Here is a 72089-nt window from a genome sequence, read left to right on the forward strand (position 1 = left end):
AAGTTGGATATCATATATACACATTTTTGTTTTGCTCTACATTTTTTAATCTACACAAAACATAAATTGCATTGATATTCTAAAAGACAAATATTATGACAGTGGCACAGAGCTTGGTTTCAAAGGTAAACATAAAGTGCCATGACTTATAAACTTGGTGTGTTTGTGATTTTCAAAATTTATCATATTTGTTCAGCTCTAAGAAACTACACTTATCTAATCAAGGCAAATAGAAATTCTCTGGTTATACATTATACTACAAAATAAAGAGAGGTAAACTTTGGTTCATAATGTAAAGAAGTACAACTATGTTAAACGATTTTCCCAAGAAATGTCATCTCTGTTTTTTGAAAGAGCCTTATGATTAGCACACATGAAGCATTCATAAAAGTCATCTTAATTTTATGATCTATTTACTATCTCTATAAAAATGATTATTAAGGACATTTTGGTTGATTATATAAATGTATAAAAGGCACACAAGTTTAAAATTTACATATATATCTATTTTGAAGTAAACAGTTTTCTTTGTATTTCTTGTATCTTGTATTTAGATATTAAACACTTAGGAAATTAATATATTAATTTGAAATAGTTTATATTTCATCCAGACATAGAGTTTAACATTTTAAATATTTATGGCTATACAAATTATTGAGCAATAATGCCATATTCAACTGCCTCCATAGCATTTTACGTATTTGATTTTATTTATCCTCCCAACAACACTAACTTCATTTTTTATGTTAAGCAACTGAGGATAAGAGTGTTTAAAATATAATTCTTTGTTGAGCCAGCTAATAAATGCCAAAGCTTGCTTGGATGAAAAATCTAGATATGCTCAGTTTCCAAATTTGTGAAAGATTTTGCACTCACAGGCACACACACATGTCACTTAGCTCAATATGAATATAATTACCATTAATGTTTATCTAACCTTATATTCTGTACACATGGATCATAAATATTTATGCATGTATGGGTATGTTGTGTGGATTTCCATGTATATAATAGTAAAGAGGAAAATAAATTTTCAATTTTATTTTTCAAATAAATTCACATGAAATGTGGATTACTATAGAATTATTTATATATTAATAATATTTAAGTCATAAAAATATGTCAATGTGCAAAATTATTTGTGGCTTTGAGGTTCCCATTTAAAATAATGTTTCAGAAAAAAAACAATTGGCTGGGTCATTCATTCCATTTATGTATACATGTCAGGTGTGTGACATGTGATAATGAAAACAAAACACAGACATTGAATAAAAAATATAGTAGGCTTTATGTCCTGATCTCGAAATGAAAATGAAATTCCAGTGTTTTTTAAAAGAAACAAATTCTAATATAATGAACTAACTTTAAAAGAAAATTACGTTTTATCATTTTTCTACTTTCATAACAGCACATGCTATTTATAAATTGTCTCCCTTTCTGTAGATTTGGTACTAACAGTACACATTATATTTATGAAATATCATTTATGACTACTTAGGGTTATGAATTAAAGCATATATATGTTATTTGTATTCTTGTAAAATGGAATTCAAAATAATACATCAAAACAACTGCTACCCAAACCTGCATTCATATAGTTAATTGACTGTTAAATTTGGGGAAAAAGCAGCAACTTTTATTATGCATGCAGATAAGATGCTACTTAGAAATAAATAAAGTGGTAGGAACGTGATTTGTTTCTATAGATTTAAATTTTAGGGCATTATTTACACGCTAGGTGGCTCTGACTAAAAATAATTTTAGATAATTGTACAATAAATAAATATAAAACTGTAATTTCATGGATGCTATTTCAAACACAATTAACATAAAACAATTATGAATATCTTTTCAAAATTAACACAGCAACTCAGGCATAGTTATCTGCAAATGCCACACTGTTATTTTCTTATTTTGTTAGTGAAAACCAATTTAAATTATACTATACAAAAATGCATATGCATTGGAAATTTCTGTCACCTGAAAGGTGTTTATATACATTTACTTAATTTGAAAGGTCTACTTTGCATTTAAATGTCATTAACTTATTAATTTTCATGAAAAAAAATAGTTAAAATAGGTTTTTAAGCAAGTGTTTTTATCTTTTATGTTGACTTTTTATACTTTACCTCACAAATTTATCTCAGGGACCCCAAATTCACTAGTAATTTAAAGAAACTGAAAGACGTGCAAGTCTATAAACCCCCTAGCCATGATCTGTTGCAAGTGAATTTTCAGTTTTTTAAAATAGTATAAAATGTTCTTGTGATATATGTGTCTTATAAAATATTTTATGGGTATTTAAAATATGTTCAGCACAGTGGTAAATTTAATAAGCACAATAAGATTTTTCATGTTTAAAATATAGGACATTAGTATTTCCATAAGGGATGCAAATATATGTTTTTAATAGAACATGAAAGAAATATAATACAATTTATTTATGAATAATTAATCTTTTCCTCCCATGGGAATATAAGCATAAATCTTTTAGATAAAAATAGGTTATCTATCTCTTCATTTTCTTCTACTATTAAATTTCTTCCTACATTTTAAGGGCAGTTTAAACCTTATCTCTTTCAAAAATTCTCAAAAAAGAATCCATGTACTTTGTGGTTTTATAACACTTGCCTTGTACACACATAATTTACAAGCCTATGCTGCTTATTCCTGCTGGCATCAGCCACTCATTGTCATTTTAGCTCCATCAATTGTGCTAAGGCTTAAGAGTTAGCAAACTCTCCCTTTGGTTTAAAAAGAGAGAGAGAGAGAGAGAGAGAGAGAGAGAGAGAGAGAAAGGAGTGGCCAAATGGAAGTAGAAAAGAATTAATTAAAAGCTTTGAACCTCTCCTCATGCTCTCTGTATTTGTAGTGTATTCAAAGTTAGATTTTACTACTAAATAGAAAATAGAATAAATATACCGAGCAAGTAACCTTTTAAAGTAACCCTTTAAAGCATTGACAACAATAATCTTTGGTTGACTTGCTATTTGTTAGGTACAGTGTTAATTCTTTGACATACAATTTCTCATTTAATTGGATCAGATTAAGGGAAATTATATCTTTACAATGTCATATATTTATGTATGTAATGGAATGCAAAAAATATATCAAAGCAACTACTAAAACCTGCATTCATATGGTTTATTAATATAATTTAATATTAGTTTATATGTAAAAATAAATATATAATAGTTTGAGGGCTCCTGGGTGGCTCAGCCGGTTAAGCATCTGACTTTGGCTCAGGTCATGATCTTATGGCTCATGGGTTCGAGCCCTATGTAGAGCTTTCTGCTGTCAGCACAGAGTCCACTTTGGATCCTCTGTCTTTCTCTCTGCCCCTCCCCTGTATTTTTCTCTCTCTCAAAATGTAAATAAACATTGAAAAAAATGTATATATATAATAGTTTATGTGTATGATATTATACATATAATTGTTATATATGTCCTGTATATGTAATGTTATTATCTCTATTTAAGGGAATTTAAAGGCATTCAGGTAAAGAACCAGAAATAGAGTATGCCTGACTTTTAAGTTTCCATTTATTTTTTTAAGTCTGAATTTATAAACACTACAATATATATAATCCATAAAAAATCTATTGAGTACCTACTGTGCTTAAAAATATCCCCAAACATTGTGGAAAATATAAAAAATGATTAGGTAAAAATACAGTAATAAAAATCTTGCCAAATACATGTGGAAATTAAATCACCACATATTAACTTTAGTGACTTCAGCGTCTGTCACACAAACAAATGGAAACCTTCTTATCTTTGCCTACCAAATCCAGTTCATAGTGCCCTCTTTGAAGCCCACAGTGCTTTTTCCAAGAAATTTCTTAATGCTGTCTGGCCTCTGTTCCCTTAATATTAAAAAATATTACAAGGTTTAACACTCCGTGATACTTTCGCTATGTGTTTCCTTAACTTTATCTCTACATGATTATGAGATTCTGGAGAACAGGGTACTGAGGTTTTCTATACATTTCCATATGTGTATTATTATGTGCAAACCCTGAGATAATATTAATAAAATATTTAGAAATAAATGGGAATGTAATTATCATTATACTGTGCTTTCTGTAGGAATGGTAGAAATATTACAAAGGAAAGGAGATCAATCAATCTGGTGTAATCAAAGTAAACTTTAAGAAATAACTGAAACAATGATACAATTGGAGAATCATTGAACTGTAGATAAATAAAAAAAAAAAATCCCAGAAAATAGAAGAACATCTAGACTAAGAAAGTAACTGCCATAAGAATATATTTTCCATAAAATATAGAGGATTGAAGTTTTTCCGAAGAAGACACTTTGTACAGAAAACTTGGGTAAATAATAATCAAATTATGAGGGTCAGAAAATGAAGGATCTACAAAGCAAAGCTATCAAGATAGTTTAATCAATTTCTAGTAGGTGATCAAAGTCACTAAAGAAACTACTTGATCATAAGTGTCAAATGCCAAAAGTAGGAGCTGAAGAAAATTATTTATGACAGATTAAAAAATTTAAATTAGTAAGATCAGTCTGAGGGAGTTCAATTGTTTAAGCTTGAATTGGGGAGAATCTCCACTTGGAGAATAACAATGGCCATGAAGACCAAATTGGATCATATTAAGGACAATTGTAAAACATATTTCAAGACCATAAATTAAATAATTCATGACAGTTTGGATTAGGAAATGTGGGAAAGGGATGAATCAAATTACAGTCTATAAGGTAGGTAACTGAGGGAATGATGATGATAATGGTCCAGAAATATAGATATTAATATTTAAAGTCTATGTTTTAATATGTCAAATTAAAAATTTTTACCATTTTAATTGAAGCACTACAGACATATAGAAGAGTGCACAGATCATAAGTATACAGTTGAATGGGCAGAGTAAACACATTTGTGCAAACATGACTGTGGTCAAGTAACATAGCATTATATATTCCCAATTTACTGTTCATCTTTATTACTGTTGTGGGGATTTTACACAATTTTTTCTGTGAATATTCTTGCCTAATTCTGTAGGTGCAGTTGTATACCCATTTAGGAAGTTGCTACTCATTGGGTCCATGCATGTTTAAATTTAATAGATAAAGTCAAGTAGTATTCCAAAGTCTTATGACAGTTTGTATTCATAATCTGTACCATATGAGATTCCACTTTCCTTTTGAAATGCCTTTTCTTTCCTAAATATTTTTTTCTGAGACAGTTATATCATCAGTATTTTTGAGAGATGCAGAAGCTATATTATTGTAGGTATAAGAATAAATTAGTCCACGATTAACAGCACATAATGAACTTAGTCTATTTCTTATAGTTAATATTAAATAATATATAAAAGAATACTATATATTAAAGGATGCGATACACTTGAAATTTAAGACTTTACAGTTGAATAATATCTTAGCACTCAGTGAAAACTTTCTTTCTACCACTGAGCCTTTTAAAGCATTAAAAAACAGCTGTCCAGCAGTTCAAAGTATTACAGGAGGTTGTAAAGAGCTTTGGATCACCACTGCAGCCATTCATACATGAAATTTGAGAAGGCTTTTGTGGGCTGGATGTAGTAGGTAATTAATTTGGGAAAATTCCAGAGGTTAAGACCAGATGAGCTATTTCACTTCATCTGGACCTGCTGCTACTGATAAATGGTTGAGGAGTTTTTGTTTATGGAAGGAAACTTCCATAAGAGTTCTGCTTCTGCAAGAGGAAAACTAAAAGACATCATGCAACATGGGTTAAATCTCACACCGCAAATAGCATCGTTGCCATTTTTGCAATGTGGATTCTTCTAAATGAGAACTTTTCCACATAAAGTGTGGAGGTGATGGCTCAGAGAATAAGAAATTGGTTATCACAATAACAGTAGCAGAATTTTTTTGTAAAATTAAAAATATTTTAATGTTTACTTGTTTTTGAAGGAGTCGGGGGGGGGGAGGGAGAGACAGAAAGAGAAAGAGAGGCAGAGAGAGAGGTCGACATAGAATCCTACGTGGGCTACAGGCTGTGAGCTGTCAACACAGAGCCCAACACAGGGCTTAAACTCACAAACTGCAAGATCATGGCCTGAGCCTAAGTCAGATGCTTAACCAGCTGAGCCACTTAGGGGGCCTGGTTATCACAGAACTTTAATGAGACTTGATAGGGGTAAGTAAACCGTGTACAATGTATCAGTAAGTTCACTAAAGTAGTAATTAAACTGAAAACTAAGTCAATAATTATTGTTACTTAGTGGGAAAAAGGCATTGGCTTCAAAATTCCAATAATTTAATGTCTGCACTGGTGAGTTACTAACAAAAATATTGTTAACTTCTACAGAAGACATGCTTTTAGTAAAAATATAATCGGTAAATCTCTATAAGATGTATAATGACATTATTGTAAAATTTAGCTTAATAGATAATTATGATATATCTGTGATTTTGTCATAATAATTTTATTAGAAATATACTGCAAGTTCGAATGTCACCTATTCTAAGAAATTTGTTTAGAAACTGCAATTAAATAATTCAGAAATAATTAATTCAGAAGACAACCCATTAAATTATAACCCTCCCCACAGGTTAAGTTGGTGCCAAATGTATTGTTTAATTTATCATTCTTAGTATTTTTAGACAGCCTCAAGGCAGAGAATGAAGTAATAATAAATAGGGAATAGTGGATAATTAGAGAAGGAAATGTGGAACAAAATTACTAAGGGCTTTAGGTGAAGTTCATTATTACTATTTAATAGTGCCCAAGAGCATTCGATCAAATTATGGATCAAGTTTAAAAGTGGGCTGAATGAAATCCTTGTGGAGGAGAGTTTTCTTACTTTTTTTTTTTTCCTCAGGATTCAGCTCAGTATTAAAAATATATATTCAAAATATCCCTTACAACTCATATTTTGACCAAGCCTTATGGAAAATCACATTGGGGGGGATTGTGGATGTAGATGTGAGGGTTAAGTCACATATATTGGGATAAGGGAGATTACAAAAATATAAAATAAAGACAAGGTGAGGGAAAATGTATAATCAAACAGCATGAGCTTGTTTGTCAATAAGCTGTGTGCCACACAGACTGAGACCATCACATGATTAAGCAGTAAGGCACTTCAGGGATAACGGGTTAAGTGACATATTGTAAATCTAGCCCTCAGGTCATTTAGTGCATGGGGAAATCTCACCTTTCTAACTCCTTTCTTGTGGATCACCCTAGAGCGTCATATTTTCATTATTAAACTTTTAAAGGCATAATGCATATTTACTTGTTTTTATAATTGTTTCATTTCATTACTGAAGTCATAGTTGTGCAACCTATGAATGCTACCCTGCTCATGTGGTATAGAGTTATTCCTACCAGTTTCTTAATTAAAGCCAGGTTTTTTTTAGGCAAGGAGTAAGAGATGTGCAATTTCTGTTCATTCTGTATAGAACTAGGGTATGGAAATTTGTGGTCAGTGGAAACAAAGTGTGTTAGGTTTGTTTATCAACTGCATGCTGGAAGCTAAGTGATGTGCTTTGAAATTCTATTGGGACTAATAATAATGATATTAATATTAACAATAGGATGTACTTCATGAATTCTAAGAAATCTATGTCTTATTTATGTATAAGTTGACCTCACTTGTGATTTTATCATGATACTAAGTAGCAGAGACTAATTCCCAAATGTCAATATATTTTGCCTATAAAAGACATATATAGCCCTATTTCATGTTCTCTATACTAATGATAGCTAGATAGCTACACTGTTGAATACATTCAAAAAATCCTTGTGAAAATGATTTCATAGTTGTTGTCTAACCTATGGGGTGAAATATATTTTTGTTACTTATTTACAACATCAGCATTTTGAAGCATGAACACTCAAAATTAAAAAAGAAGTAGTTCACAATGGCATTTAATGAGTAGAAAATCTCAAGGTTAAATTGCCCAATTTTATGAATCACTAATTCATTGATAATCAGTCTTATCTCAATGTGATTCAGTCCCCAGTTCCAAAATATTCACTTTGGACCAGGCATTCTGCTAAGACCTGGGGATATGTATATTAATCTTAGAACTCCCAAGAGTCCAAAATAAAGAGAAAAGGTAGATACATATTCATCCATTTATGAATTGGATGTGCTGTGAAGGGTACCCACAAAGGAGGTCATGAAAGAGCAAAGAGGAAGAAGTCTTTATTGGAGAGGTATCATTTGAGTTAGACTTTGAAGCATTTGGTTTAGATATTTTCTCATTGACATAGGAGCACAGAGATTTCAAGAAACAGTATTAGAAAATACTCAACTCGGGGCGCCTGGGTGGCGCAGTCGGTTAAGCGTCCGACTTCAGCCAGGTCACGATCTCGCGGTCCGCGAGTTTGAGCCCCGCGTCAGGCTCTGGGCTGATGGCTCAGAGCCTGGAGCCTGTTTCCGATTCTGTGTCTCCCTCTCTCTCTGCCCCTCCCCCGTTCATGTTCTGTCTCTCTCTGTCCCAAAAATAAATAAACGTTGAAAAAAAAAATTTAAAAAAAAAAAAAAAAGAAAATACTCAACTCATTTGTGGCAATGGTGAGTAGTCCAGTTTCTGAAGCATAGGATATAGATTAAGTAGATGGTGAAACTGAGAATGGAAAGGTAATTTGGATCCTTTTATGAAGATCTGTAGGGTCAGTGCTAAAATTGCCAAAAAGTGCCCCTTCCTAATGGGAATTTATGGATGATTTTGAGTAAAGAATGGCATGACTTACTTCTCTTTTTGGAAGATCACTTTGATTTATGAAAACATTGATGGTGATTAAAAAGGGGAGGCTTTAAAGATTTACAGTACGGGGTGCCTAGGTGACTCAGTCTGTTAAGCATCCGACTTCGGCTCAAGTCATGATATCACTGTCCATGAGTTCGAGCCCCGCGTCGGCCTGTGTGCTGACAGCTCAGAGCCTGGAGCCTGCTTCAGATTCTGTGTCTCCCTCTCTCTCTGCCCCTCCCCTGTTCATGCTCTGTCTCGCTCTGTCTCAAAAATGAATAAACATTAAAAAATAATTTAAAAATCGCTTCTCGGCCTTTTGGCTAAGATCAAGTGTAAAAAATAATTTAAAAATATTTACAATATGAATAGAAACTTGATCATACTGGATTAGAAAAATTTGAGCCCAGTGAATAGCATTGTTGGGAGGGAAATAAGAATCATTGAAGAGAGATCTGACAGGTGTTTATTACATTTTTTCAAGACAGAGATGATGACAGTTTGAAGTAAATTAATCAAATCTCTATACATGGATTTCAGGGGTAGTGAGACAGGTAACCACAAGAAAAGAAAATTTAGGTTTGTTTTGGAGGATCTGAATGGACTGGGACACAATTATTGGACACAATATGAAACGGATAATTAAAATATGAACAATTTTGGAGGGGATGAAGATGGTTAAGTTTAAAAATCATAAATCTGAGGTACTTGTTAGTTATCTAGATAAAGATGACAAATAGAAGCTTATTTGATTTTGGGTCTGAAGGAGCTTATGAAACATCATGTCTGGATAAAATATCTTAACAACTATGGTGTGTGTGTGTGTGTGTGTGTGTGTGTGTGTGAAGTGCATTTAAGATTAAGATTATAAGACTAGATGAGTTTAGGGTGTATAGAAGAAAAAAAGATCTGAGAGCCAGATCTGAGGACCTCAGATTTTAGATTTTGAAGGTTGGGTAAAGGAGGACATATAAGTAAAAGAAACTGAGATATGTTGATGAGGTATAGAGGCTAAGGAAAGAAAGTATATCATGAAGGAGAGAATTGTCAAATTCTTCAAATGCTAAGAGTTTGGATAACACATTTTAGCAACATGAAGATAATTGTAAACTTTAAAAAGGGTTCAGTACACTTTTGGTAATGAAAGCCAATTGGAATATGTTACTAGCAAAATGAGGAAGTGGAAATAGCAAATGCAGATAACATTTTCCAGATGTTTGGATAAGATGAGGAATAGAAAAATAGATTAGACTGTTGGGACTTTTAATGTCAACCCATAATGTGCTTCCCACACAAATTCAAAATTAATTTAGAGGTAGACACAGTAACCAAATAAATGGAATACTAATTACTATGAAATGTTTTATTATTGGTAAATTTTAGGTGGGAAGATATGGCTAAAGTATGCTTCCAAGCTTCCAAGTGGACTTGCTAACATGCTCTGCCCCACCTCAACCTCTCAAAAGGTTATACTTTGAAACAGAGCTCCTAAGAGCAAGTTTCAATTTCCTCTATAGACACCCTTACCTCAAACTGTTGCTTGGTCCCTGTAGGGGGTTGGACAGCCCATGTTCTCATAGCCAGTAATAGATTAGCTTTATCCAATCAGGAAACCAGAGCAAAGACAAGCTACCAGAAAAATTACTCACATCCAGATATGCCCCATCCGCACTCAACATTGAATATTTTTACCTGCTGTTACCAATTTTGCTCAGCCATGGCTTAGTTATCCCCTTTGGAAGAAAAGAACAGAAGCCTATCCTGATTATCCTACTCTTAGCTCCTTCAGCTGCTTTCAAGATACTACTTACTGCTTAAAATTGCTTCTTAGTTAATTACCCTGGTTCCCAAATAGGACAGTGTAGAATCTTTCCCTGGAAAGCAAATAATATATTAAATTAATTCTAATCCCACTATGTATCCAAGGCAGAATATTCACTTTCTGTTTTATCATCCATTCATCCAGTGTATCTCCAACCATGCTTTTCCAATTTGTCCAGTTGTCTTCAATGAAATTAAGTGATATTAGCTATGCAATGCCAGTGATATAATAGTATCCTTTGTTTGAGCAGAGCCTTTATTACCCTAAGGGAGGGAAAATATATTTCTCCGTCCTCCTGTACTACTGTCTTCCCTTCATTCTCTTAACACTCCTTAATTTGCCAGCCCAATCAATCTAAGACCAATAGGGACAAGTTATAGTGCCATAAGGTCAGGTTTATAAACCTATCTCAATGAGAAAAACTGTACACTGATGGAACCATGCAATTTTTCCACAAAGAAAAAAGAGAAGGTTACTATAAGATTTGGGATACGTGGCATTTAGGTGAAATCTAAATGAAGTATTGTTTCGATAGGCTAAAAACAAAGCTGGGCTTTGTGTAAAGGGGTCAACATGAGATCTGGTTTGAAAAGTGGACCCAGGATTCTGTTTCTATGGAAACTACAAAGTGAATTTAAATGTGGAATGTTGTGTCCAGAAAACCATTATCTATATCTCTGCACCTGGATTAAAAATTGAGGCTGCTCCTCTGTATCAAAATGACTTAGATACCCAAGCAAGAATAGCATAGGTTTTGTTTTGTTTTGTTTTGTTTTGTTTTGTTTTGTTTTGTTTTCTTAGTGACATGCTTTCAAACCACATTTCTGCTGGCATAATTTTCAGGGCACAAAGTTGCTCAGTGATTAAGAAATCAGTAGTCACTAAAGAAGGTGGTTGTTATGACACTTCACAGCTGCAGCATATCCTCAGAGACAGATTGTTTCATGTTAACTTTGAGCTGGCCTTGTCTGTTATCCCAGTGCAATGAATGAGACAGCCAATTTAAAATTTCTAAGTGTTAATTTCTATTATTACTGATTTTTAAAATATCAGGATCTCTTATTTTTTTTGCCATTTTCTTAGTCTGCAATGGTCTTGCCTCACATACTCACACACCCTCACTTTTTTCAAAGTGCAGTTTTCTTAGTCTGCAATGGTCTTGCCTCACATACGTCACACACCCTCACTTTTTTCAAAGTGCAGTTTTCTCATCCTATCTAAAATTTCAGCTTTTTCCCCTAAAACTTATTATCTACTTCTCTGCATTATTTTCCTCTTGGCCCTTATCACTATGTTTACTTAGTATAGGAAGCAGCCTCTAAAATGGTCCCCAAATGTTCCCCATCTCCTAGTATTCATGCCCCTGTGCAATTTCCTCTTCTTTAAATGTGGGTAAGACTCATTGACACATTTCTAACAAGGACAATATGACCTAATGGCAGATTGCCACTTCTGAGATTAGGTTTCAAAAAAACAAAAAAAAATGATGGCTTCCAACTCTCTCTTTGGGGAAAAGAAGCTGTTACTATTTAATAAGTAACCCTATGGTCAGGATCATATGGCAAAGAATGATGTCTCCAAACAACAGCCAATAGACATGTGAGGGAGCCTGTTAGTGAAGCTTCTGACTACAGCTCTGCATGAAATGTTGACAGCAGCCTATGAGAGACCCTGAACTAGAAGCACCCTAAGGAGCTGCACCTGGGTTTGGGACCCTCAGAAACTGTGAGATAATACGTGTTTTAAGTTGTTTACTCTTTGACATAATTGATTATGCAGTAGTACTAGATAACTGTCACTTTTATTTAGCTTGACTACCATTTACCAACTAGAATATTAACCCATGTACGCAGTGATTTGGGTTTTGTTTTGCTTTTCCATTGTTTTCCTGTTGCTTAGAACTGGGAATAGCACTATAATTTCATATTAATATACAATCATAAGGTGTCCAGAATTTGGCACTCTGATAAGGAAGTAGAATATGCAGTCTTAATACATCTAGCTCATCATGTAATATATGGGTCCCTTGTCTGATCACAAAAGGGGTTTTATCCAAAGAAAATCCACTTAACAAAAGGCACAAAGAAAAGAGTAGCCTGGAAATTAGCAAGTCCTTTGACATACATGACCCACATTACACATGGCTGATAATGTGTTGCCTTTCATACAAATGAAGAAATAAACACAATAAGAGTTTATCAGCAGTACCTCAATCTTTTCTTCATTCTTGGAGGTTATTTGAAGAAATAAAACTTAAACAGATGTTGTAGTACCAGTTTGTTGATAAAAATAGCAATTTAATAATTGTATTCCTGATGAACCACAGACTGCCTCCATTGGTTACTGAATTCTTGCTTAGCTATATCTACCAATTACCAAGCAAAGTGTTGTGTACTATAAAAAAATAGAATTTATTTTGAAGATTATAATAAATTTCCCCATTTCTCTTTTGGTCACTCCACTTGTCTCAGTGATCACATTTCTGTATGTGTGTGGGGTAGTTTCTAGGACCATCACTCTCTTGAATTAGCCCATTTTACTATCCCTGTCCCAAAATATGCTGTTTTTAAAACTTTAGCCTCATTATAAATCTTAATAATTTGGGGCACAACTTATCACCCTTTATTCTTTACATAAGGAATTTATATATTCTTTGGTATAGGTTCATTGGAAAGGGCTTATTGACCCCTACTCACAAAATTGTGAATTTCATTGAGATTAATCTACAGTTCAAGATGGAAGGAAAAAAGTCTTTACAATAGAGTTTATCCTTACATAAATTTCTTTCACATCTTTAGTTCTAGACACTGTATTTTTGTTTTTATTACTGGTATCACTTTTTAAAAATATATTTTTCATTCTATATTGGTAATGAATAAAACTGTAAATGACAGTAATGTCTTACATGAAGAGAAATCTTTGAGTTTGGTGTAACTAAACTCATCAAATTTGCCTCGTCATTTGTTCTGTAAAAGTTTAATACAAGAAGTTTCTTTTCTGCCTTTAGGACACAATGAAGTTTTCTTTAATTTTCCTTTATTAGCTTTACAATTTAACCTTCAAAATTAAATATTTAATCCATCTAGTTTCCATCCTTGAATGTCGTGTTTGATTAAGTTTCTTGTTCTCTGTATAGAGAGCTAGGGTTCCTGCTGCAATCTACTAAAACTCTCCATCTTTCCCCAGTGATTTATGCTAATGCTTTATTGTATGTGAAATGGCCAAATAGAAATGGTCTGTTTCTACCTCTATTTTCTTTTAATTGGCTTATCTGTGTGTGTTCTTATAAATGCAAAAATTTTAAACTGTAGCATATTATAGTATATTTTATTTTTATCTTTTTAAAAACTTGTTTAGGCTCTTTGTGCACTCTTGTAAGTCTCTATACATTTTAGAGCATTTTAGGTTTCTCGAAAAGAAGAAAAGCCCTAGAATTGGGAATGCATAGAATTTACATGATTTAAAGATATAGGACAGATGTCTCATAGAAGAAATAGATTATTATCTAGAACATATAAATAACTTCCTCAAATTAACAACAAAAATACCAAAACTATAATAGGAAGTGGATAAAGAATATATATTTAGGCAATTTACAGAATAGGAAACCGAAAAAGTCAATAAGCATTTGAAGGCATGTGTTAAAATCATTGGCATTAAACAACGTTGGTTAAAGCAACACTGGGATATCATTTTCTACCTCAATTACTTTCACATAAGAACACTTTGTAATCCCAAGTGTTGATGGGGATGTTGTGTGAAACTGTAAAATCCCTCTGGTTATGGGAATATCTTTGGGACTCTCTCAGAAATCTAAATACAATGTTTTATGCTCAGCACGAAATAAGGGGCTCAGTATATTGTGTTTACTGCCTTAGACAATCAAGCTCAAGAAAAATTCCATCATATAAGAATGTGTCAGCTTGAACAATAACACACCATTATCTTACCTTGCTCAATAAAAGGAATAAGAAATAAAGATATCTTGGATATCCTAAAACCTATATTAAGATAATTGCTGGTACATATCTCACACAGATAAAAAGGTCATACATACATTAATTTTTATAGACATAAACAATTTGGGGCAACTTCATAATGCCTGAATAGTAACAATGAGATCTGTTGCAGTGGTTTCTATAACCATTAAGATAAGCAACACCAAGAAAAATACAGATTTATGGGGTGCCTGGGTGGCTCAGTTGGTTGAGCGTCCAACTTCGGCTCAGGGCATGATCTCACTGTTCATGAGTCCAAGCCCCACCTCAGACTCTGTGCTGACAGCTCAGAGCCTGGAGCCTGCTTTGGGTTCTGTGTCTCCCTCTCTCTCTGCCCCTGCCCCGCTTATGCTCTGTCTCTCTCACTCTCGAAAATAAACATTACCAAAAAAAAGAAAGAAAAAAAGAGAATAATACAGATTTAAATCTCCTAACTATGGTACATTTTTTTTCTTTTCTTGCCTTTGATTTTTCCCTTTGATAATTATTTATTATCTTTACACATGTAAATGTCATTTGAATTTTCTACCTCATCAAAACTAAGTTTACATCTGTGGTACATTATTTCTGTGTGTGCAGCATCAAAACGTTACATTCGTTTATCTTAAGGTACCAAAAAAAGTCTTTCTTCAACACAGTGGACATTCATGTCATTAGTGTACAAGAGGCAGCAACGAAATGAATATGGAATCAAAGTACACATCAGAGTGATCCAGATGACAGAAAAAAATGGACATGGCAAGAGGACGACAGCTCAAACAGAGTTTAAAGCATCTTGTAAAAATCAAAGCAGTAATGAATTTCACTCGACACAACCAGCCCCTGTTATCAGGAGATGAATGGAAATCTCTGTTTTTCTTTCAGGGGTTAGAGTAGAAAATGAAAATGACAAGAAACCAGTGAAAGTTAGGAAGTTTAGGGGAAAAGTGCTACTCTGAAGACAGTTTCTTATTATGAATTCCATTTTATTTCAATGAATTCTTTTGAAAATTTTTTAATGTTTATTTATTTTTGAGAGAGACAGAGACAGAGCATGACTGGGGAAGGAGCAGAGAGCGAGGGAGATTCAGAATCTGAAGCCGGCTCCAGGCTCCTAGCTTGTCAGCCCAGAACCTGGTGCGGGGCTCGAACCCACAAACCGCGAGATCATGACCTGAGCCAAAATCTGACGCTTGACCTATTGAGCTACCCAGGTGCACCTATTTCAATGAATTCTTTATGTGTTCAGTGAAGGGTTTAATCTCTCCAAATTCTATCCATTTGTCCTAACTACCAAACACCCAAAATAATAACTATTTCCCCTACTTTACAGAATGATTTCTAAGATACTATTTCAGTTATTTCACAGGGTAACCGAAGAGTTAAGTCGGGTATATATTGTCAGCAAACCAGCATTGTATTTTAAAAAGTCAAGTTAGAAAGATCTTCTAAATAAAGAACAGAAAGGTGTGAACTAAAACCTAGTTTTTCTTACTCCAAATGCTGTATTGCTACCATGACTACATTCTGCTATTATAAAAATGTAGTAGTTCTACGTAATTCAGCATGTATAAAATGAACTTTACTTAGGTTTGCATATTTAGGTAAGAGAGAAGTGAGTGATTATCACTCTAAATATGGCACCTTCTGACAGTCATGCTGATGTTCTATGAAGCAGTTCGAAAGACAGTCCTGTGTGTTTAATAAACATAGTTTTGGCTTTAGGATAGTTTTAGAATCATCTTACTATTTGTGAGAAAAAAATTAAAATATGTTAACATGCCCAACTTCCTTTTTTTTAAATACAGAATTATAATATATTTTGGCTCTTGAGCCTAATGAGTAAGAAAAATAAAGTTGGTTGGGGGTGCATTTCTAGCAAAATGGCAAAAGATTCAGATACAAATTTCAAGTGTACCAGCAGATTAAACTGCAAAACAGTTTGCATATAGACAAGAAATTTGAGCAATAACCCTGTGAGATTTCAGGAAAAAAAAAGAAACTGGAAAAAAATACCACTGGCCAAAAAAAAAAAAAAAAAAAAAAAAAAAAAAAAAAAAAAAAAGGAATTGCTAGAAGAAGAGAAGCAATACAGGCAAAAAAAGGAAAGAAAGTAAATGAACTGTCAGCATGGGAACAAAGTTGATGACCAATGTCTGGATCATCCAGTGAGGACTCATGGTAAACAATTAAAGAAGTTCAGTACCTAATTCTGGGCAAGATCTAATCTACCATAGGAACTTATTTTTCCCACTTATCTTTCCTCCATAACTCTATCCTAATATCTACAGACTATGATGTTTCTCTTTTTATTAACTCCCCACTCCCCATGTCCTACCATGACTTTCAATACAGATGAGTTATTTACTTTTCAGTGTATTCCATGTGTGAATCACTCTCGTGTTTGTTGTTCAGCTTTAAATTAAGAAAGAATGATTACAATGTTACATTTTTATTTTAATTAATTTTTAATTTTCTTTTGTAAAAAAGTAAGGAGAATGGGGAACAAAGATTTAATATAATTGAACCTCTACAAACTATATTTTGCTCTAGTAAGTTTATTTGCCTATATTTATATATATATGTCATTTTCACAGTTTTTAAGTGTAAATTCCATACCATTAATTACACTCATAATGTTGTCCAATCATCACCACTATTTCCAAAAGTTATTACTATAACAAAAACTCTGAACCTAATAAACAATAAGTGATATGGAATACTTCATAAATTCACATGTTATTCTTTCACAGAGGCCAAGCTAATCTTCTCTCTGTTGTTCTGATTTCTGTGTATGTGCTGCTGAAGCAAGTTCTTGAGTCATTTTTCTCCAAGTAGTTTCTATGTTAGAGCTTCAGGAAGCCCACCAAATAGAATGATTGCATCCTTTTGGAAATTAGTAGTAAGAAGAATTTAGTTGTTGAGCCACCTGTGGCTTGGCCTTGCTTCATGCTGAATTCTGAATTGCCAAAATTCTTCACTCATTTTTATATTTCTAGGATTACATAGCAAAAGCCTAAGATTTGAAAGTGATGCAAAGCACAAACTTAGAATTATACTTCCTCAGTCAACTGGGGTTTGGTGCTTTGATTGATGTCGTCATTGTCGTGGATGTGAGTTTATGTCTTCATCGTTTTTTTCACTAAGAATAATGAAGAAATAGAATATGCTGACTTTAGAGAGTTTTGTTTTTTGGGGTTTTTTTTTGTTTTGTTTTTTGATTTTTTTTTTTACTTCAACTAGTATATGAAGTAGTACTGGTAAAGTAGGAATTTGAGAATGTCTACAAGGAAGTTTCAAAAATAAAGACATTTCTGTCTCAAAATTAAAAACCAGATATAATGGTAATAACAATACAAATACAAACATATAGGGGCACCTGGGTGGCTCAGTTGGTTTTGCGTCCGACTTCAGCTCTGGTCAAGATCTCACGGTTCATGGATTCCAGCCACATGTCAGGATTTGTGCTGACAGCTCAGAGCCTGGAGCCTGCTTCCGATTCTTTGTCTCCCTCTCTCTCTGCCCCTCGCCTGCTTGTGCTCTTAACACTTAAAATTAAAAGAAAAACCAAATACAAACATATAAAGAGAAAATGGCTATTAAATTCAGTCTATATATTTCTAATAAAAATGCCTTAGCCAGCTACCCCATGGATGATTCTTTGACTCTTTTATGAAGCAGCTCCATATCAAATAAGAAAAATAAGTTTGAAATACATAGACTAGATTATATGAAATGACTTAAAGCATAACTGTATTGATAGAAAAATATTTCTAAGTAAATTAACCTGTAGATAACTGTAAGTACACTTTTATAACTTCTAAGCAAAATACATCACAACAGTCTTACTTAAAAATCCCTCTGAAAAATATCCTTGATTATTCTGGTTGTATTTATGTTAACCCAACACTACAAATTTTCTGAATATAAAATGTTGATATAAATTAATTAGGTATATTTTGTTATTTGAACCACAGAGGAAGATAGCTGCAGCACTGGACTATAAAAGGACTTACTTTATTTAATGACTTTTCCCCTTTTATCCACATAAACCATTCCATTCTCTTTCATTACTTTAGGCAGTTATGATTGAATTTTATATATTTTTATTTATATATATATTCCTAAATAAGTCATTGCTTGAATATTTATGTATCATTTTCCTTCCTTTTTCACTCAGCTTAGTTCCTTAAAGTTGACATACATTAATATGTGTATATGGATGTATGTAATATAATTTATCTCTCCATTTCTCAAGGGATAAGTACCTAAACTGCTTTTAAATCTTGGAAAATGTATACACACACATATGCACACAAGCATACACACACATATGCACACAAGTGTGCATATATATACATACATGATAGACATCAATATATATCAAACATATAGGTAAAAATCAAAAAAGTTGTTAAAAATAAATTTGAGGGAATTTATAGAAAAGCTGAAAAGATAAAAATGAAAAATGTAAGACACAAGATCCAAAGATCCAAAAGCTGAATTAATAGGGGGCTCTAGAAGAGCAAACAGAAAATATTGGGAGGAAAAAATGTTAAAGAAATAATAGAAAAAAATATTCAGATACATAGAACATATATTTCAATTTGAAGGTTATTTTGAGTGACCAAAATGAAAAAGAAAGCAAAACCTGAGAGTTCTCATGAAATCTTAAACATTAAGAATAAAGAGATCCTAGGGGCGCCTGGGTGGCGCAGTCGGTTAAGCGTCCGACTTCAGCCAGGTCACGATCTCGCGGTCCGTGAGTTTGAGCCCCGCGTCGGGCTCTGGGCTGATGGCTCAGAGCCTGGAGCCTGTTTCCGATTCTGTGTCTCCCTCTCTCTCTGCCCCTCCCCCGTTCATGCTCTGTCTCTCTCTGTCCCAAAAATAATTAAACGTTAAAAAAAAAAAAAATTTAAAAAAAAAAAAGAATAAAGAGATCCTAAAGTTTCATTGTATATTATAAAAACAAAGTCATTGACAAAAGAGAAGATATAGATTTAAATCAGACTTTGTGTTAAGAAAGGCAATCTCCTTGTGCAAAGCTGGTACGTAGACTGGGCCTGGGGCTTGGAACACTTTCTTACCAGGAGAGAAAGAACTCACACAGCTGTTACTACCCAGTGTGGAAATATCTTTTCCTGTTTCAGACTAAAGGAATCCCTCTTTGTCTTTGCTTGAAACGTGTGACATGTGTCACCTGGCCAATCCCACTATTACATTTGTCGCCAGTGGGGAGGGCACAGTATCTTTCAGGGTAGGCAACTGTCCTGCATTGGCCTCCAAGAGAGACCTGCTGACCTTGGGGGACCAGTGCCCACTATTGAAGTTGATCTTGTTCTGTCTCTTCTCCACATGAGTAAACATTGTTCCATCCACTGCTTGACTGTATTTTGTTCTTCTTGCTGACTCTGATAAAGAGATGTAGTGGGCAAAAGCAATTAGAGTCCTCCCCTAGGACTGGCAATCAGTGAATAGTAATATACTCACCAATTTCCAGTAGCAACACTGGATGGTGGTAGAAAATGGAACCGTTTTTTCAAGGTTCACATTTTTATTTTGTTATTATCTTAGGAGAAAAATAAATATTAGTGGCCTAATATTGTAAAATTATTAGTGTGTCATAAAAATTTAATATTAGAGAAGGAAATGTAGAAGAGTGTAGGACATATATTTATCTTAAAAAATTTGAGTTACAAAATATGTTGAATATTTATTGCTAAAGAAATATATGCTTGAATATAATATTTAAATACATAATTGCACTTACCAAAAGTGCAATTAAAAGCACTAATAATTCATTTTTTAAACAGTTTTGAGAGAATTGTGTAAATAATCTAAATCTGCAATATTCATATGATAGCCACTGGATATTGTCTGAAGTTGTTAGATTCTGCACCTAGTTCAGATTCTGCACTCAATTCCAATGCATGAGTGTCTGGCTTCCATTACCTTGCTCACAGAACTCAGAGAAACATTTTCTATGCTAGATTACCAGTTTACTATAAAAGGATAAAACTGAACAGTCAGATGGAAGAGATGCATAGGGCAAGGTTTTGGTGGGGGGAAGGGCTAGGAATTTCCATGCCCTCTCAGAGTACACTGCTCTCTTCAAATCTCCATGTGGCCACCAATCTTTAAGTTCTCTAAACCCCATCCTTTTTGTTTTTTTATGCTTCCTTATTTAGGCAGGATTGATTAAATCACTGACTGTTGGTGACTGATTCAACTTTCAGCCCTCCTCCCCTCCCAGATGATCGGGAGGTGGAACTAAAGTTCCAACCCTCTATCACCTGGTTGAGTCCCAGAAAACCAGCCCCATTCTTAGGTGGCATCTAAAAGTCTCCTCATTAACATAGCAAATAACATTTTTGATGCTGCCATCACTGAGGAAAATTCCAAGGATGTTAGGAGCTCTGTGCCAGAAATGGGGAGGAAGACCAAATACATATTTTGTTTTATAAATCACAATATTACAGTCATTAAATCAAGAAATAGGTATAATGATTTTACACTATTTTATACAGTTATTGAGATAAGCACCTGAATAAATAGAACTGAAAAGAGCTCAAAGAAGTCGATTCTAAAGAGTCATACTGTAACTGGGGGAAAAAAAAAAAAGCCCTGATATTGGCTTTTCATTATAATCTTTCTTGTCATTTTTATTTCTTATCATAAACCTATTGTACTTGGAGAAAAATATTATTAAAACTAAAGCAGAAAAAAAATATCTTATTGACATGAACGCTAAGCAAATTCTCTAAAGCAAGTTACATCTCACAGGAAAGGTATTAGGTATGCATTTATCTGCAGTCACGAAAACTACCAAATTTCCTTGAACCTCAGTTTTTAAATTCTATTGTATTTAATTTCTTAAATTTTGTTTATCCAAGTGTTATAACAATATATCCTGGGGTCATGGCTACAGTGGCATTACTTCAATTACATGACTCATCATTGTACATAAGAACCCAGTCATTGAATGTCTGTTTTTAGTTTGTATGATGTTTAAGCATTTTTATTTTCTTGATGACTTCCTTAAGTGTATATCTGGTGAGAAGCTCAAAGATCTTAAAAATGAAAATTCTATTTTGAGAAAATGGTGAAAATATTTTTTTCATTACAAGACTTTCTACTCATTTATATCCTTTTAAAAGTACCAGTTATAGTAGAATATCCTCAGTTATAGATGTGAAACTATTCTTAATAGGTTTGTTTAATCATGTATTACTTTATATCGTGAAAGTTTATTGATTTTCACATTATACATAATATGTCTTTCTGAATGAGATTCATTTATGTTTAGAAGTGGGATATTCATAGTAAAACAATACAACACGTTATATTCAACTGCTTTTTTTTTTTTCTTTCTTAACGTTTATTTATTTTTGAGACAGAGAGAGACAGAGCATGAACGGGGGAGGGTCAGGGAGAGAGGGAGACACAGAATCCGAAACAGGCTCCAGGCTCTGAGCAGTCAGCACAGAGCCCGACGCGGGGCTCGAACTCACATACCGCGAGATCGTGACCTGAGCCGAAGTCGGACGCTTAACCGACTGAGCCACCCAGGCGCCCCTCAACTGCTTTTTTGATAAATTTGTCCCAAACAATTAAATCTTGAATTGCAGCATGTCAAAATGCTTATTCGTCATGTATTACTTTATCCTTTTTCTTTTGTTCTGCTTTCTTTATAATTTACCTTAGGGTTGTTGCTTCTCAAACTCCATTCATCCTGTCCCAAGATCGTGTGAATTCATTCATTTATATTTCTTATCAGGGCCACTGTTTTTCAGTCTTATCCTCACCCCCAGGAAAACACTTATCCTTAAAACTAATCATATCTATCAAATCATTATCAAGTGACCAGCTATTACTCCCCAGACCCCCAACTTTGGAACATTTTTATACAGTTCAGATGGTCTTTCTAACATCCTGGGCAATGTTAAATTCATTTTTAATGAAATACAATATTCCTTTTCGTTTGTTCTTTTTTTTAAAACAGCTTTCATTCCAATGATCTGTAGATCTCCTCTCCCCTCCACGTCAGCAATATTGTTAGCAATACACTGCGGGATCTTAACCTGCTCCATTTGTGAAATTCCATGTGTGGAATTTTACTATCTGACAAAACCCTCGTACCCTGGGGCATTCTTCTACTTCACAATATACTGGAAAGTGAATGGGCTTTAAGTTTTACTTTTACTGACCATGTCGTTTTAGAATAATAATCTCTGAGCCACATTTTTCTCTCAAATAAAATGAAAAAAAAATGCTACTTATCCCACAGGTTTATTTCAAATATATGTTTAAGTATATTGTTGACGATAGTATATCCATTTTTATTACTGCAGAAAGCAGTTAATTATATATTTTTCTGTACTTTGAGAAGAGTCAACAAGGTAAAAATCATTTTTAGTTTTACACATTTTTGATGTAACTATATATAAACTCACATATATGTCCTTAATTATCATCTCAGGGAAAGATGGAAATTCCCTTACTTAATGGCTATCTTATTAAGTTGAGGTGTTTTTTTTTTTTTTTTTCGTTTTGCCTTTAAGGGATTAGTTGCAAGATAATCATCTCTTTCTCTTGCATTTTTATTCCTTCACCAGATTGTGAAATAATAATAGGATTAATAACCAATTAGAACCAAGGAGAATGTGACTGGAAAATGTCTAATCCTGTGGCCTCAGAGAACACATGAGATTGATAATTACCACTGGCATTTATGACCCTACAAAAATAATCATGTTTTGACATTTCCTATATGATTTTTACAAAGAAAAATAAATTGGCAACACAAAACATAGCCAGCAATTATTCCTGGGGCTAATTCTATAATTGTAGGAATTTTTGTTTATAGGAAGATATGATCATACATTCAATAATTGTAGGGTTTGCCACAAAAATGAGATAACTTTATGTGCCATTTTGTTGTAATTATCAAAAGAGACCACAGAATGTAGTTCAGTGGCTTTATATTTAGGGAGGAATTCAAGCACCTTCATTAAAAGATGTCTACAAGCTATCTTTAGATCATCAATATATGAAATTGATTGGGGACTTTAGTAACAGATTTCTATTGTTTGTGTCTTTAGAGTTTTCTTAAAGCTTTTAATAATGTAATTAATGTCAATATTATTCTGTAGATTAATATACTTTTTCTTTTGCTAAATATTAGCTATTATTACTTTTTAAGTTTGTTTATTTTGAGAGAGAGCGTGCACATATGAACTGGGAAGGGGCAGAGACAGAGGGAGAGAGTGTATATTAAACAACACTGGCAGCACAGACCTAACTCAGGGCTTGATCTCACAAACCATGACCTGAGCTGAAATCAAGACTTGGAGGATTAACTGACTGAGCCATTCAGATGCCTTTATTAACTATTATTTTTATTCCATTAAAAAATGAGCTCATTCTGTAGGACTGTTGGATTTTGCAATACAGCTTTAAACAAAGCAACAGATGATTTCTGGTTCTTTAGCTAGAAATTTGTCTCTAAATATGTCCTCCATTTCTACAACACACAATTTTCCAATATGTTCTTCAGCTACAAAAGCTGAATATAGCAAGACAACAGATTTTCATTTTATATTGTCACATTTGATTACTTCTGTTTCAAGTCTTGTCTGAAACTCTGACATACATTTCAATAATTACTGTTGTTCCTATTTAAAAGTAAGCAGACTTCAAAAGGTCTTTCTTTCTTCCTTCCTTCCTTCCTTCCTTCTTTCTTTCTTTCTTTCTTTCTTTCTTTCTTTCTTTCTTTCTTTCTTTCTTTCTTTCTTTCTTTCTTTCTTTTCTCCCTCCTAGTACTTTCTTAGGTGGGGTTTGTGTACCACCAATGCAGCACATTGTTTAATTGGCAAAAAACAGCAAACACTACTTGGGATAGGTAGAACAGGGCTTGCTAAAAGAGCCTAGTGAAAAAGTTTATCCAGTATTTACATAGACATCTAAAGTGATTAGAAACCTTGCCTTCCATTAATAGTACTGACAAACCAAGGCCAAATCAGAAATAATCCAATTGATATTGGGAAAACATAAAGATGGTTGCTATAACTACAAGTATGTGTAAAATATAATTTTTGGCTTTATCAATCTTTATAAGCCTTAATTACAATTATTCTTAAGAATTACTTATGATTGGGGTGCCTGGGTGGCTCAGTTGGTTAAATGTCCAACTTCGGCTCGGGTCATGATCTCACAGTTGGTGGGTTCAAGCCCCGTGTCCGGCTCTGTGCTGACTGCTCAGAGCCTGGAGCCTGCTTCAGATTCTGTGTCTCCCTCTCTGGCCCTCCCCCACTAGCACTTTCTCCCTCTCTCTCTCAAAAATAAACATAAAAAAAGAATTGCTTATGATTATCATGTTTCATATCATTTAAAATTACTGAAATTTTGCTATATATATGAATATCACATGAGGCTCCTTATAAGCATTATTATTTTAATTTCTTTGAAATTAAGCATAATTGTTACAATGGCATTCATGTATTTAATTAGCAGCTGGGTAATGATTGATTCTGTTATATCATTGGTAGATTAAGTTTTACTTTATGCATTTCTGAGGAAAATAATGAGTAAAGATCAACTAACCGTCGATAGAATAAAACTTTATCTATGTCATATAAAATCTAGCCTACCTGCCACTCTCCAGACTAAATGAGTTGGTCAGTGGGTGAGTGAAACAGTAAGCAAAGCAGATTCACAATGTAGTAAAAATATCTTTCTTCCCAGAACGCAAGAATCTGCACCTAGGACCTTCACAGCAACCCACACTGGAAAGCTATATTTACCCTACTCAAATAGAAGCAAGGAAAAAATAAAGTCATGTTGATGTATATCACTTTCTGTATAACTGATGCAGTATCTTCAATTTCAACTGCATTTTGTTCTTTTAGTTTTTAATGTAGACAAATACAGTTGGAGAATTTTTACTGCTTCAAAATCAGTAGAGATGCTTATTATGTTGGCTTCTAAATTTACTATTGATTAATAAATATACTGTCATTCATCATATCACATTGTTTGCATTCCAATTCATTAGCATAAGTGTGTTAGTATTAGCATCAAAATTATTAACCTATAAACACTAAGATGGGAGAAAGTCATTATCTTTACTGCTTTAAGAAATTCTGGAAGTTTTAATAATCTCTCTTCAATATGTTGCTCTAGAGAAAATTTGAAAAGTTATTTCGTATGTAATACACACACAATATTTGCTTAATTTATAGTCATTTCATTTTAAATAAAGACTGTTTAGGTTCTCAGTCTTCAGTGTCAGTGTCAGGCTACGAAATCCAGAATGTTACCTTGGCTCAGTGTCCATGGAGACAAATCCCAGATTCTACAATAGCAACAGGATTTATATGGCACTATTCCTACGATGTATCATTTTGGGCTTAATAATATTCTGTAATGTGACAGAAAAAAGCTAAAGTACCAGACTACTCAAATCCATGTTTAAAAGAATAGAATTCAATTTATTCTGAAAGTATAACAGTAACTCATTTCCAAATGACATAAAGAAAGCAGCGGGCATCAGATAAGTTTATTGCTATTTGTGTGAACTGTCAGGAAAAAAGAGAATTATCCAGTTGAGCATACTGAGAGACTTATTATCACATACAAATCATGCAGCTCAATACAGGAAAGTGGTCAGCATCATATGTCAAGAAAAAAATTGGAAGGAATCAAGTTGCTTGCCTTCCATCCAGACTCCTTGAGTTTTGAGGGATTTTTTTTATTATTAATCATTCTTCATTCTTATACTCACATGAATGCACACACATATATACACAATCACCAATACAGTCAAATTAATTATGGTAAAGCAAAATTGTCATACTTCAATATCCCTGATCACAATCTTTTGAAGATCTCCTTTATTAGGTTAAAACAACAACAACAACAAAACTATGTCATTAAAAGCCTTTGAAGTTTAGACTCACTTTTATTTTATCTTTAAAAATTATTGATCATTCAATGTGTATGGATCAGTGCATTTCTTGAAAGTCTATGTAAAGGTAAGCCTAGAGTTGTAATACAGTTAACATTGATTGGGTACCAACCATGTGCTGGGCTAAGCATTTTAACATATGATATCTCACTAACACTCATAACAATCTTATAGAATCAACCATTGAAATCCTGTAAGAAAGGAAAGGAAACTAGTCCTTGAATTTTGCAATTTAGATTTTTTCCAGTTTACATTTTCTGTTGATATTTTATGCCCCTTTGCCTTTTGCTTTCTATCACAATTAAATTGAAGGTAATTTCATTATTCTTGAGAAATTCAAACAAATTTATTTTTAGAAAATTGGAAGCAAATGTACTTTAAATCAGGAGGATGTTCTACTTCTGAAAGGCAAACATTTTCTGCAAGACAGTTTCTATTTTATCGAAATTAAGAGTGTTGCATTATATTTGATACTTTGTGATTGATGAACTTGTGGATTACCCTTTATTTTATGTAATCTACTTGACTCAGTTTAATTACTTTCTAATTAGCAGAAAAATGTGTCTTCTGTATCTCAGGCAAAATTTGTGTCTTTTCTCCATTCCCAGGTTAAACAAAATTTCAGTTTCAATGAGTAACTAACCTTTTGAAATACTAATTTTTGTGTAGATATAAGCACTGTATTAGTGATCTTAAGTAATTTCTTAAAAAGAAATAAGAAAATGCACAAATGGCAAATAACCATATGAAAAGATTCTCCACGTTATATGTCATTAGGCAATGCAAATGAAAACCATAAGATTCTACTACACAGCTGTTAGAATAGCTGAAATCTAGAACATGAAGAGCATCAAATCCTGGTGAATCCATGGAGAAGCAGGAACACGGGTGATGGGAACACACAATGGTACAGCCACATTGGAAACCAGTTTGATGATTTCTTTTAAAATGCACACTCTCTACCTCTATAATCCAGCAATTATGTTCTTTATTATTTACCCAAAAGAGCTGAAAGCTTAGGTCCACACAAAAATCTGCACACAGATATTCAAAGTAGCTTTATTCATAATTGCTGAAACTTGGAGACAACCAAGGTGATCTTCAATAATGGATAAATAAACTGTGGTACATCCAGACAATGGAATGTTATTTAGAACTCAGAGAAAAAGGAAAAAAAGAGTTATCAAACCATGAAAAGACATGGAGGAAACTTAAATGCTTATTACTAAGTGAAAGAACCCAATCTGAGAAGGCTATATACTGCTAAGATTCCAACTATATAACCTTCTGGAAAAGGGAAAACTATGGAGAATATAAAAAGATCAGTGGTTTCAATGTGGAGAGGCGAATAGGCAGAGCAAAGATTTTAAATACAGTGAAAATATTTTGTGTTGTTATAATGATGATTTCTCCAAATTTATAGAATGCACAATAACAAGAAGGAACCCTAATGTAAACTATGGATTTGGGGTGATTATGATATATGCATATGATACATTCATTCTTGGAATTAAAAAAAGTACTATTTTGGTAAAGAATGTTGATAATTGGGTTGGCTGTAAATGTGTGAGGACAGTGGGTATATGGGAAATTTCTGTACCTTCCTCTCAATTTTACTGTAAATGTAAAGGTGCTCTAAAAATAAAGTCTGAAATTTTATAAATGAAAATACTTTTTGTATGAAAACAAAAAATTCTTACCTTACCAGCTAATATTAATTAACAACTAGAATGCTCATTTTTTCTTTAAGATCTAAGGTCTATGAATTTATTGTATAAAACGGAATATTATTGGGCAAAGAATTGCCATTCACCTCATTTAGAATGAGTTCTGAAGTGGATGCACTAGAGGTCAAATTGTTCTGAAAAAGTAAATAAGGTAAAAAGAAAAAAAACATGGAAACAGCATCTTGTATTTTTGTACTTTGAGTTCTCAGGTGAGTCATATCTAAGTTGTTACTTACCACTCATTAGTTTAATAGACATATTACAGTAAATGGGAGCCTATGGAGAATGGAGGAATTAAAGAGATTTTATATTCAAAAGCCAAGAGTGAGAAACAGTTTGCATTTATTAAACATTAGTCTCTTTAGCCAGTTAGAATGGCTAATATCAAAAAGAAAAGAAATAGCTCTTGTTGGCGAGGATGTGAAGAAAAAGGAACCTCCTTTATTGTTGGTGGGAATGTAAATTGATGCAGCCACTGTGGAAAACAGTAGCGGGATTCCTTAAAGAATTAAAAATAGAAACACCATATGATCCAGTAATTCCACTACTGGGTATTTACCCCAAGAAAACAAAAACACTAACTGGAAAAGGTATATGTACCCATGTATCCTATGTTTACAGCAGTATTATTTTCAGTAGCCAAGATATAGAAGCAATCCCCAACTGTCCATCTATCGTTGAATGGATAAAGAAGATGATACATGTATTTTTTTTTTATTTTTTTTAACGTTTATTTATTTTTGAGACAGAGAGAAACAGCATGAACGGGGGAGGGTCAGAGAGAGGGAGACACAGAACTGGAAGCAGGCTCCAGGCTCTGAGCCATCAGCCCAGAGCCTGATGCGGGGCTCGAACTCACGGACTGTGAGATCGTGACCTGAGCTGAAGTCAGACGCTTAACCGACTGAGCCACCCAGGCGCCCCAGAAGATACATGTATTGATGGAAAATTATTCAACCATAAAAAAAAATGAAATCTTGCCTTTTACAATAACATAGTTGGACAAAGAGGGTATTATCCTAAGTGAAATATGTCAGACAGAGAAAGACAAATATATGATTTCACTTACATGTGGAATCTATAAAGCAAAACAAACAACAAACAAACCCACAGACTCTTAAATAGAGAAAACAAATTGGTGGTTGCCAGAGGAGAGGTGGGTGGGGGGATGGGTGAAATAGATAAAGGTGATTAAGAGGTAAAAACTTCCAGTTATGAAATGAATAAGTCATGGAAATAAAGAGTACAGCATAGGGAATATAGTCAGTAATATTCAAATCATGTTGTATGGTGACAGATGGTGACTAGACTTACCATATTGAGTATTGAGTAATGTATAGAACTGTCAAATCAATATGTTGTATACCTGAAACTAAAAAAAAAAAAGTATGTTAATTATACTTAATAAAATTAGTCTCCTTTGCTATAAACACAAATTAAAAGCTACTTTCCAATATTTGGCATAGTATCACATTGTTGTTTAACATAAGTTTTTGTAATAAAAATAAAAACCTCTAAACTGTGTGAACCATTTATGAATGACTTCTAAATAAAACTGCATATTGTGCCCATTATTACTTCCTGTATTCTCACTGGAATCATTTAAATATCCTACCACTACTTTAAAATATGTCTAGAATTGACAACTTGCATTCTTTTATTCCCAATCATAGTCCCTTAGACATTACCTGACATTTGATGTTCATGGTGTGTAATTTTTGTATAATTTATAGTATCCAGATTTTGTTTAATAAATATTTTAAATCCAAGCTATTAATAAAATGTGGGACACTTTGATTGACATTACCTATTCATGTAAAATATGATGGCACCTTTTCATACGGATTGTATTTTTTTTTTTGGTATTAACACGCTTTACTCTTCAGATATCTTTTTTTTTTTTTTTTTGCATGTTATCAATTATGGGTCATCTGGGTTGTAACATTTATCCAACATAATCAATAGTATAACTTGATTATTACCTGCCATGAAGTATCTGACTTGGCTACCCCAAGTATTTCTCAAATTTTTCATTTCCTGTGACATTCTAGTATTGTGTTAAAATGCCGTACCTGTAGACAAAGTTACCTCAAGGAACTTTTCAAGTCCATTTTCTACAGATTGTTAGTTGAAGTCAGTTGACACAGATCTCTCATTTCTTTAGGTTTTAAATGTGTCATTTTGAGTGATTATTCTATTTGCTGTTATGCACCTACTTTGTGGAACTCATCACTACTTATTGACATTCTTTCCTTGGGTAAATTCTAAACTTAAAGCAGATCTCTTGTCACTGACTAGGTTAATGATATAGCTTCAGTGTTTTGTTTTGTTTTTTTAAGTTATATGAAGCATTTTAAGAGCCTTTAGGCGGAAGGTTAATATAAATGTATAGGTCATTTAAGGTACATATCTGAGAAAGGATGCTAATGTTAGTATTGTGAAAAAAATATATCTGGTATTTAAAGTCCATTCAGTAATATATATTCAGTGAATTTTATCTTATCTTCACAATACTTTACCCCCAAAATGAAGCAAATATAAATCTCAGCCTGAATAATTAAATAAATGAAATATTAGATTATATTTACATATGAATGTACAATCAAGAGATATTAAAAAGATATACAGGGGGAATAATCCATTGTGTAGATGATATAGGCTTTTCTTATTATTTTTTTTTTTTTAATTTTTTTTTTCAACCTTTATTTATTTTTGGGACAGAGAGAGACAGAGCATGAACGGGGGAGGGGCAGAGAGAGAGGGAGACACAGAATCGGAAACAGGCTCCAGGCTCTGAGCCATCAGCCCAGAGCCTGACGCGGGGCTTGAACTCAACGGACCGCGAGATCGTGACCTGGCTGAAGTCGGACGCTTAACCGACTGCGCCACCCAGGCGCCCCTTTTTTTTTTTTTTTTTTTAATTTTTTAGGCTTTTCTTATTATTAATGTCTATATGGTGCACTCAGAAATGAACAAGGGCCAGAATCAGTAAGATACAGCCTTATGATACTGTTTGAATGAGTTTGAAGCCATCACAATAAATATAAAAGAAACCGAGATACAAATAGTAAGATTTGCTCAAAATTTTGGACTAAACTTCAGCAGCTTTTGATATTACTATGTTATATCCATTTGCATAAATATTATTTTTTTGGACAAAAGAAATACACTTTAGTACAGTTTCAATAAAAGCATCATGAGAATATGCTAGCCATCATGTGGTTGGAGTGTGCAAGGAAAGGTAGCAAACTTGACCATCTTCATATCCATTGTGATGCTAACCTAGATTTACAGACCCACAATAAATAGAATATTGTGGGGGCGCCTGGGTGGCGCAGTCGGTTAAGCGTCTGACTTCAGCCAGGTCACGATCTTGCGGTCCGTGAGTTCGAGCCCCGCGTCGGGCTCTGGGCTGATGGCTCAGAGCCTGGAGCCTGTTTCCGATTCTGTGTCTCCCTCTCTCTCTGCCCCTCCCCCGTTCATGCTCTGTCTCTCTCTGTCCCAAAAATAAATAAACGTTAAAAAAAAAAATTTTAAATAGAATATTGTGTTGAAAGTATAAGATTGGGGGTTGGGAAACAGTGGGGAAAAAGAAAATTTAGTGAGAAGAAATGTTTTGCCTTATGAGAAATGATAAACATGTTTATTTGTTAAAGGTATTGAATAAAATTTTTGCGTCATTCATTTAATGGGGAAAAAAACCTGAACACATGGATTAAGGTAAAATATATGTATGATCATATAATTCTGCCTAAAATTTCTACTATAGTAAAAGGACATTTAAAAAATTTCTGTAATATAAATGTTGCCTTTTCCCTCTAAGAAAGAAATTTTATTTTGCATTAGTATATATCTTTGAGAACAAGGTTTCATTATTAGCAATATGAGATTCTAGCCTTTTTTTCAAATATTAACAGAAAGACTTGGAAAAAGGATTATACCAACTCCAGAATTACTGTTATAAAAAAGAAACCTTTGATACCACCTCTTTGTGGTGTTTAGGGCACTAGGAAAAAAAAAAACAATTTATATAAACATGACCTTATTTCTTAACGTGAGTTTATAAATTAGTTTTTGGGGCCATCAGATCTTAACATCTTATATTTCAGAGTAATAAAGTTTGAGAAGATGTCAACTATACTTTTACCAAATATCTGACATTCTGATTCTTATTATTTATTTGGGGTAAGACTGATGTATCAGACTATATATGATCATTTAAACTATTTGAGAAATGGAGACTTTAAAACTAACGTAGGTCTTCACCTCAAAGATATGACGAGGTAATTTTAAAATAATCTTGTACCAAATTGACTACATGAAGGTAGTCAGGCCTATGGTTTTCAGAAGTAAAGACAAGAATACTGGTATATCTGTGCATGTGTGTGTATTGGGTATCTGTGTGTTAAAAAGAAAAATACTCGGGCGCCTGGGTGGCGCAGTCGGTTAAGTGTCCGACTTCAGCCAGGTCACGATCTTGCGGTCCGTGAGTTCGAGCCCCGCGTCGGGCTCTGGGCTGATGGCTCAGAGCCTGGAGCCTGTTTCTGATTCTGTGTCTCCCTCTCTCTCTGCCCCTCCCCCGTTCATGCTCTGTCTCTCTCTGTCCCAAAAATAAAATAAACGTTGAAAAAAAAATTAAAAAAAAAAAAAAAAAAAAAAGAAAAATACTACTATATAAGTATATTTATAAATGTATATATGATATAATGTGTACACACATAGATTGTATATTTATACATTCTGATATGGCATATGTACATATGTGTGTAAATATGATGTGTATATTTACATTTCTACATATACTTATTATAAGAACAAAGCACACAGATTTGTCATGTTCCACAAGTGATACTTGATTTTGAGAAGATATATGCAATACTGAAAACCTTAATAAGTGATTACCTCTAGGGTATAGAGAATTTATACAAATCAGTTAGTGGAAAACTTCAATAGAATAAAACTGTACATTAGTTTCAGAATAAAATGTTTTAAAATCAGAAATGAGTAAGACTGATGAATACATAGAAAAATTAAAACTTTTCTGGCACCTGGGTGGCTCAGTCAGTTAAGCTTCCAAGTTTGGCTCAGGTCATAATCTCACAGTTGGTGAGTTTGAACCCCACATTGGGCTCTATGCTGACAGCTCAGAGCCTGGAGTCTGCTTCAGTTTCTGTGTTTCCCTGTCTCCCTTCCCCTCCCCTGCTCATGCTCTGTCTCTATCTCTCTCAAAAATAAATAAACTTAAAAAAAAAAAAAAAACTTGTATACACTGCTTGTGTGGATCAGTACACTGGTGGATCAATTTCTACAGTCACCTTAAGACAGATTTAGAATTGTCTAGTAAAGTGAAGAGGTTCATATCCTTTAATACTGTAGTTTGGCTCTTATTTATATACTTAAGATGTAGTAATATATATGCACAGAAAAAATATACATATAATACTATGTACTATTATACTATACTACATACTATATATGCTATATACCATACTATACTATATACTACAGTACTATAATACTATATATTTATACTCATTTATCCTCAATGTAAGATAGATGTATAGTCATACCTCATTTAATTGCACTTCTCTTTATTATGCTTTGCAGATATTGTATTTTTTACAAATTGAAGCCTGTGATAACTCTGCACTAAACAAGTCTATGGGCACCAATTTTCCAACAAGATTTGCTCACTTCATATCTCTGTTACATTTTAGTAATTCTTCTAATCTTTCTAACTTTTTCATTATTATTATGTTTCTTATGGTGATCTGTGATCAGTGACCTTTGAAATTACTGTTGTAATTGTTTTGAGGCACCACAAACTGTACCATGTAAGATGGCAACTTAATTGATAAATGTTGTGTGTCTACAGACTGTTCCACTGACTGGCCATTCCCCAGTCTCTCCCCATCTGCTTGGGTCTCAATATTCCCTGAGACATGACAATATTGAAATTAGACCAATAACCCACAAGTGGCCTCTAAGTGTTTAAGTGAAAGGAAAAATTACGTCTCTCACTTTAAATCAAAAGCTAGAAATAATTAAGCTTAGTGAAGAAGGCATGTCAAAGCTAAGATATGCATGTCAAAAGCAAGGCCTCTTATGCCAAACAGTCAAGATATGAATACAAAAGAAAATTTCTTAAAGGAAATTAAAAGTGTTACTTCATTGAATACAGGAATGATAAGGAAGTAAAACAGACTTACTGCTGATATGGAGAAAGTTTTAGGGGGCTGGATAGAAGATCGAAGCAGCCACAACATTTCCTTAAGCCAAAGTCCAGTCAAGAGAAAGACTCTTAACTCTCTTCAATTCTATGAAGGCAGAGAGGTGAGGAAGCATAACAAAAGTGTGAAGCAAGCAGAGGTTGATTCATGAGGTTATGGGAAAGAAGCCTTCTCCATAACATGAAAGTTCAAGATGAAACAGCAAGTGCCACTAAATTATTAGTGGCTACAGCAAGTTATCTAAAAGATCCAGCTAAAATCTTTAATGAAAGTGACTATACTAAACAGAATTTCAATGTGGACAGAACACACTTCTTTTGGAATAAGATGTCATCTGGGACTTCCATAACTGGAGGAAAGAAGTCAATGCTTGGCTTCAAAGCTTCAAAAGACAGGCTGACTCTCCCGTTAGGTGCTAATAGAGATGGTGACTTGAGGATGAAAACAGTGCTCATTTACTGTTCCCAAATCCTAGGCTTTTAAGAATTATGTTAAATCTACTCCATCTGTTCTTCGTAAGTGGGACAGAAAAGCCTGGATGATAGCCTATCTGATTAAAACATGATCTACTGAATATTTTAAACCCATTGTTGATACCTGCTGTTCAAAAAAAAAAAAGTTTTTCTTTTTCAAAATATTACTGCTCATTGACAATGTACCTGTCCCCCAAGAGCCCTGTTGGGGATATATGACGACATTCATGTTTTCATGGCTGCTAGCACAACATCCATTCTGCAGCCCATAGATCAAGAAGTAATTTTGACTTTCAAGTCATCTAATTTAAAAAAATACATTTTGTATTAGCTGTCATGGGTAGTGATTTTCTGATGGATCTGGACAAAGTAATTTGAGATAGTTCTGGAAAGGATTCACCATACTAGATGCCATTAAGAACATTGGTGACCTCACAGAAAGAGGTCAAATATTGACGTTAACAGGAGTTTGGAAGAAATTGATTCCATGTCTTATAGTTAGCTGACTTTGAGGGGTTCAGACTTCAGTGAAGGAGGTAATTGAAGATGTCATGGAAATAGTAAAAGAACTAGAATTAGAAGTGGAGCCTGAATTGTGACTGAATTGCTGCAATCTCATGATAAAACTTAAACACACAAGGGGCTGCTTCTTCAGGAGGAGCAGAGAAGGTGGTTCTTGAGATGAAATCTACTCCTGGTGAAGATGCTGTGATGCTTGTTGAAATGACAGCAAAGGATTTAGAATATTACACTTACTTAGTTGATAAAGCAGCACCAAGGTTTGAGAGGAATGACTCCCAATTGTGAAAGAAGATCTCCTGCGGGTAAAATGCTGTCAAACAGCATCGCATGTTTGAAATTGTTAATGAAAAGGAGGGTCCATCAATGCAACAAACTTCATTGCTGCATTAAGAAATTGCCACAGCCACCTCAACCTTCAGCAGCCATCAACCCTGATCAGTCAGAAGCCGTCAACAATGTGGCTCCACCAGAGAAAAGATATGACTGGCTGAAAGCTCAGACGATTGTTAGCCTTTTTTTAGCCACAATTTTTTTTTTTGAATTAAGGTCTTGGCATTGTTTTCTCAGACATAATGCCATTGCACATTTAATAGACTATATAGCATAGTGTAAACATAACTTATTTATATAACACTTACATGGTGGAAGTATAACTTTTATATGCCCTGGGAAACCAAAAAGTTCATTTGACCTGCTTTATTGCATTATTCACTTTACTGAGGTGGTCTTCAACCAAATCTTTAATATCTCCGATGCATGTCTGTATGTATAACTATTATTTTATGCTACCAAATGTTTAGAGGTAGTGAAAGAAACTGTGGAAAAGTAGGACAGAAATTTGCTTTAAAACAAGGGTCATCACTGAGGAAACATGTATTTGACTTCACATCTAATTGGAAGGAAAATCAAGAGAGAGAAAACACAGGGAATAAAGGCTTAGGCTAATGTGGGATCTAGGTTAAGGGACAGATTCAAGAGTAAAGATGTCAAAGTGACTTACAGATATGCTGACATAGGGTAATAATATGTGTATACTTAAGGTAGCAGTAAAAACTCTATTTAATATGACCTACTGATTGAATGAGACCTGTTTGAAATACAAGGAAAGTTTGGGACTGTCACTGGAGCTTTGTTTCACTTGCTTACAAATCATGATATATGCAAAAAAAAAAAATGAAATGAGCAAGGAAACTCACAATAAAGAGAAACAGTAAATTATAATACCATACTTGAAATATGGGCATGTGGCTAATTCTTAAATGGATTGTAAGGAAAATTTCAATATAAGAAATGATAAGTTGGTAGCATTTACAAGATTCGGGGGGAAAATATTATTCAAGACAAAAAAATTATGTAACAACTTCTATTATATCTCAGTAAGAGACAAAAATAGTATTTTCTATTTCCAACAGCAACGTAAGTGGGTATTTAATTCGCTTAATCAAATTTTTCATCTACAAACATGATTTTATGGTAGGGAATATGGGTTCTTAAGGATGCTTGCAATATTTCATTGAGCATTTCTATTTAATACAAATATCTGCAAAGGAGTTGTATTTTTGTGTTTGTTTATTTTGAGACAGAGAGAGAGAGAGAGCAGGAGAGGGGCAGAGAGAGAGAGAGGGAGAGAATCTCTAGCAGGTTGCCAACCCGGTGCAGAGCCCAACATTGGGCTCCATCCCATGACCCTAGGTTCATTACCTGAGCCGAAATCGAGTCTAATGCTCAACCAACTGAGCCACCCAGGAGCCTCTACAAAGGAAATGTATTAATGAGCTTCCTTAAGTTGCTATAAATAAGTGCATCAAAAAGGTTTACTCATCTGTTGTATTTATGTTACAAAGAAATATTTTAGAGCTAAAGCCAATTAAATTTTCAGTAGCTTATCACAGAAATTACGTGAACAGGCAGACCAGTCTGGAATGACTCTACTAAGGGTGTTTTTTGAATATTTCCAAAAGCATTCTATTACCTGGATTACTATCACTGTGTTAAACTGTGGACCAAAGCAATGCCTTCTTTTTTTTAATTTGGGTATTTAATTGTTCTTTAACAATTATATTAATATTTTAATTTTCACTCTACTTATTTGTGACATACTAATTCCAAGTATATTTTTATTCATAAGATGCTAAGTGATAAAGCAGTAATACTTAATAATTTCTCTTTAGAAAAGCAAAAAAAAAAAACAAAAACAAAAACAAAACAAAATAAAACTTGAGATCAGCATTTTTTAAACAGATGTTGCCTATTCCAATGTACTTCTCAGGTGTGATCATGTTTAGTGTTAACAATCAAGTCATTTCTTTTATTTATTTATAGCTGTAGTTAGCATAGAACTCTAATTTCCTCATAAATCTAACTGCTGGGAACAAAAGTGTTCCATGGAAACATTTGCCAAACCAAGGAAGAGCACTCCTCTCTCAGGCATGCTGAGATGTGGTGTTGTTTGGGGGATGCCTTGTTCTTCAGAGGTACTGCTGTGAACTGGAGTGAATAGGAACAAGTATTGAAGGAAAATTTGAACCATTCTAGAAATGTGTGTTATGCATATATCTAGACCATTGTTTCTTAAAGTGAAGAAATAGAAGATAAGAGAAAACCACTGGTTAGCGTGACTTACATTTTCACACAATAACACATAGATGTGATCTGAATTACTTGTATTTGAATTTCTCATATTCTTATCCCTCTGTACACATTGCTAGGAAGAATCTGTTAATTTGGTGCATCAATTAAAAAAAAAAGTAAGTTACTGTTACTTTCCCCTTTATAATGTTACATAAGCCTGTGGTATAATGGAGTAATAATTTATACAAAAATGTTTTAGTAGCAATGTATCTGTCGGGGTATCTGGATGGCTCACTCTGTTGAGTGTTGGGCTGTTGATTTTGGCTCAGGTCATGATCCCAGGATCCTGGGATTGAGCCCCACATCGGCTCTGCACTAGGCGTAGAGCCTGCTTGAGATATTCTCTCTCTCCCTCTGCCCCTCTCTCCAGCTCATACTCTCTGTCTCTCTAGAGTAAAAAAAAAAAATCTTTGGGGCACCTGGGTGGCTCAATTGGTTAAGAATCCCACTCTTGATTTTGGCTCAAGTCATGATCTCATGGTCGTGAGATCGAGACCCGCGTCAGGCTGTGTACTAACACTGAAGACTGCTTGGGATTCTCCCTCTGCCTCTCTCTCTGCCCCACCCTCCCTCAAAATAAATAAATAAGTAAATATTTTTGAAAAAAAAAATGTATCTGTGATACTATGGATAAATTTACAAATGTTTATGTGTTGAAGCCAAATATATTAATCTGTGGTCATATTTCACATTTCCAGAGGTGAAAAGTCTACCAATCCCAAGCAATTTCTTGTCCTTCTTGCCCTTCGCCTTTTCTTTCTTTCTTTCCACCCCCCCCCCGCCCCGCTCCCATGGTAAGAACACTAAACATGAGACCTATCCTCTTAAATATTTAAATGTCCAATACAGTATTGTTAACTATAGGTATTATGCTGTAAAGAAGATCTCTAGAACATATTCATCTTACATAACTGAAACTTTGTACCCATAGAACAATTCTCCTTTCCTACTCAGCCTCTGGAAAACACCATTCTCCTCTCTGTTTCTATGAGTTTGACTATTTTAGATTATCTTATAAAAGTGGAATCATGCAGTATTTGTTCTTCTGTGACTATTTCATTTTAGCGTTGTGTCCTCCATGTTCATCCATGTTGTTGCCTATGGCAGGATTTCTTTTTTTTTTTTTGTAAGTTAAATAATATTCTATTGTGTATATATACCACATTTTCTTTAAGCATTCATCTGTTAATAGATATTTAGATTGTTTCCATATTTTGACTAGGGCTGACTGGTATATGAGAAGTAGTCAACATCAGCAATTATCAGGGAAATGGAAATCAAAATCACAGTGAGATATTACTTTACATCTGTTAGTATGGTTATTATAAAAAACAAAGGGTGTTAATGAAGATGTGGAGAAATTAGAACATTTGTACATTGTTAATGAAAATGTAGAATGGTGCAAACACTATAAACAAGAATATGGAGGCTCCTCAAAAAATAAAAATGGAACTAAGCATGATCCTGTGATCCCACTTCTGAGTATATATTCAAAAGATTTCAAATCATGATATCAAAGAGATATCTGTACTCCTATGTTTATTACAAAATTTATAGTTTTAATGAAATAAAGAGATTAAGTAATTTACCATTGTGGGTAGTACTCTACATTACTGAGTATGTTTACTCAAAGTCTGTTCATATTTGCTTATAATTTAGTAATGGACTCTTAAAATTATGGAATTTGAATGGGTACAGGTGCCTGAAATGAGTTAATTTATTTCGACAGTTTTAATAATGGGTATGTGTGTGTGTGCTGAGTGGTATTAAATTAACTACAGATAGGGATTTGGCAAACTATTGAGTTTATTAGATTCACAGACATTAATACATTTATAGTTTCTTATGAAGAAATTTTATAGCATATAAGTATCACAAAATATATATTTATGAAATTTCAATTATATGTATACAACTTATCCATAAAATATGAATTTAATAAACCTCTTAAGTAAATGTATAGATTTAAATAATGTGCAGAATTAATATTTTGTGCAATGTGGAATAAAATACTCAAGTCTTAATTTGAGGCATTCAGTGATGTTTCAAGTGTTTGGTTAAAAAAGCTCTTTCCTTGGGGCACCTGGGTGCCTCAGTTGGTTAAGTGGCCAACTCTTGATTTCCACTCAGGTCATGATCTCACATGAGCCGTGAGATCTCTTTGTGAGTTCAAACACCCCATTGGGCTCTGTGCTGATAGCATAAGCCTGCTTGGGATTCTCTTTCTACCACTCTTTGCTCCTCTCATGTCTTGTCTCTCTCTCACCCATAAATAAATAAACAAACAAACATACATTAAAAAAAGTTATTTCCTTAGTTGAAAAGACAGTTATAATTTATTTTTGAGAGTATGGGACTTTGACCAAGAAAAAGATTTGAATGCAAACTAAAAAAAATTACACATTATTTCAGGCTACAAATTCCTTTTTTATATAAACGGGAGTTTATATAGGTTTTTTTTTATCCAATGTAGGGAAATTAAGGACCTGCAGATGAAATACTTCAGATCTATTAAGATGGATGTTCTTCTTACAGGTTTATATACCAAGTAGATACTTCTCAAGCTGATAGGGATATTTTAATGTATTATATATTTTAATTTATTGTCTAACCCCATGCAACCTACTTAGAAAAAATAGAACTAAACATTTCCAATGATTGCACAAAGCAGAAGGAGGCTTGGCCCTTGTGCTGCTATTTTATACTTGTGCATGGAAAAGATGCACAAAGATCAAAGATAAACAATTTTCATAAGGAAATGTCAGTGCAATCTCTTGTTAGTATTGATTTTAAAAGACTGTGACAGACAGTATCAAGATTTTATATCTCTTCAAAGTATAAAAAAATAAAAAGACCACGTCATCTGTTGCAAGAGAGTTGGCATTATAGATGGAAGACAAAATCTGCCATCAACAATTCCATTGACCTACTCCAGAAGTTGAAGTGATATTTAATCCCCATGACTCAAAGCATATGTCCAGAATAAGTGACAGACACAGATGTTCACCACTCCTGCTAAACTTTTCAGCCTGCATCTTCTTGTGAAGGGAAAGCAACCAGTATCTTTTAACTCAATGTCCAAATTGAAATGAATCCACATAATATTTAGGCATCTCTGATTCTGCTACAGTAATATTCTTTGTTTTGTAATAACATAAATGGGCTAAGAATTGATTTCTATCTGCTTTCTCAGTAAAATTTCAGCCAGTCATAATGATAAATATGTTATGATCATGGATATTTATGAAGCACCCTGTCAGAATAGCATAAGCTTGCATATATCAAAATGTATGTCTGAATATTAAAAGCAATAACTCATGATGACATCTACCCATGTACATTGATTGTGACAATACTGAACTACCTGAGGTCTGTGCTCCTGAAAAATAGCCAAAGTTCAGGAAATCATATACCCTCTTGTGTTCTGAGAAAAGGCTCACCTCAAAGGTGAGTCCCATAGGACTTAGATAAACACATGTTCACCTATGACAAGGCCAGACAGAGACCACCCAAATTCTTTCTGTTGTGAGTATTTAATTGAAATCTTTGTACTCACTGACCAACCTCCACAAAATACCTGCACATTTGACTTAGCCAAAGTTACTTAAGCTGCTTTCCCTTGTCACAGGCTCTTGAACATTGACCAGCCCTCAGTTTTGGTGAGAGTGGAATATGGAACAACCTTTCCTTAAAGACACTCTTGAGAATAGACTGGCCTCAGGGAAAGAAATTCCTGCTCAACTGTCCAATCATATCACTGACTCATCCTACTTTTGGCCTCATTTATACCTCCTATAAAAGCAAATTCTTTTCTGCTGGACCTTTGAGACACTTGCAGATCTTACTATCAGACATTCTCCCTATTCTAAGTCTCTCTCCCTGGCTGAGATAATTCTTTTGAATAAAATCTCTCCTTAGTTAAGTCCAGATTGGGTTTTTTTGGCAATCTCTTTTTCTCAGAATATTCTTATTGAAGTTAATTTTGAAGTTCTAGCTGCACGTATTTGCAAGGTGAAATTCTTAGAATCACATTAAATCTGTCAATCTAGTTTCACACTAATATTTAACCAAGATATTTTTGCTGTGTTTATTTAAAAATATCAAGTTACTTGATTATTGTTGATTATGTAGTGAATTTAGTATCTGTGGGCCATATAAAAGGAAAATATTTATGTGATAAATCTATAAAGTCTTTAGAGGTTTTCTAATCAGAGCAATCAAATAATTCCATATGAATAAGAACATCTATTTCAATGAAAACGAGGAAAATAAAAGTAAAATAAAAAGCAATTAATATATATTTATAATCTCCCTTGGTGTGTGTGTGTGTGTATGTGTGTGTGTATATAATATACTATGTATGTATAATATATACATAATACTTATGCATACATAAATATAATATTGATATACCAAATGTTATAGTCTGGATTGTGTCCCCCAAAATTCATATGTTGAAGTTTTAACTTCCAGCATAACTGTACTTAGAGATAAGGACTTTTGGTAATTAAGGTTAAATGAGATCATATGGGTAGGCCCAAATTGAATAAAACTGATGTCCTTTTAAGAAAAGGAAAAAGTCCCAGGGATATGTGTTCATGGAGAAAAGACCGTGTGAGGACATTGTGAAAAGGTAGCCATCTGTAAGCCAAGGAGAGAGGCCTCAGGAGAAATCAAACCTGCCAACACCTTGATCTTGGCCACCTGGTCTGAGGTATTTTCTTGCAGCAGTCCTGCAACCTTGCACAAAGACTTTAGGAAAAATTTCATAAACCACAGTTCACAGCCATGGTTTCTTATTGGTTATCAATTAGTAATTTTAGAATCTCTCTCTTGAATATTAACTTGACAGAAACTGTTAGCCAACATCATTAATGAAAGATTGGATTTACAGTTGTAAGAAACTCTATCCAGGGTTATGTCAGAAATTCTCCTTTTCAAGGAATGGAAGAAGCAGCATCAGTTGACCATATTATGGCCATATTCTGTAGCACATTGCCTAACTCATATACCAGTGTTGCTGCCTATTTACTGGATGATCTTCAACAGGTCACTTAATCTCATTGTTCCTCAATTAATGGTTAAATGGTGACAGTAATAGTACCTAACTCATAGGTTATTATAAACATTTATAAGAAGATACATATAAAGAGCTTAGAACACATTGTTTCTGGCACTTGAAAATTTCTCACTCAATCTTAACTCACCCTCCCCTCTCTCACTTTCTACCCTCCCACCTCGCTTTTCTCTCTCTCTCTCTCTCTCTCTCTCTCTCTCTCTCTCTCTCTGTGTGTGTGTGTGTGTGTGCTTGTGCACACACATGTGGGTGTTTTGACTTTTTCTACAGTATTTTCCATCTTTAATCCCCTGCTAAGCAAATGATCAGTATTCTTTGAAATATAAAGGTGTGTTCTTTCAATTTTTCTATCCCCACATATTTCCATTTTCTTCCATAGAAATAAAATCAAATGGGGACTTCAAGAAAGATGGCAAATTAGGAGAACCCTAAGCTCACATCATCCCAGAGATGCACCTAGATAACACTCACATGAGTTTAAATAACCCAGAAAACCAATCTAAGACTGGCAGAACAAACTCTGCATGACTAAATGTAAAGAAGAGGCCAGATCAAAGAGGGTAGGAAGAGCAGTGAGGAGGTAAATGAACCCTCAGGATTATCTGAGAGAGTGAGGGACACTGTAGGGTGGAGAGGGGAAACATACTCTCACACCAGGTAGCCCACACAGGGAAGATGAATAGCCATAACATTTGGCTTTAAAAACCAGAGGGGCCAAATTTTGTGAGTTCTTACAATCAGTGGAGCTTGACACCTGGAAATTTAAAAATCAGTAAGCTCAGCTCTGGAACAGTTGGGAGGACAAGAAGAAACTGAGTCCTCATGCTTAAAGAGACAGCCCAACAGGGGGTGCCTGGGTGGCTCAGTTGGTTAAGTGTCTGACTCTTGATCTTGGCTCAAGTCATGATCTCACAGTTTATGGGATTAAGCCCCACATCCAGCTTTTTTTTTAACGTTTATTCATTTTTTTATTATTTTTTTTAATATATGAAATTTATTGTCAAACTGGTTTTCATACAACACCCAGTGCTCATCCCAAAAGATGACCTCTTCAATACCCATCACCTCCCCTCCCCTCCCTCCCACCCCCCATCAACCCTCAGTTTGTTCTCAGTTTTTAAGAGTCTCTTATGCTTTGACTCTCTCCCACTCTGCCTAAATAACCCACATCCAGCTTTGAACTGACAGTGCAGACCCTGCTTGGAATTCTCTCTCCCTTTCTGTGTGCCCCACCCCTGCTCATGCTGTCTCAATAAATAAATAAATAAATAAATAAATAAATAAATAAATAAATAAAACATTTTTAAAAAGAGTGCAACAATGGCGCCTGGGTGGCGCAGTCGGTTAAGCGTCCGACTTCAGCCAGGTCACGATCTCGCGGTCCGTGAGTTCGAGCCCCGCGTCGGGCTCTGGGCTGATGGCTCAGAGCCTGGAGCCTGTTTCCGATTCTGTGTCTCCCTCTCTCTCTGCCCCTCCCCCGTTCATGCTCTGTCTCTCTCTGTCTCAAAAATAAATAAACGTTAAAAAAAAAAAAAATTTTAAAAAAGAGTGCAACAAAAAGACAAAGCGCTGTGGAGATGCAAAATAGAAGCAGCAGTTTGAAAAATGCCGGCGGTGTATAAAAAGATTTGTTTACTAATCTCAGAGCATGTTTTAGAAGACTAAGAACAAAGGAGCTGCCAGGGACCATTTCTCTCTGCTATCCCCAGCCTTAGACATACGGACAGCTGTGGTAACCAGCATAGTGCCAACACTGGCTGTGTACCTTGTTAACAGTGTGGCCCACACTTGTGTTCTCTTGTGGATATGCCTGCTCCAGCCAGGCCTTAGCTCCAGGTCACCTCTCACAGCAGTCCCTCACAGACCTTGCTAACACAGCTTCTCCCACCCCTGAGGGTCTCCTGCAGTCCTGCCCCCTCAAATACACCTTTGACCAGAGTCTATTCATAGTGGTGATGTAAGCCTGGCAGTGTGCAGTCAGCGCTGAGAAGGGTCAGCACCACTCTTAAGTGACTCTTATGTATATGGAAGATAACCACATACACAGTCTGACTGTGGCCCCATTCTGGGAGCAGACATTTGATCTTACTGCAGGTTGTGCCCACTAAACTTCTGGAGAACTAGAACTTCTCCAGGAACAATGCAGGGAAAGTGCTCTGCAGTTTGGTGCCACTGCATCTCTGGCAGGGTGCCTGGGTGGCTTAGGGCCTGACAATTGATTTCAGCTCAAGTCATGATCTCACGGTTCATGAGTCTGAACCCTGCATCAGGCTTTGTGCTCACAGTGTGGAGCCTGCTTCTGATTCTGATTCTTTTCCTCCTCTCTCCCCAACCACCTTCCCCACCCCTGCTTAAAAATAAATAAACATTAGGGGCGCCTGGGTGGCGCAGTCGGTTAAGCGTCTGACTTCAGCCAGGTCACGATCTCGCGGTTCGTGAGTTCGAGCCCCGCGTCAGGCTCTGGGCTGATGGCTCAGAGCCTGGAGCCTGTTTCCGATTCTGTGTCTCCCTCTCTCTCTGCCTCTCCCCCGTTCATGCTCTGTCTCTCTCTGTCCCAAAAATAAATAAACGTTGAAAAATAAATAAATAAATAAATAAATAAATAAATAAATAAACATTAAAAAATTCAAGGAAAAAAAAGGACTCATTGCGAACCTAAAACACACGTATATTAAAAGTAAAGGGATGGAAAAAAATACTATGCAAATAGAAGTGGAAAGACTTTAAAACAAAGACTGTAACAAGAGACAAAGAAAGATGCTATATAATCATAGAGGATGATCCAACAGGAAGATATAACTTTAATTATTTTTGCACCCAACATGAGCACCCAAATACATAAAGCAGCTATTAACAAACATAAAAGAAATAATCAATATTAACACAATACTAGTAAGAGATTTAACACCACGCTTGCATCAATGGACAGATCAGATCATCCAAACAGAAAATGAACAAGGAAACAGTGGCTTCGAAGGACACGTTGGACCAGATGGATCTAACAGATATATTCAGAACATTCTATCCTACAACAGCAGATACTTAATTCTTTTCAAGTGCACATAGTACATTCTCCAGAATAGATCACATGTTAAGCCACAAAGCAACTCACAAAAAATTCAAAAAGATCGAAGTCATACCATACATCTTTTCTGACCACAATACTATGAAGTCAACCTCAAGAAAAAAATCTATAAAGAACAGAAATACATGGAAGTTAAATAACATGCTACTAAACAATGCATGGATCAACCAAGAAATCAAAAAGGAAATTAAAAAAATACATAGAGAATAATGAAAACAAAAACACCATAGTCTAAAATATTTGGGCTGCCACAAAAGTTGTTCCAAGAGTGAAGTTTAAAGCAATACAGGTTTACCTCACAAAGCAAGAAAAATCTCAGATAAACAACCTAACTTTACACCTAAAGGAAGTAGAGAAAGAAGAACAAACAAAACACAAAATTAATAGAAAGAAGGAAATAATAAAGATTACAGCAGAAATAAACAGAAACAAAAAAAATAGAACAGATCAATGAAACCCAAGAGGTAATTCTTTGAAAAGATCAACGAAAGTGATAAACCTTAATCCAGACTCATCAAAGAAAGTAAGTCTCAAATAAAATCAGAAATGAAATAGGAGAAATAACAGCTAACATCACAGAAATACAAAAGATAAGAGAATATTATGAAAAATTATATGCCAACAAGTTGGACAATCTAGAAGATTCGGATAAATACTTAGAAACGTATAACCTCCCAAAACTGAATCGAAAAGAAATAGAAATTTTAAATAAACCAATTATCAGGAAGGAAATTGAATCAGTAACCAAAAAAAACTCCCAAGAAACGAAAGTCCAGGACCAGATGGCTTCACAGGCAAATTCCAGCAAACATTTAAAGAAGAGTTAATGCCTATTCTTCTCAAACTATTCCAGAAAATAGAAGAAGCAAAACTTCAAATTAATTCCATGAGGTCACCATTATCCTAATACCAAAAACAGATAAAAACACCACAAAAAAGAGAACTACAGGCCAGTGTCTCTGATGAATATACATGTAAAAATCCTCAACAAAATATTGACAAACAGAATCCAGCAATACACTTAAAAAAAAATCCTTCATCATGATCAAGTGGGGTTTATTCCTGCAATGCAATGGTGGTTCAATATTTACAAATCAATCAACATGATAGATACATCACAAGAGAATGGATAAAAACCAGACAATCATTTCAATAGATGCAGAAAAAAAAATTGATAAATATATGACATCCATTCATGATTAAAAAAGCAAAACAAACAAATTGCTTAACAAAGTAGGTGTAGAAGGAACATACCTCAATGAAATAAAGGCCATATATGAAAAACCCACAGCTAATTATATGCTCAGTGGTGAAAAACAGAGCTATCTCCGTAATGTAAAGAACAAGACAAGAATCTCCACTCTTATTATTCAACATAGTTCTGGAAGTGGTAGGCAAAGCAATCATACCACAAAAAAAAAAAAAAAAAAAAGAAAGAAAGAAATGTATCCATATTGGCAAATAAGAAGTAAAACTTACACCATTAGTAGTTTACATGATACTATATATATAGAAAATGCTAAAGACCACCAAAAAACTCTTAGAACCTATACATGAATTCAGTAAGATTGTAAGATACAAAGTCAGTATACATAAACCTGTTACATTTCTATACACTAATAATGAAGTATCAGAAAAAGAAATTAAGAAAACAATCTCACTTGTTATTGAACCAAAAATAATAAAATACCTAGGAATAAAATTAACCAAGCAGGTGAAACATCTATACTCTGAAAACTAAAATATTGATGAAAGAATTTGAAAACAACACAAAGAAATGGAAAGATATTCCATGTTCATGGATTGGAAGAACAAATATTGTTGAAATGTACATAGCACTGGAAGCAATCAATAGATTTAATACAATCCCTATCAATGTACCAATAGCATTCTTCACAGAACTAGAACAAATAATCCTAAAATTTCTTGAAACCAGAAAAGACGCTGAATAGCCATGGCAATCCTGAAAAAGAAGAACAAAACTAGAGGTCTCACAAGATACCTGGATTTCAAGATATCCTACAACTCTGTAGTAATTAAAACAGTATGGTACTGGCACAAAAATAGGCACATAGGTCAATGGAACAGAATAGAGAGCACAGGAATATACCCACGATTATATGGTCAATTAATCCTATACAAAGGAGGCAAGAGTATGCAATGGGAGAAAAGACAGTCTCTTCAACAAATGGTTCTGGGAAAACTGAATAGTTATATGAAAAGTAATGGAAGTGGACCATGTACTTAAACCATATACAAAAATAAAGTAAAAATGGGTTAAGGACCTAAATGTGAAACATGAAACAATAAACATACTACAAGGGAAAAAAGATAGTAATTTCTCTGACATTGGCCATAGCAATTTTTTCTAGTTATGTCTCCTGAGGCAAAGGCAACAAAAGCAAAAATAAACTATTGGAACTACATCATAATTAAAGGTTTCTGAACAACAAAGGAAACAACCAACAAAACTAAAAGAAAACTGCAGAGTGGGAGAAGATATCTGCAAATGACATATATGATAAGGGTTAGTATCCAAAATATATAAAGAACTTCTACAACTCAACACCAGAAAACCAAATAATCCAATTAAAAATGGGCAGAAGTTGGGGTGCCTGGGTGGCGCAGTCGGTTAAGTGTCCGACTTCAGCCAGGTCACGATCTCGCGGTCCGTGAGTTCGAGCCCCGCGTCAGGCTCTGGGCTGATGGCTCAGAGCCTGGAGCCTGTTTCTGATTCTGTGTCTCCCTCTCTCTCTGCCCCTCCCCCGTTCATGCTCTGTCTCTCTCTGTCCCAAAAATAAATAAACGTTGAAAAAAAAATTAAAAAAAAAAATGGGCAGAAGACATGAACAAACATTTCTCCAAAGAAGATAATCAGGTGGTCAACAGACACATGAAAACATGATCAACATAAGTAATCATCAGGGAAATGTAAATCAAAAATACAAAAAGATACCACCTCACAGCTGTCAGAATGACTAAAATCAAAAACACAAGAAATAACAAGTGTTGATGAGGATGTGGAGAAAAAGGAACCCTCCTGTACTGTTGGTAGGAATGCAACCTGGTGCAGCTACTGTGAAAACCAGCATGGCTGTTCCTCAAAGAATTACAAATAGAACTACCATATGGTCTAGTAATTTCACTAGTGGGTATTTACCCAAAGAATATGAAAACACTAATTCTAAAAGATACATGCACCCCTGTTTATGGAGTATAATTTACAATAGCTGAGATATGGAAATAACCCAATTTTCTATTCTAGATGAAATATATATATATATATATATATATATATATATATATATATATATATTAGCCATAAAAAGGAATGGAATATGGCCATTTGCAACAGCATGGATGGATCTACAGAGTACAGTGCTAAGCAAACCAGTCAGGGAAAGAAAAATACCTTATTATGTCACTCATATATGGAACCTAAGAAACAAAACAAGTAAATAAAAAAGACAAACAAAAAAACAGACTTGTAACTATAGAGAAAAAAACTGATGGTTAACAGAGGGAAGATGGATGGGAGGATGGGTAGCAGGTGAATGGATTTATGAGTACACTTATCACAATGAGCACTATGTAATGTACGGAATTATTGGATCGCTATATTGTACAACTGAAACTACTACAACACTATACATTAATGATACTGAAAATAAAGGTGAAAAAAAGAAGAAATAAAAGCAGGTGGGAAAATCATTACTAATGTTCTCCCTAATGCTGTACACCTAAACCACAGTGTTACAATGTCTATTATATCTCAGTAAAGCTGGAAGTAAAAGTCTAGAAGAATACAAATTTTTCAACCTACTATGAATCATTAAAGACATATTATTTTTGTGAGGATTGGAAAAAATAGTGATGATAACGTTCTCCCTAGCCTTTGGTAACTGAGCAGCAAAAAGTTAAATTTGTCTGTTTTTTTTTTTTTTTTTTCTGTGGTATAACATAAAACAAATATAAGATTCGGTACTTGTCATTTGATATACTTCTTATCTCCAGAAATTACTGCTTCCTCAACACTTCAGTGTAACGCTTAAGGACAATCTTTATAAAAATTGCTATAATCTACAAATATTTTACCCAGGATCACACCCAAGAAGGTATATGCAATATCATGAGTCATTTTTAGCAGTCCACTAGTGCTATAGATTAAGATCCTAAAGAAAATGAAAGTCATGTACTAAATTACAACAGATGAAAACTACATGCACTCAAAAATCATTTTTGGCAACACCTATCTGAAAGTTGTTACTGAATTTTGCTACTTAGCAGGATGCTGTCAAATAATTTATTAATAGACAAAAATCAGAGAAGTGAATCAAAAATCTCAGCATGTCCTTTAGACAGCCAACAATCTGACATCCATGTTAAATTAAACTCCAGACTAAGCTGGAGGATGGTACCCTTCACCCCTATATGCATGACACTCAGATTTGCCATAGCACCCTTATCCTATAAGAATTCTCAGTATGCTATAGATAATATTAAGTGGTAAGGCAGTATCAGCTGTAAAGACATCACAAATTAGAGTTTAGCATTAGTGTTTTTAAGTTTGAAGCTCTAATAGAAAAATTTTTTGAAGAGCAAAAGGAAGAGTGTATGATCCGTAGACACACTAAAATGCCTTAGGAAGTAATGCATCTTTGTTGTCTCCAGAAAACTTACATGTAACCTATTGTGGAACATGTGCAGATGACCTCATTCTCTTTTTGTAAATAAACCAGCAAAAAAAGGTAGACCAAACCAAACCAACAAAACAAAACAAAACTAAAAATGTTTTGGGGCGCCTGGGTGCCGCAGTCGGTTAAGCGTCCTACTTCAGTCAGGTCACGATCTCGCAGTCCGTGAGTTCGAGCCCCGCGTCGGGCTCTGGGCTGATGGCTCAGAGCCTGGAGCCTGTTTCCGATTCTGTGTCTCCCTCTCTCTCTGCCCCTCCACCGTTCATGCTCCGTCTCTCTCTGTCCCCAAAATAAATAAACGTTGAAAAAAAAATTTTTTTAAAATAATAATAAAAAAAAAAAACTAAAAATGTTTGTGAAGCACAGCTGGAAGCCAAAATGAATTCAATGAGTAGTATCTGTTACTAAACACAATATAGCTTTCCATTACATATAAAGTAGCTTCTGTTCAATTAAATTCAAGGAAAAACTACATTGATAGAAATAACATGTTTCAATACAATATAATACTAGATGGGTATATAGACAGTTGTAATGAAATAATAAAACCAATAAAGTCTTTTATATAACTTAAAAAGTGTTTTGTTTGTTTAGATATGCTTTTGTTTTTTACTATTATCAAGCAGCCAGTAATGGTTCGTGATTCTTTATCACAGATATGGCAGCTGAAACTAATATCTGTCTTTATAGTAAATATAATTATATTCAAATTTTATGAAGGAATTTGCAGACTCCATTTTGTGACTGATTTTTATTTAGCCAATACTGAATATAATTTCTCTGGCTCCCCCCCCCTCCCCCACTTTGGTATTTACAGTAATGTAAAGACCTTGATAGCAAAGCATGTGGAATCTAAATCAATTGGAATACCATAGATTTGTCAAAACGAAAGAATTTAAAGAAAATAAAACCTCAGCCTAAACAGTTAAAACTCTGTCAATTTGTAAAACGATGCTAATGAAGTAATATGTAAGACTACAACATATTTAAAGGCTCTTATCCCTGTTCTCAATCAGACATATAGTGAAGGTCCTGAGTCCCTCCCTCCTTTATCTTATAGTTTTTTTTTTTTTATTTTTCCACTTTTATTCTGATTCTATCATAAATTTGTATTAAAATGTCCAAATTTGTATAATCCCATTTTCCAAAGTATCAAGATTTGCAGCTTAAAAATGGATTTTGAAACTAGAAAATGTGTGTTACTGCATGGTTTTGTTATTAGTTTGTACTCCAGGAAAACAAACTGCTCTGAGATTCAGTTCTATACTTACAAGAAAAGATACAACAAAAACTGGCATATAGAATTATTGTAAAAAAAAAATGCCAACACAAAACTGGCATTCCATAGTTTTTTTTCTTCTTGTGCTTCTTGATTTAAATTTATATACATTATTTTATTGCAAATTAAAATTAAAACTGGAATGCAAATTTAAAGATATAAGTTGTCTACAATTCCATTTGATAATCAAATGTTAACTTTTCACTAATATTTAGTTATTACCTATTGTCAGTGAGTTGGATAAAGTTTTATATTTCATATCTTTACCTAGCAATATAGTATGTAAATAATTCTCCATGTGTGGATAATCCACTAGAAGGAAAAACAAATCTTAAGATTTGCTTCTTAAGAAATTGGGTGAACATAGTTTCAAACGTTATCTCACATACACCCTGTACGACAGGTTTGTTTCACTGTTGCTGTGTTGTTTGTTTTTGTACAGATTTTTAAAAATATATCTACCTTATGCATTTTCTCTGTAATTACCATGGTTTGGTTAATTTAGGCATGACTATATCACATCCATTCAGGTGTCCAAATTATTTTTCCCTGAATTTACTTCTCGTTAATTAGTCTATTCAAAAATCGCAACACTAAAACTCTCTTCCTTGACTTGTAACTTTCCTGATTCTTAGTTCATTGACTGGCTACCTTTCAGAAACCAGATGTTATCATCTATCATAACAGTTAAAACTGTTACTTTAATTTTAATGATCTGTTTCAGTAATTTCTTTCACATAAACATGCATGTCATTCCAGCTCCATGAAAAAAAATTTAATACTGATTTTTATTATGAACTAAGATAAACATCTCAGCTTTTGAAAACACCAGTTGCAGTGATTTATTTAAAGCTACAGCACTTTTATATGGAATTGTTTTCTTGGTGGTATATTTTATAACAAAGAGCTAATCAATGAATAATTAAAACACTGTTTTAGGTAGCTGTCAGATGAAGAACAAAGTAGATACAGGGGAGTATAATTAATTAATATCCTTCAGGCTCCATTGTGCTTTATTTTTTATTTGATATGACAAAAACTTAGAACTGTTTTGATTTCAAATAAAGCAAACCAACTTTAGCCTAAGGAGAAAGAGAGAATTTATCATGCGGATATGGAGGAATCTCATTAAAAGAGGGGGAACACAATATGACCTCAGCCAGAAGTAGAATCAAGAAACCAAATGCTCTTCATCCCTTTTCTTTCCCTTTTTTAGGCTTATCTTTTTTAGTGTTCAGTCACTGTCTTTGTTAAGTGAATTTATGTTTTCATAGATCAACATGAAGAAAGCGTGGTTGCCAATAACTCTTAACATGATAATTTTGTAGTCAACCTGTTTGCTAGCCTTTGATTAGCCTCCAGTTCTTGGAGAACTATGTCTGAATGGCCGGCCAGCTAACATCAGGCACTCTATCATGGTCTATTTTCCAAACTTGGCTGTGGAAGTTTTTAAAATGGCAGATCATTGAAAAGTTAGAGATGGGGCCCAGAAATGTAGCAATGGAGCTATAATCTTAAAGAGATCTGGCATACAATGGAGGGGGAAAATTCCCTAATTTGAACATAATACATCATTATTTTCTTTACAGGAACCCCAAATAGTCACTTTAACATAAATTTGTGATTGCTGCATATCATTATTTTAACACATAACTCAATCTATTGATAATATATGCACAAAATGCCAAAAGATATAAAATTTTGACAATTTCATATGATTTAACCAATATTTTGGATAACACTACAATGTATACATTATCATGTACTACATAAATCAATATTAAAATGGCTACCATTGCCAGACATCAATAAATAATCAATTCATTTAACATAAGTTAATTGTGTACATACAATATGACAAGCGCTAATCTAGGAACTGAGGATACATTATTGAGTAAAACAGACAGACCTCGGGACACCTGGGTGGCTCAGTCAGTTAAGCATCCGACTTCAGCTCAGGTCATGATCGCACTGTTCTTGGGTTCAAGCCCTCCGTCGGGCTCTGTGCTGACAGCTCAGAGTCTGGAGCCTGCTTCAGATTCTGTCTCCCTGTCTCTCTGCCTCTCCCTAACTCACACTCTGTCTCTTTCTCTCTCTCAAAAATAAATAAACATTAAAAATATACCAGACAGACCTCTAACAATATTGTCAGAAAATGTTAATATGTACTATGTATTAATCTTATTTCTAATTTATAAAAACATAGTTGGATTTCACTTATTAATATGCCTATGCTGTTTTCTTCATCATTAAATACATTGTTCTATTGGAGCAGAAGCATTAAAATTCTTAGAATAAAAATAAGTACATGTATATAACAGATGAGAAAGAGAATCAGTCTTAAGAGCTGATATGGGTAGATTTTTTCATGAGGTAATAAAAAATTAAGGGACATGGCTCTCATGCCAAATTTGTATCAAGTTATTCTAAAATTAAAAAAGCTATGTATCATATAAATATAAGATCTTGAGCCTTCAGCCTGAAATGTCAATGCTGTTTAAAGTTTGTTTTTTTCAATGAAGCATATTTCTATTGATAGCTTTTAAGGCTTTATTTTGGCAAAAAACACATATGACATATTTTGTCAATGAACAAAAGAGCAGAAGAGTGAATTTGTTGCTCTTTGCTTTAGCTAGGACATCCATTTTTCCTGCCCTCAGACCTTGGTGCTCATTGTTCTCCAGCCTTTGGACTTGAACCAGGACTTGCACCATTTCTCCCTGCCTCTGTTCCCGCCTTTGCACTTCAACTGAATTACACTGCTGGCTTTTTTGGTTCCCCAGTAGATGGCAGACTGTGGAATTTCTCAGCCTCCTTATTTGCATATGCCAATTCCTATAATACATCTCTTCTGTGTCTATCTCTACATATTCTATTGTTTCTGTTTCTGTGGAGAACCTTGACAAATATAAAGCGTTTCAATTAAACTTATGGTTTTCTGCTGGCTGGATCCATCAATGTCTAATAGAAGAGTGTTGAAATATCCAATACTAATGGTGGATTTATATGTTTCTTCTTGCAGTTTTATCAGTTCTTACCTGATGTATTTTGACACAACATCATTAGATGTATTCACTTTAAGAATTGTTATGTCTTCTTGAGGATTGACATTTTATAAATATGTAATGCCCCTTTTTAAAACCTGAAACTTTTCCTTGCTTGAAGCCAGCTTTGCCTGAAATTAATATTGCTATTCCAGGTTTCTCTTGATCAGCGTTAGCATGGTAGGTATTACTTTAAATCCATCTGTCTTTATATTTAAAATGGTTTTCTTTGAGATAACATATTATTCAGTTGTTAGGGGGTTTTGTTTGTTTACCTACTCCATCAATCTCTCTTTTAATAGGTCTTTTCAGACCATTCACATTGAAGGTGATTATTGATGTAATTGGACTTGTATTTGCCTTTTTTGTAACCATTCATTGCACTTGCTCATTGTTTTTTTCCCTCCTTTTCTACCTTCTTTGGTTTTAATTGAGTATATGATCCCATTTTCACTCTTCTCGCATATTAACAATGCTTCTTTTTTTTTTTTTTTAGTGATTGTCCTCAATTTTGCAGTATACATTTACAACTAGTCTATATCCATTTGCCAATAACACTGTACTGCTTCACAGTATGTCAAACATTATTCTCAATTCCCCCCTGATATCCTGTATAACTGCTGTCATTTATTTCACTTATCTATAAGCTATAGAACATATACCAAAAACATTATTACTATTAAATTGAACAATTTAGCTATTGGATCAGTTAAGACAAATAGAAGGTTTTTATTTTCATCAATCCTCTTAAAAATTCTAAAATTGTAGATGTTTCTTCACTATAATTATATTTAAAATTGTAATAACTTTTTCTTTTGGAAGAAAATAACCCTTGATAATTGTTTAAAAATTTAGAAACGCAAAGTGAAAAACTTACCCTAACCCTACCACCAAAATGATATTATTGTTAAATCATGCATTTCTCCCCTCAATCTACCAATAGTACGCTTGGCTTCCTTAAATTTTCATGTTAGAGAGTATTCTAGATTATAGAATCTTAAAAACTATTGAATACTACTGACTTCAGACTTGCAAGCAGACTCGTATCTTATACCCAGTTTCAGAATACATTGTAGTGAAAGTTGATTTTTAAATATTATATTAAGAAAGAACATGCTTTCTTAACCTAATATTAGAATAAGTAGTTATCAATTACATTACCCCTAATAATCACAATGGGAAAGGACAAAAATTTTAAGTCAACAGCTAGTGCCAGGTACAGATATATAGATAAAAATATATCTAGGGTGTGAAGAGATTCTTAACGGTAGAACCACAGGCAATTCTTTTTCAAAGAAAGATAGACAGTTGTTACAGAGGCTCCAAACTACCTTGGGCTTCTGTAATAAAAAGAAGCAATAAATCACCCCATTCATGTTTGATTTCAAAATAAAATCTAATTTTCTTAGAGGGTAAAATAGTGAACATTTCTCTTGATTTAAGCTGAGTGTCAGTTATTCCTTGAAAGTTAAAGTTAAGGCCTCTGCTTCTTATTGTTTATATATAAACAGCTCTGTAGAACAAAAGAAAATGAACAACCAGTTCATCGGGTGTCCGGTTTTGGTTATTCCAATTATAATTTATTTTTCTTTTTTAGGAACTACTTTACATACATATATTTATTTAAATATTGAAATAGTATGAATTCTTTTTTATAAACTTACAAACTTTATAAACATAATTGAATATATTCAGACTATTGTGAATTAGTGTATTATCAATGGAAATGATCTATAATTAATTAGCCATCATTTTATAATTAAGTTATTTCTTATTTTGGATTTAATTATAGCATTTAATAGATAGCGCTATAGCTGTTTATATTTTTGTACTTTTAATTTAAATAAACTCTTAGAAGTGACATTACTGAGAAGACAGAGCAGTATTTGAGTTGAGAACATTTGCTGAAGTGGTTGCCTTGTTACTTGGGGAAAGGAGACCAAGCCTAGAATATGCCAGAGTAAGGAGTCTATGATCCCACTTGGCTGGAATCCTAAAAACATCTGTGCTTAGTATAAGAGTAAAACTAGAAATAAATCTGAACCCCATATTCACCTCAGGTGTCTGCATTCACACTCAGAAATTCTTGTTTGAAGTTTTAGAGCTCATCAAACAAGGAAAAAAAATTAATTTTGTTACCAAGAAGATCCCTTATATAGACTTGCAGCTAACAATGACATATTTAGGGGTCCAAATAATCAACAGTTAATAATTTAGGTAAAAATACGGCTGCAGGAGGTTAATAGAAGTAAGTTCAGATTGCTCTGGAAAAAGCACATCTTCATTTTATGCCTTAAAATATTAACCACCAAATGCAGAGTTCCAAAGGAAATGTGAAGCACAAAATATTTAGGAAAATTACAATGTACAACATTTAAAACAGCACAGAGGCTGAAAAAACAAAAGCAATTGGAGTTTTCAAGCTCATACTATAAAAGAAGCATCTCTTAATCTTTTAAACAAATAAAAGTTTAAAACATGATTAGTAATGGTCTGTTGTAATTTTTGATAGCCATTGACTTTAAAGATTTGAGTTCTTACTCTTTCTTAGTGTTTTGGTGTGTCTACTCTAAACTATGTATAATTGATTTCTCTCTTTGTCCAATGTGAAAGTATTTATCTTCATAAGAATATTTGTTCCATTTAGATTTATTGTAACCACAGATATTTAGATTTATTTCCACCATCTTATTCTTCTTATTTTTTACTACATCTTTTTTTTATGTGTACTTTTCTCTTTTCTTGTTTTCTTTGGACTTTTTCTCTCATTCTACAAACTTTCTCTAGTATTTGGGAATTTATGTACTGATTATAATTGTACATGTGATATAAATGTTAATAATCATTCTGAACTCATTGTAATATTATTAACATTTTTTGCCCACCTAAACTCTAGAAAAGTCTTAAAACACTTTAAGATCTATCATCCATTGCAATTAAATATTACTTTTGTCATGTATTTTAGACCATGTTACATTATTGATTTCATCATGCTTTTTTAAAAAAATAAAACTAATATTTTATTTTTAATGTTTTTAATTTTTAATGATTATTTATATTTGAGAGAGAGAGAGAGAGAGAGACAGAGCATTAGTGGGGAGGGGCAGAGAGAGAGGGAGACAGAATCTGAAGCAGGCTCCAGCCTCTGAGCTGTCAGCACAGAGCCTGACATGGGGCTCTAACTTACGAACTGCGAGGTCATGACCTGAGCCAAAGTCAAATGCTCAACCAACTGAGCCACCCAGGTACCCCAAGCTAATGTTATTTTAAATTTAATGTATATTTTTATTAATTTGTTGGTTCTTCCTATTTTTTTCAATTGCAGAACTTCCATTTGCTATCACTTTCTCCTTTTTCTTCTGATACAACATTTTGAATTTTTATTACTGAAGGTTTGTTGGGGGCCAAACTGGGTTTGATTTTGAAACTATATTGTCATTATACTTAATTCTTTTTTTTAAATGTTTATTTATTTTTAGAGAGAGAGAGAGCATGAGCAGGGGAGGGAAGAGAGAAAGGGAGAGAGAGAGAATCCCAAACCTGACAGGTTAGGTCCCACCAATCACAAGATTATGACCTTAGCAGAAAATTACAAGTCAGTGGTTCCACCAACTGAATCACCCGAGTGCCCTTCTACTTCATTCTTAAAGGATATTATTCAGTATAATATTCTAGATAAACAGCATATTCTTACTTTGCCACAATTTCATTATATCACTCTACTAACTTCATTGTTACTCTTAAAATTGGGTATCAGTTTTATTTTTGCAGTCTGAAGTTAATCTGTCACTGATTTTTGGCATTTGAAGGTCTTCTCTCAGTCTTTAGCTTTTTGAGTCATTATCTTCATGTGTAGAGGTCTACATTTGTTTTATTAATAGTACTTGGATTCACTGGGCCCTGTGAATATATACATTATTTTATTCCATCATTTGTGGAAAACTCTTGGCTTGTATATCTTCAAGTGATATCTGTGACTTAATAACTTTTTTTGTCTTTTCATAATTCTCATTTCATCCAATTCTCTTTAGACTTTGTTCATGTTTTCCATTTTTTAAATCTTTCTGATGCATTCTGCATAATTTCTATATATTTCATTGTTCTCTCCTGAAGACTTAATTTGTGGTTAAATTCAAACACTGGATTTTACATTTCAATTATTTTATTTTGATTCATTTTTTTATCTTATTTTATTTATAGAACTTCTCTTTGGTTCATTAATAAATTGCTTAATTTTTATGTTTATTTATTTATTTTGGGGGGGGGAGAGAGAGAGAGAGAGAGCACATGCACAAGCAGGAGAGGGGCAGAGAGAGAGAGAGAGAGAGAATCCTAAACAGGCTCTGAGCTTCCAGCATGGAGCCTGATATGGGGCTCGATCTCCCTGACTGTGAGATCGTGACCTGAGCTGAAACAAAGAGTTGAACACTGAACTGACTGAGCCACCCAGGCACCTCATGCTTAATGTTTTTATGTTTAAGCTCTTATTATATCTGAGCTGTTTTAATTATGTGTCTAGTAATTCCTTTATGTTAAGTCTTTATCAGGTCCTATTCTACCTTTTGTTTTTGTGTGTTGTGAAATTTGTATTTGTGGATATATTGTAATGTGTGTGTGTGTGTGTGTGTGTGTGTGTGTGTGTGTGAATGTGTGAGAGAGAGAGAAAGAGAGAGTTACTCATTTTTCCTAGAGCCTTATCTAAAGATAATTTTCGAGGCCTGAGAAAATCTGTACTTGCTTCTGTCATACCCATCAAGACACTAAAGGTCTGGGACCATTTTTAACAAAATCATCAGCTCAAGGTTCCTGGGTGGCTCAGTCTGTTAAGCATCCCACTTCGGTTCAGGTCATGATCTAGTGGTCTGTGAGTTTGATCCCCATGTTGGGCTCTATGTTGAAAGCTCATAGCCTGGAGCCTGCTTCAGATTCTGTGTCTTGCTCCTTCTCTGCCCTTCTCCAGTTCACATTCTGTCTCTTTCTCAAAAATAAATAGTGAAAAAAATCATAAGCTCAGTGTTTCTTGAACATAGAAAATGGTATTTATTTCTAGTTCCCACTGCACTAAAGGTGTATCCATGTGGAGGAATCAGCTTAAAGTAGTATATTTCTTATTAAATCAAATTACTTTGGTAGGCCTAGGGTCCAGTGAGATCATGAAAATCAGAGGCTACCGTTTTCCTGGCTTGGGAAATACCTTCAAGGCAAAAGCAGTCTTACGGATGAATAAAGCAAGACTCTAAGAGTTGACAGCACTTAGAGTCTGGGCAAAATAAACCATGTGTTGTTCATGTTAAAAGAAGAAACAGTAAACTAAAAGAATTGCTGATGCTAGCACTTATTTATAAAGGCACAAGGATATATATTTATAAAGGGAGTGCCATTGTCTTAATATTAATTTTAACAATTATTTTCTCAGTTTATATTAAATGTGCAAATTATTATTTTTTACAGCAAGTTGAGGGCAATGAAATATCCTTTCCATAAGCCAAACACAAAGGCAGTATGCCTGAGCATAGAATACTTAAATCACTAGGAATTAAAAAACAATGGCATCTATCTCTATGAAGAAATAAGGGAGTAATTCCCTCAGAGTAACAGATTTACTGGAAGCCATTTTCGACTTATATTAGAGGAAAGGAAACCTAAACAAAACACTTGATGGGGTGTTTTGTGTTGTTAAAACAAATTGTGTAGAAGAAACTGAACATTTGTAAAAGAATGGTAATACCTAAAAATCAGAAAGCATCTCCAAATGGGTCACCAATGATATGAAAAACTTAAAAAAGCATCATCAGTACATGGAAAAGTTCAAGGCTGATGGAATCAGGATAAATATAGTCTATGGGCCACATTTTCTAATAGCTTCTGTAAGTTCCTTTGTAAGGAAAAATTAGGAATCAATAATACTTTTACATTTACTATTAAACATAAATTAACTCTAGTTTAAAATATATTTAGATTATTTTCATTAGTTTTGATTCAGTCATTCTTGTATTCTTGACTTCATAAAATCTCAGGATAAAGATTCTTCCGCTTCAGTGATAACTTAAATTTTCACAAGCTATGAATTTATTTGATTATCTGTTAAAAATGTATGTGTTCTTTCCACTAAATGTATGTATGTGTGCGTGTATATTTAAACATACTAATTGAAGAAACCTCACTCTGTGTATTATGGTGAGATGATTTCTGTCTGATAGCTATAGTCAAAGCAATAATAGAAACACTACCTCTCCCTCACAGAATGTGGCCTCAATGAGGACAATTTTAATCTGGGTGTTATATCTGCAATGTATCATCTAGCTAATGAGTGACAGAGCCTTCATTAGAGTTCATGTATTCTTTGGCATGGTCCAGTAATCATTATACTATATCACAATGTTTTATAAGATGTAAAGATGTTTGATGACAAGGTGCAATGAAATGACACTCAGAAAGCTGAACGGCAGAATTTGTTATTTACAACCCCAAAAGAGAGCAGGATGCCAGGCAACGTCACACAGGTGTTTGTACCTGGGGGCAGGGTAACAGTAAGTTAGAGCTGTAGGGAGCAGTGTATGTATTGCAAGCAGGGTGTGGTTTGGCTACTTGAATAATTTCCCAGGTTCTGGGACATAGGATGGCTATCCCTAAATGTCTGGTAGCTGGCTTGGGCTGATTAAGTTGTGTATCTATTCAGAGCCTTATCAGAGGCGACTTTGGGAATAGGTTCAATTGGCCATTCCAGAGGGGGAACTAACCAGCCACTAGCCAGGGGTTCAAAACTGGGTCAAGAGAGTATTTTTTTTAATATATTATACAAAAGGTATGCTTTTTACAAGTTAATATACAAGGATTTTTCTTTTGTTATTTTTTTTCTATTAACCAAAAGACACATTCAACATTTTAGCTCTCCTAGTGTTCTTTATTTTTCTAATTGGAAGATATTTTTTCTTATGCTTTCAATAGTCCAGATTCAATAAGTTATATAATGAACACTGTCCAAGACATCTGTGAAAAATATTTCAAATTTGACAGAAGACCCTGAAGCTACCTAACTGAACCTGACCTCTTGATGGTACAGAGAATCACGGGTAACATGCCATGTGCTTTGTTCATTGTTTCATTGATATATTGGCTTGTCTCAGAATGTGATTTTGTTTAGTGTTTCTTTTCTGAAATTTCTTTACTGTATTGGGTGTTTAAGTAGGGAATTGTGTATCATAGTTTAAAGTCTGTGAAAGTTCTCCCTAGTAAGGCTTGATTCACTCTTAACAAGACCATCTAAGAAGGATCTAAAATACCATTCTGATGCAAACTGAGCATTGAACTGCCTATGAATAGAAATACTGAAACTTGCTATTTGCCTACACACCTAACTTCTATTTACATAATAAATAGACCCATGTGGTAGGAGAAACTGGATCAAAAAATTGAATTTCCTAACCAAAATTCCACTTATTTGGGTGTCCTGCAATTCTTCTGAAATTCTAAAATAAAAACATGAATATTAGGTATATAGGTTCTAAGCAGAACAAGGCATGACCGAACCACATAAACAGTAGAAAAATAAAACTTCTCCTTTTTCAAAAGATACCACGTTTTTATACTGTGTGCATATATGATCTGATTTTTTTTTCCTTCTTTTTAGAAAATGTCTGTGCTAGGGTGAGGTCATTATGACCAAAGCTGTACAATTTGTTTTAGGTCAATTAACAGATTGAATGGGACAATACCTCACTCTTAGGTGAGCAAAATCATTCTGAGACTTTCTCTGAAGATATTCTATTTTCATAATAGTGAATCCAGTTCAAAAACTAGATCTGATCAACATAGGACTTCTCAAATGACCTCCCAAATGCTGAAAACTGCCTAACGAAATCATTCTCCTATCACTTTTACTCCTAACAAATCAGAATAATGTAAATTTTGATAAAGTTAACCAGAAAGCACAAAAATATTGATAGATATGGTAAATGGACCATATACCAAGGGCTTCACCTAAAGCATTGTGAATATGTTCATGTTAAATTACAGCATAGATAATGAGGCAGAGTGGAGTTCCGATGCTATGGGCTTCAACTACTTGAGTTACTTGAACTCTAGTTTCCTCACCTCAAAAACAAAAATAATATTGCTTTTCTATTCATCGGGGAAGAGTCTTATGACTTAATGAAATACTATCATGAAATGACTTCTGAATACATGAAAAGATTTTATAAAAACAATGATTGATATATATGAAATGACTTTAGATTATCATTTATATCTTAATTGATTAATATAAGAATTGACTTTTCTTTTATACCTAAATCACTTTAAAATATAAATATATAATCATATCACAAAATTGCATATATAACATATATTTCAACATATCATTTGCTGATATTATTGGGAATAAAATGATTCCCAAATGTTTTAAATTCTAAATGCATGTTAATTTACAGAATCCTCCTAACAATCCTATGAAGTAGGTATTCTGGAATGAATGAGAGGATAATTTTTTTATTGGCATTTTAACCAGTAAGGAACTCTTGACCTTGCTTTCTTGAATGTTTCTTTGTATTACATGTTGCAAATGCACAGTATTCTTTAATACAAGAATACAGATTTTCATGCTCAATAAATAATAAATAACTTTTAGATTTTTCTATGGATAAAATACAAAATTATTGATATTTTCTCCCAGTTATATATTTAGTTACCCATACATTGTATCTTGTGAAGTTTACCCAAGCTACTAAATAGATTCCTTCCCATGAATTTAACTCCTAAATATCATTTCTTATGTTATTTGAAAACCCCTTTCTTCCATTTATTTTAATGGAAGAAGTTAATGCGAGTATCCTCTGCTTTTTCAGATGTTGTGATTCCTACACAAATCAAAATTGTGTTTTATAGAGAATACTGAGGCATAAATCTTCAGTCATTTTGCTTGAAAACTAAAGGGTTTAAACCCAATTATCTTAACAGTTTGATGCTGCTGTAAAATTCTATGAGGTTGTGACTACATGATTTCTTCTTTGGTATGAGATGATTTTCTCAGGAATCATCACTTGCTTATACTCTGGGGCTGAAACCTTCCTGTGCAAAGCTTTCCTAAAGCATTGTCCAGTTTCATTTAAGAAGCCAAGGGGATGAACATTCCAGTTGTCATTTTTTGTGATTACATTTCCACAAACTGAAACTGCACACTAATTTATTTTCTTTTTCCCTATTATGTATTGAAAATATACTTGGATTTTTTTTCCAGATCATAAATGAGGAGTTTACTCCAGTCACTACTCATTATATCACACTGGACATACGTCACTCTTTGATATAACTCACTGCAGCTATGTAGCCATCTGAGTTTGAACCCATTTGCACAATGAAGGGGGGAAAAGTGAGAGGGAACTCATTTACTCTCCATGAGAAATCACTAAGTATGATCAATGGACAAAATTTTTGTGAGGGACAGTATGATAACCATGTTATTGTAATTAACACACATAATCCCTTTTAAATATAACACCCCAACTTAATAAAACAGCATTTCCTATCAAAACTGGATCTAAAAATCAGCTGTGTCTTTAGTTATTGAGACACTACTAGTTATTTGGGGAACCTACTGTTTTAGATGAAAGTGAATCATACAATTGGTCTTACATAGTTGAAGATTTATGTAAGTCTAGAAAAAAATTTGTAATGAGAAATTTCTGGTCCATTCTCTATAGAGCATAATGTAATATTTACAAAATAGAAGACTGATCTTGTCCTTTTTCTTGATTATACATTCCTGTGCCGGTTTTATTTAATGCATGATAAAATGAAAACACTCTACCGTGTCCTAAAATGTTCTAATTGAGCTGGGCCAGTACAGTCTTCCCTTCTGATCTTGCCACTCTTTACTCTGATCCATATACTTCAGTGACAGTGGCCTTTTTCATATGTGGTAAATTTGTTCCCAACTCAGACTTTATTTGCTTGGAATTCATTCACTTTTAAGAAATTATTCATTCAAGATATGGGGAAGTTGAATGGCTGCAATGGGGTCCATGTTTTATATTCTTCTCACTATGGTGCTTTCCACAATGTGGATGCTAGAGGGAAAGTAGTGATGGGTCACTCAGGGGACTTGAGGAAGTGGCTGTTTATCAAAACTGTTTATGAATTATCTCAATGTTTTGTTGGCTGGCCATACTGTTGGAGGAGGTCATTCAAGAAGATGTAACCACAGGTTTGACCCATGAGCTACACCTGTCCACTTAGAAGCTCCTCAGCCCCTTCCCCATCCTTGGAATGTGTGTTCTGCTTGCCTTCCCCACTCCCAGAAGCTGCCCCGAGGATAAAAACTTGAGATAGAAATGTGGTGATGATACTATCTCAACCACCATGTACACTGGATCTAGTTAAAGTCTCTCTATAAATTTTTAAGATTCTGGTGGGTAGATGCAGAGGTATACTTGTTTTGCAGCCACCTAAGTCAAGTCTCATAAGTAAGTTCTCTTGCTTATTAAATCTGCCATCTACCAATGTGGAGTGGTCTTCCTCTTTCTTTGGTCTCTCCTTGCCCATTATGACTACATAGGCTGGTTTTAGTTCTACCTGGGAGGCTTCTAAGGTTGCAACCCAGCAACTACAGCATATTATGTGCAGTCACGTAAATACACAGGTTCAATAACTAGAATACAAGATCATTGAAAGGATGAAGTGAATCATATCAATTGTTTTATACTCTCTAACCAGCATAATATTTACCATTTATTGAACATAAAATATACGTGGAGTAGCCGCCCCCCTCCCCGATCTGTGGTTCCAGTTTCTACAGTTTCTGTTACCTGTGGCCAGCCATGGTCCAGCTGCAGGTTATTCCCCCTGAGGATCATTAGAAGGTCAGTAGCACCTAATGTTATACCCTGATGCCTACATCATTCACCTCACTTCATCTCATCACTTAGGCATTCATCATCTTACAGCATCCCAAGAAGGAGAGTGAGTATACACAATAAGATATTTCATTCACATTCACATAACTTTTAGTACAATATTTTGTTATAATTGCTCTTTTTTATTATTAGTTATTATCATTAATCACTTACTATGCCTAATAAAGTTTACCATAGGTATGTATGTATAGTATAGGAAAAAATATAGTATAATATATATAGTGTTCAGTACTATCTTCAGCCTCAGGCATCTACAAGAGTTTTATTTTATTTTTTTTTTCAACGTTTATTTATTTTTGGGACAGAGAGAGACAGAGCATGAACGGGGGAGGGGCAGAGAGAGAGGGAGACACAGAATCGGAAACAGGCTCCAGGCTCTGAGCCATCAGCCCAGAGCCTGACGCGGGGCTCGAACTCCCGGACCGCGAGATCATGACCTGGCTGAAGTTGGACGCTCAACCGACTGTGCCACCCAGGCGCCCCAAAGAGTTTTAGAACATATCACCCACGGATAAGGGGGGGAACTACTGCGCACATATTTAATGTTCCAAATTACTCTTGCTTATTCTTATTATCTCTTGAGCAAATTAAAAATCAACTTTCAACAAATATTGTTACCACCTAATGCTCTAGATGACACATAAAGAAATGTAAATGATCATTTTTAATTTGATTCAATTCCTTGTTATTACTTACATTAATAACAATCAATATAGCTTAATATAGTGAAATACAATAAAGACAAGTAACCCTTCATTGCATATACATTACTGTTTGGTTTGTTTCTATGTGGTGTCAGTTTCCCTTAGTGTTAATTTTTAAGAAAAAAGGTACAGCTTTTGAAATTCTGTGCATAGTTGACACATACAAGTATATTTATTCAGTTATCTCTTTGTTACTTCCCATTACACCTTTTTGTAAACATCCCTATTTCAAGTATTCATTGTCATCATTCCCTTTAGTAGCTCTGAGTAAACCTGATAGCATCTCCTAAAGAGAGAAAAATCTATATAATATAGTATAATATAATAAATATAAGTAATATATATAATTATATGCATGTATTATATATAATATAAAAATAATATGTGCAATATATAATATTTTACATATATATCATATAGCAAATATATATTGATAATTAATAATAATTAAACTGATCAATAAAAATCATGTATTTTATATAAAATATGAATATAAATGTGAGTGGTATAATATGATATTCTAATATAATTAATTAATATAAATTAGACTGTATAATATGCTAACAGCATATATATGCTAACAGCATGGAGTCTGACACAGGACTCCATCCCAGGAACCATGAAGTCATGACCTGAGCCCAAAATCAAGAGTTGGACACTTAACTGACTGAGCCTCCCAGGCACCCCCAGAGAAAGATTTTAAAAGAGGAAATGGAATAGTTAGAATAGCAAGAATGAGGTTTGGAACCAGGAAAGTTCCTGGCTTGTTTTGAGAAATTGTGCTTATGGTGCACTTAGACCATATGGTGTATCGTATAGATGGTGGGCCAGGCTGCAAAAGGTATTAAAGGCAGGATAAGGAGGTTGGTGTCTTTTGGTGGCAGTGAGAAAGGAGACAATGGAGGTTTTTAGGCAGAGGAATGAATGACAACCAATCTGAGTTGTAAAAGAACATGGTGACAGAATGGTGGATAGTATCATAGCCGAAAAGAGACTGAAAGCAAGGAAGTTAGTGAGAACACTGAACTGGTTCAGAAATAAGGTGAAAGTATCTGCTATGTAGAGTGGTATTACAGGGGCTTTGGAGAAATGGATGGATTTCACACACACTATGGTATAAAGAGCTTTAAAAGATACATATTGATTGAACACTTTTCATTACATTTGTTTGTAACTGATTAGAGTTTTACTTCTCCTGATATAAGGGTAGTACAAGGAGCTATAGAAAATTCCCTAAATTTATACCTTTTGTTTAAATATTATACATATATATTTATATATATAGCATATGCATGCCTAACATATATATGTATACACACATATATATATGTATATGTGTACATATATATGTGTACATACATACATATATGTGTATATACACACATACACACCCGCAGGCACACATGCATTATTGAGCATGTATCAAAACTGAAGATATTTAAGAGAAGAGAGTCATCTCCTAATTTTTAAAAATTTCTTTTTATGTTTAACTGATTTGATTTCCTTAATTAGAAAATACAATATATAACTTTTTCCATTATGGAAGACTTTCATATATATATGAAAGAATTTATATGATATTTATTTATATATATATTATATATTTATATATTATATAGTATATTATATAGTCTAATTTATATATATGCTGGGGGTTCTCTCTCTCCTTCTTTCTCTGCCCCTTCCCCACTCATGTGTGCACATGTTCTCCCTCTCTCTCCCTCTCTCTCTCTCTTTGTCTCTTTCTCTCCCAAAAATAAATAAATAAACTTTTAAAAATAAAATAAAATCTTTCTCTAATCTGAAAGGACTTTGCTTAATAATAGCATTCTGACTCAGTAGCCAATTTACTTGAAACAGTGTATTTGTTGCAACCAATATATTGTGGAATATTGGAAAGCAGGAATACAAAATATTTTGCTGTTTCGAACTGAATTCATTTAACTGACCTGCCAATTCCCACATTTTCTCATTCATAGTTTGTATTTTCATGTAACTTTTAACTGAATTCAAAGGTTTATTGTCTTCAAGGTATAATAATTAAAAAGATGTTGAGAGCCACAGAAGTGGAATAATGACATTAAGATCTGCTTAAAATCCGGTACTTGTTCTGGATGCTAAAATACTATATTTTATAGAACTATAAATTTTGGAATTTTAAAGACTGTATTAGAGTTCTAAACAACTTGAACATGCACTTTATCCATTTTGAGAAGTGATCTATGGACATGATTGTAGATTCTGTTCAAATTGTCTTCTGCATGGTTACTGATTTTAATTTTTAAAAGTTTTTTTTTTTTCAAAGAAATAAATAGTAAAAAGGCCTTTTTTCCGGGGTGCCTGGCTGATTCAGTTGGTAGAGCATGCATCTCTTGATCTCGATTGTAAGTTCAAGCCCCATGTTGGGTGTAAAGATTACTTAAAAGAAAATAAAATCTTTAAAAGCTTTCTTTTTTCTTTCATCTGGTGTGTTCTTTTCTATTTTAGTTAATGTGATAGCTTCTACAATCAATGACTTAATTTTGATCATTTGCAGTTATTTGCAAATGCCTACAAAGATTACTTTTTTCATATACTAATATGTAGGGCAAATCGTGTATGTAAAATTAATAAAATTGATAATTTGTGAATAATATAGTGAAGTGATTTTGCATTGAAGTAAAATAACATTGTGATTTGGACATATTTAGAGAATACAAATTATTTTATATCACTCCCTTGTGCCAAATATAAAACATACTGAAGTTACTTTCACAAACTGAAGTTTTATTGTAAGCTTGAAAAATTATAATTTTGATTCATAGTTAGAGGGTACAGATAAAATCTTTAAACACTTGGAATTTGTCAGTTTAAAAGGAAAAATGCAATATCTGTACTGCAAATTCATGAAGCTTATCAATTTGAGTCACTGAAATGCAAAGCAAAGATTTGTGTTTCAGAGAAGCTCTTCAGTACATTGATGGTAACATTCTACAGGGAATGGCTTGTTAAATCTTATTGAACATTTTACTTCAGTCAATTTTTGTATTTATACTTTTAACATGTTTCATCTTAGAGGAGGTAAAAAAATGTTCTGTTAACTGTATTAATACAGAAAAATTAATTTGTAATGAAATAATTCATTTTTATCTTTAAAAACAGTCAATGTGTACATATTTGAAAATAATTTGTTTTAAAACTAATTACATCTTTATAAAAAATAAAAAAATGAATTACCTCATTTATTCAAATAAAACCTAAGTGACATATTGGTTATTGCTTCCCCTTAGGTACAGTTTTTTTTTTTTTTTAATTTTTATGTATTTTTTAATACTTTTTAAACTTTATTCATTTTTTTTCTATGAGAGAGAGAGAGAGAGAGGGAGGGAGGGAATGAGCAGGGGAGGAGCAAAGAGAGGGAGACAAAGAATCCGAAGAAAGCTTCAGGCTCTGAGCTGTCAGCACAGAGCCTGACAAGGAGCTGGAACCCATAAACTGTGAGATCATGACCTGAGCCGAAGTCTGAGGCTCAACCAACTGAGCCACACAGGCTTCCCTCACCTTAAGTAAAGTTTTATATACATTAGAATGAGAATAGGGAGCAACTCAAATAAAACAAGAAAATCTATCATCTATCTACCTACTTACCTCTTTCCATAATTCCATCCAATCGTCTATTATATGTTTAATATATCTGTTTCACCAAGGAAAATAAAACAAGTCCTATTCAGAACATACAAGGCTCAAAATTAAACTTTCAAAATGCATCTTCAGTGGTTATATTTCTTGAAAAGTGACTTATAATTTCTGCCCTGGAAGCGATGCACTTCTTTTGTATTTTCAGCTCTGTATTGTCTAAGGGTCATGTTCTGTTGGCTAAACTTTATGTGAAACAGAAATATGACCCTGAGTATTCAACAGTGTATAACCATAACACTTCACAATGCTAAGTGCTTTTTGTATCACATACAGTGAATGATTTTTTTCAAAGTTCAAACATAAACAAACAAACAAAAAACAGGGAAAATACCTTCAAACATAAGTGGAGAAACAGCATTAATCAACTATTAAAATACTTCCATCATTTTGTACTAAGAAAGTTATTCCAAGGTTCAAGAATATTTATGGGGGGTTATAGTGTTAGGCAGCCCTTGGCTATAATCATGTTAATATTTGGTCAGCATTGTCTCAACAAAAGAAAATAAAACCTCCTTGCCAGGCCAACATTTCTATATAATAAATATAATTGGTTAAATCACTAATTTGATATGCTTATTACTTTAGATAACATTACTGGTTGATAAAAATCAATTGTTAATTTGTTGCCTAAGAACAAATTATGCCTATTAGCTCATAGAAAGATTGGTTATAAGGTTCTCAGAATTTAAGATGTGGAGTTCAGATATATCACTATGCCAAAAGATGATAGGTGTTTTCATAAACGAAGGCGACTTTATTCACCCATTTTCAGAAGATTAGTTTCCACAAGTATTAATAGATTCATTTAAACATATTTATACTCATGAATTCATTTGGTGGAATACATTATAATTGACTAAATGCATAAAACAATCAAAGGATCAGTAATTAGAAATATCTAAATAAATAAAAATTATGATTTTGTCACAAACATTGTTTTTAACAGTAATTTGTGTTACTAAAGAACATTAATTTATCATTAGATTTATAATTTCTCCATTTTAAATAAAGATGATCTATTGATATAGTCCACATCTTTAAAAAAAATACAAGAGTGACCTTGAAATCTTTACCAGCTAGATCCATTTCACCTATGTTGAATCACCAGAGTAAACAAGGTCAAAACAAAGTCGTTGAAGTCTCACACCCTAGCATGCTACTCTTTGGGATTGATGAATAGCTTCAATTTTCTCAGTTCCATGACAAAGAGAATCGGAGCAGTTCTGTGGAGATCCATAAGAAGCTGGCTGTATCCAGATGAAAAATGACATTTCTCGTACTGTTTGTTATTGGCAAGGTTAAAGCTCTTACAAATAAAAAGCTTAAGTTTTTTCTCAGAATTTAGTTTAGTTTCTGAGTCGTATTGTCTAGGTGAATTGGCCATTTGGGGAAACTTTATGAAGTGTTAACTACATTTGGAGATATCTGAAAATAAACCCTAAATTACTTTAGAGCAAAAAATATACTGCACCTTTCTGAGATATGGTTTCCGTGTTGACCTAGTAGAGGTACAAAATAATATTTTTCTCACATAACAAGTTGTTGTGAAGATCATATTAGA

General features: G+C 33.8%; 1 non-coding gene and 1 pseudogene across 1 annotated transcript; one reads left to right on the forward strand and one right to left on the reverse strand.

Moving 5' to 3' along the window:
- Positions 1-9013: 9013 nt before the first annotated feature.
- LOC123582372 lies at positions 9014-9076 on the forward strand (annotated as a pseudogene).
- An 8141-nt stretch (positions 9077-17217) lies between these two features.
- LOC123581922 lies at positions 17218-17320 on the reverse strand. The gene has a single exon (XR_006704088.1). It is a non-coding gene; the product is annotated as a U6 spliceosomal RNA (small nuclear RNA).
- Positions 17321-72089: the final 54769 nt, after the last annotated feature.

This window comes from Leopardus geoffroyi, chromosome A1, assembly GCF_018350155.1.
Source record: "Leopardus geoffroyi isolate Oge1 chromosome A1, O.geoffroyi_Oge1_pat1.0, whole genome shotgun sequence".
Taxonomy (NCBI): domain Eukaryota; kingdom Metazoa; phylum Chordata; class Mammalia; order Carnivora; family Felidae; genus Leopardus; species Leopardus geoffroyi.